This window comes from Anoplophora glabripennis, unplaced genomic scaffold (genome assembly GCF_000390285.2).
Source record: "Anoplophora glabripennis isolate ALB-LARVAE unplaced genomic scaffold, Agla_2.0 scaffold187, whole genome shotgun sequence".
Classification (NCBI taxonomy): Eukaryota; Metazoa; Arthropoda; class Insecta; order Coleoptera; family Cerambycidae; genus Anoplophora; species Anoplophora glabripennis.
The window spans coordinates 754339-826427 of NW_019416381.1; the positions used below are offsets into that span (position 1 = coordinate 754339).

The window sequence follows — 72089 nt, forward strand, 5'->3', positions numbered from 1 at the left end:
CCCTGTACCTCCGCCACTGGAGCTTCTAAATTTTAGAAAACGTCTCAGATTTTGCACAATGTTTATACAAATATGCCCAATTTCAAATTATTTCGCTTACTGTATTTTTTTAACAAATCGTCCTAGATACAAATTTTATTCAAGGCTCCCTTTAAAATTCACCAAAGAAGGTTTCATCTTTGGTCACCGTTTGTAAATCACTTTGATATACTCTGACAAACATTAATAGTGGATTNAACAACAACAACAACAACAACAACAACAACAACAATAATTTATTACCTACTTCAAAATGCCATACAAATGACATAGGATAAGTCAGCAAAAGATAAAATACATAAAAGATACTATACATATACATGTACAGTACAAAACAATAATATTAAAGCCAATAACATTTTAATAACATAGGCCACTTGTAAAATTATTATTTTTGTAAACTTTATGATGCTGTGATAGAGATTGATTCGTGAATAATAAGTAAACACCTGTTTGTATTCACAGATAAAAAAATATATAGTAACATTGGGAATGTTTAATGAATGGTAGTGTAACGTTACATGTAAGGGAAATGTAGGTACGTATATGCGTATAGGTGGTAACTTTCAAAGTGTAGCAGATGTTCAGCCGCTGGGCGCAGGAGTAGTCCGATCGGAGGATGTTGGTGTCAATGTGTAGATAGTCTTTTCCGCGTGGATTAGAAGTGGTCAGGCCATTCGAAAAATGATGAACATCTACATTGTGGCTATTTTGATAAGACTGTAGGCATTCAAGTGCGTTATAAGTAATGTGGTTTTCCAAAGTAAATAAAGGAAAATATTGTAACGGTAACTTGGTAGAGTTGGTTGATATATCGATAAGGTGGGTTGGCTGTAGCGTTTTTGGTTGTTTTGCAATTCCAGGTATAGATTGTGGAAATGTATACAGGGGGATATCATTTACCGTTTTGTCGTTTTTACGCCCACAAGGTGATTCTTAATTTTTGGCAGATTTTAAATAAACCTAGGTATCTCATTTTAGACTAGAAATTGTAACAAGGTTTAAGTATACTGCAGGCACTTTCATGAAATACATACCACAGCATTTGTAAAAATAAATAAATGAGTTGATTTATATACCAGGTGTTTTATTTTATTCATGATAACTACCTCCGTTTCCAATAGGTCAACATGTTTTCTTTAGGAAGTTGTTTATTGCGAGAATAGCAATATTCATCTAAATAAAGGTATGGGTCTCACGTTTCGTTATCAAAATATTATCACTTTAACATTCACCAATCGCTACTGTGAGCTGTACAGAGTAATTCACTACATTTTGAAAATTTTCGAAAATGATAGTAGAAAAACAAATAAGTCCAAACAAAATGGCCGCGGATGTTAAATTTTTTAATTTAAATTCCCTGTCGGTAATAGTTATATAAGGTGTGTTGGGTCTATCTCTAACAATAAGCGAGATACTATTAAAAAACGAGAAGAAGGTTTTTTTATTAAGAAAATAAGACACTTGTATTATAATTATGATAAGGCGGAAATACACATGCCTCTTGCTTGCAGGAGATAGCTCCTGGTATTGTATTTATTAAAAGGCATGCCTGTAGAAGGCGCGCAAGTAAATTGTACATCATTTGATTTTTTGGCATGCAATGTGAGGCGGGGGGTTTCGGGGGAGTTCAAGCGGCATGTCGGAACGTGTCTAATTGCTACCTACTGACATGACAATAAGCCATATACAAACGAGGCATTCCATTTTACTTGCAAATGTATCAGCAGTGTGCCATCCGCCGGCATATGCCATTTCTTACCTATTTTACTGGTATGAGTATTTCCGCCTTTTTAGGCTTCTTTTAGGCATTTCTGCTTTTTTCCAATTGCGTAAGTATTTACAGATTTAATTGTAATATATTTTGACATATCGGATATTGATACGGTCCAAATACATCAGTTTATTCCATACGAAATGCGAAATCTCATAATTATAATATAATTATTTGACGTTATTTTGGAGGCAGTTCGAATATTTGAAGCTTCAAAATCCCTATTTAAGAATGATGATTGTATAAAAACCTTTCTATTATCTTAATAGATAATTTTTAAAGATGCTCAGATAAAGACAAAAACAGTTAGTAACATACTTAGTTAAGCAAATTTTATTTGTTTGCTGGAATTCATTGTTTTAGAAAAGATGATACATTGTATTTCTCCGAAAACATGACTTACAATTTATTTCGAAAAGACGTAAAAGTAGAAACTAAATACAAACAAATTAATTATATGTATACTACATATTATTATGATTGAGTTCGGCTGTTTCTCCGTAACGTCAGCATAAGGTTAAATTTTAATTACGGTGACTTGCTTCTTATTATTATGTTTTATTGTAGCGTTCTAAAAATGTAATTTCTCTTCATATTTGCGGTTAAGAAGTTTCATAGTTCCTAAGTTGCCAGGGTCATCCAATAACGGTATGGAGCGGTTGTATATAGGAATGTGGAAGTGCTACGATTATGGGGTAAAAAATCTATTGACAAACACAGCCAACAGAAATTGGTTTAATATATTTTCAAGTTTGTAACTTCGCTAGGTGGCGCAACTGCTATAGTGTTACGGAAAATTGTCGTTTTTTCGAAATTTTGCCAATATAACCTAAGTTGAAAATACACATTTTAGATACACTGGTAAACCCTTCACAAGTTTTGTTTGAACTTTTTTTTTGTTATTTCCAAGGACGCATTTTGAAATTTTGAAATTGTTATAACTTCTAAATGCCTTAATCGATTTTAAGAAACGACGGCGACGGCTCATTTTAAAGAACTATTAATAAAGTTTATATTTATGAATGGGAATAAAAATATTATTTTCCTGCNATTTTGAAATTTTGAAATTGTTATAACTTCTAAATGCCTTAATCGATTTTAAGAAACGACGGCGACGGCTCTTTTTAAAGAACTATTAATAAAATTTATATTTATGAATGGGAATAAAAATATTCTTTTCCTGTGCAACGGTAGACGACGCTAATTAGAAAAATTTTGTAATTGTCTCCGTTTACTAAAAAATTAAATGCAACGATATAGGTTTTTCTTCATGGCTTAATAGACCATTTATTAAGGAAAACAAATACACAAACTGGATGTCGATATATTTTTTCGTTTTGAAGTTATTGCTAAAATAGTGAAATTGTGCTAGAACATTCTCCTTTATTTAGTTCTCTAAATAACATTGACAGCCCAAGCCAAAATTAAACTGTAAAACTATACCAAACTTTAAGAAAAGTACTTGCTATATTTAGATTTTTTTTGTATCTGCAATATTTCATTTTTTTATTAATTCCAAATATCTGAGTATTTATAAAGATTATTGTTTCCATAACAAGGCAGGCTATGCCCTATAAAAATAGACAACTGCAAAATTATGTCAAATTAAATGTGATAGCTCTTGCTACGTGCAAAATTAGTGTTATTTGTGTTGGAAAAGTGCTTGTGAACAAGGAAAATGCCTTTTATGAATGTCGAAGTGTATATGTTGGCAGTTTATTTTCAATATTTGAAAAATGCCGTTATAGCTTCAACAGAAACGCTTTGCGTTAAGCTATGATTTGTTAGAGCTGTATGCGACGCAAACCAGACAGTCAGTTAGTTGTGCGCGTCGGACTTACGGACTTGTAGTCCAGGCAAGTTAGACCAAAATCACCCAGAATACGGACATTTTTTTTCTGATGAACCGATCGAGTTGCGGTTTACGGCATTGTCTTCGGAAAAATATCAGGAAAAAAGTCCATCTATTACACTTTGGGGCTGGATCGAAACTGCATTGCGGGTGCATAAACTGCATCTTGGAGTGCATCAATTTTTCCAATTTTTTTAAAAACGGTAAAAATTGACTAAAAGTTGTAGAAATTTGTGTGCACGGGTTTTCGGGGTCGGACATTCCGAATCTGACCCTCAAAAATATGCCCGACGGCCCTGGGCCCCCCCAGGGGGGCAATCGGGGGGCCTCCTGTAAAACATCGAATAGCTGAGTAATTGCCTTCTAAATTTCTACTCGGGGGTTTTTGGGGTCGGGGATTCCGAATCTGACACTGGAAAATATCCATTAATCTTAGCTTGTCTATCACTGAGAAAAATTGTCGTAGAATTGGAGAAATCCTGGACAATCCGTTCCCAAGAGACACATTTCGTTAAATCAAACAAAGAAACATTCCTTAAAACGGAAGAATATTTCGTGGATCATGGATTTTCAAAAGAATCTCTTGGGCCCGTGCGACTGCGGATAATGCATAACAATTAGGCGACAAAATCCGATTATCGACAATGCAGATCTTGTGGGTGCAGGAAGCATGGAATTACATGCACAATTGCATGTACAAATTGTTTTGGAACCAACTGTTCCAATCCTGAAATAGTCGAAAATGTAATAGATGATAGTGATGGAGACAGTGATGACAGTACTGATGATGAAAATTGTGATTGATAGTGAAAGTGTTAGATAAACATATGATAGTAGTTGTCTCACTAATTTCCTTGCAAATAAAAAGAAAATTGGTCCTCAGAATAAAAGGGATTCTTTTCGACTCATTAATTTCCTTAGTTAGTTCTTCTTACCCTTCTTGTCTAATATCTGTAAATTTATGTGTGTTACAATGTAAAGATCATCAAGATCATGGTTGGTAAGCAGGTGGAGCAGTTTTATTGCAAAAATCTGATGTGCCTTTCGATGTTTTCCAGAAAGCCCACCCCACGGTCGTCGGGCATACTTTTCAGTGTCAGAATCGGAATCCCCGACCCCAAAAACCCCCGAGTGGAAATTTAGAAGACAATTACTCAGCTATTCAATGTTTTACGGAAGCCCCCCCCCTTGACCCCCTGGGGGGGGGGGCAGGGCTGTCGGGCATATTTTTCAGGGTCAGATTCGGAATCTCCGGCCCTGAAAACCCGTGCACACAAATTTCTACAACTTTTAGTAAATTTTTACCATTTTTAGAACATTCAGAAAAATTGATGCACTTTATGCACCCGAAATGCAGTTTCGATCCAGTCCCAAAGTGTAATAGATAGACTTTTTTCCTGATATTTTTCCGAAGATAATGCCGAAAACCGCAACTCGATCGGTTCATCAGAAAAAAATGTCTGATTTATTGTCTAACTTGCCTGGTCTATTGTTAGATTCTGCTCAGGTGGACTCGCGGTAGGCAGAAAATTTTGTGCTTCGTCAGTTCAGTCGAAATCAAATTTGATTTGATTTCAACGCAGTGGTTCAGTTGAGCTCACAGCATACAGTGCTAAAAAGCGTTTATTTTTAAGGAATTTTAAAATGGCAACCAAGTTTTCACCAGAGGAAGACGAGAAATTAATTGATCTCGTACGAGAACATCCCCCATTGTATACCGTTCCTGCCAGATGTCGACAACGACGACGATTAATTAAATTCAAAAGAAGATCTTTTTCATGTTCTTCTTCCTCAATAAGTATTGTCACCAAAGAATGTTCAGCCATTGTCATGATAAAAATAAATTTTGCCACAGTAATAATAAATATTTTCGTCTGCACTTACCAGCATACAATAAGAAGTACTAAATCTAATAAAACACTCTCCCTTCAAAACCGATAAAGTTGAACGCTACAGATTATGCTAACAGCGTATGTCGCCTGCGACGCACAGTTCTAACAAACCAAAGCTTTACACTCCTAGAATACGCCACTCTAGAGAAGTGTCAGTGTTTAGCCAGACGCCACTACATCCTTTAAGAAGACATCGCCGTGCAAGAACGGAAGATAATATCATTAATATGTTGGTTTGTGTCTATGTACAACCCCAACCAAATAAGTGTTAGGAAATTGGTTAGAGACCTGGGAATTTCATATGGCACACAAGTACTTTTCTCACACAGATGACACTAATTTTGCACTACGCAAGAGCTGTCACATATTGTTTAACCTAATTTTTCATTTGTATATTTTCATAGGACATAGCCTACCGCGTTATGGAAACAATAATAATTATAAAGAATTAATAAAAAAATTAAACTAATTGTAAATAAAGGAGGATGTTCTAGAACAACTTCACTATTTTAGCAATAATTTGGAAACGAAACTATATATAAATAAATATAAATTTTATCAATATGTAGTTCTTTAAGATGGGTAGTCGTTTCTTGAAATCGATTAAGGCATTTAGAAGTTATGACAGTTTAAAAATTTCAAGATGGCTTCCTTCATACTGGCATTGCTATGGTAATAACAAAAAAAAGTTCTTACAAAACTTATGTTATAAAGTGTTTAAAAGTGTATTTTCAACTTGGGTTATTATACAAGGTGTTAACGAAATAAGTACTCAAAATTGGAGAGTTTTTAAAACATGTCGAAATACGATGAAAACCTTAGTAGAGTTTTTGTCAGTGGCGGCCCCTAAGGGAGATACAGTCCCTTGAAGGGGGTAACTCAGGAAACAGTTTTTATTTCATAACTTCAAAGCGGTTTAATATTAAATCACGAAATTTTGGGGTTGTATTACTATTTATATGGTTAATAATCAGTATAATATACAAATCAAAATTTGCTACAGGAGCCTAAGAAAATGCGGGATCATGGGGCAAATTTTACAATTTCTTTTCTATACGCAATTTTTTCTACTTCCTGAACCGAAAATATGAAAATCTATAATATTTTGCATAAAAAAGGTACTCTTGTCAGATTTTAATAGTATGAGCCGTTTTCTAGTAAAATCCATTTCAATAATTCATTACTGACTCAAACTTCCTACTGATAAATGTACCTATCAAATTGTGCCGTGAGAATATTATTATTTTTATTTAATTTTCCTTTTGTACTATTATTATTGTTATTCTAGTTGTTATGTAACTCTTACTAAATCAGGGTTTAATATCACAGTTAAGTAGTAGTAGTAGTTTTGTAGTAAACAGTAACATTAAAAATTTTGAATAATATTCCTCTGTATCTAAACAAATAGCCCTATAATAATTTAGTTTATCTACGACTATTTAATAATAGACGCATTATAATTGTGATAGTAAGTACATAATGAAACTCATATTACACACCCGTGAAATATGAGTTTCATATTCCACAGGTGTGGAATATGAATTTTTATACGTATCCCTTATAGCTTCTGACCGCGCTACAAAATAGAATCGAGCTTGCTTGAATTGTTGTTACTATCGTAACTAATGTAATTGATTTGACAACACTTCGCAAAATAAAACATTTTTGACTTTTGCAGTAATTTTGCAGTTTAATTCTGACAGTGAAAATGAAATTCGATGCACCCCTCCTGAAATTCGTGAAGCCGCGAAATTAGCATCATTGGAATTACTTCCAGAGAAATCACGAAAAAATTACACAATTGTATATAACAGCTTTATGGACTGGCGACTAAAAATTGGCACAAATTCGTTTTCCGAAGACACTTTGTTGGTATATTTCAAGGAATTGACAAAAAAATGTAAATCGTCTACATTGTGGAGCCATTATTCCATGCTTAAGAGCACACTTAACCTTAAACATAATATGAATATAGAATCTTACGCAAAAGTTCGAGCTTTATTAAAAAGGCAGTCAGAAGGCTACCAACCCAAGAAATCAAAGGCATTTACTGGAGATGAAATATACAAATTTATAACTGAAGCACCGGATACTAAATACCTAGCCACGAAGGTAAAAATATAAGTTAGAATTTAACTAAATAATACTAAGGTTTTTTGTTTTTTGTTCTTATAGGTTGCATTAATAATGGGAGTGATGGGAGCTTGCCGCTCAAATGAGTTATATGAAATGAAAACAAAGGATCTGCAATTTTTTGAAGGTTGCATAAACGTATCGGTTCCAATTACGAAGACAAAAGTTCCCAGAAATTTTACTGTTACCGGAGATTTTTATAATATCGTCAAAAAATATTCAGAGCTCAGACCATCGGATGTATCAAGTTCTTTCTTCCTAAATTTTCAAAATGGGAAATGCACAAAACAAGTTATTGGTATAAATAAATTTGGAAGAATGGGTAAAGAAATAGCAGAATTTTTGAAACTACCGGATCCAGTAAAATACACAGGACATTGCCTTCGACGATCTTCTGCCACTTTGTATGCTGATGGAGGGGCCAATATGACTGCCCTTAAACGCCATGGGGGATGGAAGTCAGCCTCTGTGGCTGAAGGTTATATTGCTGACTCTAAAAAAAATAAAATGGATGCCGCCAATAAAATTTTGCACCAAATCAATCCAAATTCTATCAGTATTTCGAATGCAAATTCATGTCCATCTACATATGCTGATGGTGTCAGCAATTTTACTATTGATAATTTTGCCATTACCAATAAGACCAGTGATGTAAATATTAATACTACGAAAACACCTCCAACCATACATTTTAATAATTGTCATAACCTTACAATTAATTTTATAAATAAATAAACTTTAGTTGCCCTAGTAACAGCAATCCAATCATACGCTAATTTTAAATAATTCATTATAAAAATTTCTAATTTTAAATAAATGTTTCCCAATCTACAAATTATTTTTTTTTTAAACAATATGATGAGTGAGTATTTGCCTCGCGTATAATGGCTATATTACACTCGCCTACGGCTCGTGTAATATAGCCTACATTATACGCTCGTTAAATAATATACTATTATATTTATTACAGTATCTAAATTCAAATTTCTTAGATTGGAATATTGAGTAGATAATCTAATCAGTAATTGACATATACTTGACATCTCTGTTATGTGTCATAAATAAGTAGTAATTTTCTCATGGCGCAATTTGATATATTTATTTTCAGCAGAAATTTAAATTTAAGAAAACGGCTCATGCTATTGAAATCTAACAAGAGTACCTTATTCATGCAAAATATGATAAATTTAAGAAGTAGAAAAAATTGCGTACAAAGAAAAAATTGTAAAATTTGCCCTATGGTCCCGGATTTTCTTACGCCCCTGTACCAAATTTTGATTTGTATATTATGCCGATTATTAAGCATATAAATGGTAATACAACCCCAAAATTTCTTGATTTAATATTAAACCGTTTTGATGATATGCAATAAAAACTGTTTCCTGAGTTACCCCTTCAAGGGGCTGTATCTCCCTTGGGCCCCCCACTGACAAAAACGCTACGAAGGTTTTCATCATATTTCGACATGTTTTACATACCCTCCAATTTTGAGTACTTATTTCGTTAACACCTTGTATAAGCAAAATTTCGAAAAAACGACGATTTTCTGTAACACTATAGCAGTTGCGCCATCTAGGGATGAAGTTACAAACTTGAAAATATTTTAAATCAATTTCTTTTGGCCGCATTTGTTAATAGATTATTTACCCCATAATCGTAGCATGTCTAGTTTCCTATATACATCCACTCCGTACCGTTAATGGATCACCCTGCATATCATTTGCAGCATAATTTAGTAACGATTGGATTACTCATCTAATCAGTTACGTGTTTCTCTTATCCCGTCAGTATCATTATTGTTAGCAAAGGTGTAAAAATATTAGTTGTTTAACCACAGCTCTGTTTATAGTGTGTACGCGACGCTCAAAATGGCAACGAATGGTAATCCACCTATTTAAGTGATCGAAAAATTGATTTATACCTTACCGTTTACAGATGTCGAAGAGACCGAACAGATAATACCAAACGAGGAGGTGGAAAAAGTTAATGAACCAGTTAGCTATTTATTCATAGTACTTTTCTATTTTCTGGGAGCCACGTGTTTTATACCAAACAACTTCTATGTGACAGCAAATGAGGTATGCTTCATTGAACACCTGATATACAGACGCTGTTTTTTTGCTGACAAAATATTATACAAGTTGCTACAGTTATGTTGCGAGTAACTTTTAGGGTTGATTCCTTCCGTTAAAATAAACAAAAATATAATTCGCATTTATTTGAATGAAAGCAGTGACTAACAATTCTTGTTATAGTCACTGATGAAAGGTAGACATGCGAATCTATATAATTGCCTACCTCTAGTTATCGATAAATTAGAGTAATACAACTGTTATCTATGATAATAACATTTGGATATTTTCTCGTAAACCGTACATTTTACGAAAAAAAAAGTTTTAATTGGATATGGTCGATTCAAAGTGCAAGTCAAATAAGTTTTTTTGATTCTGACGCTAATGGTTAGTTTATTTTTCATATTTTACATGACTTCGAAGTATATATGTGCAATTAATTATTTATCAAAAAAAAAAATATGTTTCTCGCTTAATCTTAAAATGCCACTTTTGTCCTTTTTTCCGATAACTTTTCCTATCAAAAAAAGTTTCAGATAAAAGTTGTAGGATATCATAAAACCAATATGCTGATTGCTCCGATTTGACTTTGACCTCAAGAATCTATTGATACAAAAATAAGCTTGAAAATATTAAATAGCACAGAGCATCGAGTTTTGCATCTGACCACGGAATCAGAAAATGTTTCTAGTATGTTCTTGCAAGGTCATTTGAAAGTCAAGCTTACTTTTCTCTGGACAACTCGTCAAAATCATTTTAAGCATAATTTGTAGGGATTTAAATGATAAATTGGATGGTGAACTTGATTTTAACCTGAAGCTAATTAAAAAATAACTAGCCATTTCCCCGTTACCACCCCGATACACCTCCTTCTGGGAGTTGAAATGTCAATTCTCATATAAAGTTGAGTAGGGTGTGTATTTTCTGGGCCACTAAGAATGAAGAAGACTACCCAAAATGAATTAGACCCCTCGTTACCCCATAGCGTCACTTTACCACTACCATACACCCCTTTCTGAGGGTTGAAGTGTCAATTTTCATACAAAGTCGAGTGGGTTGTGTATGCCTACGTTTTCTAGGCTGCTGAAAACAAAGAAGACTACCGAAAATGAATCCAACCCCCTCGTCAACCTTCAGCACCCTTTACCCCCCACATTTGTTTTCAGCAGCCTGGAAAACGTAGGCATACACAACCCACTCGACTTTGTATGAAAATTAACACTTCAACTTCCCACCCCTTGTTTGAGGTGGTAAAGTGACGCGGGGGGTAACGAGGGTGGTCTTATTCATTTTTGGTAGACTTCTTCGTTCTTAGTGGCCCAGAAAACAAAGGAATACTCACCCTAGTCGACTGTATGGAAATTGACATTTTAACTCCCAGAAAGGGATGTACAGGGGTGGTAAAGAGACGCTAGGGGGAAACGAGGGGGTCTAATTCATTTTTGATTGTCTGTTTCGTTCTTAGTGGCGGTAACGGGGAAATGGCTAGTTAATTTTTTTTATGGTCATATTCGGTTTCAGCGACCCAAAAACGGAGGGGTAGGGGGGTCTACCCTCTGGGTCTTGACATTTTTTTGTGTGTACCTATGTTATTAATCTAACAATGTGCCAAATTCTAAAGAGATCATATTAATAGTTTCAGTCAAATGCGTCTATTAAATTCTATTACTTTTATATCCATTATTTTTATGACCTTTTGACCTTCAAATGATCAAATGATCTTGCAAAAATTCTCTGATCCCAAAGTCCAACATAAAATTTGGTGTTATTTGCTGGCATAAAAAATAGCGTAATCCATTCGATATTAAGTTGACCTTAGTTTGACCTGACAACTTGTGGTATTGGTCAAATCCATGGGCATCATCTAAAAATAATTTTGTCAAATCACCAGCAAAATTTGTCGCTCTTTCAATTGATGGCATAAAAAATAGAGTATTCCATTTAATATTTTCAAATTGACCTTGATTTCACCTTGAAACTTAATGTCAGCCTTAAATCCATGGTCAGCGGCATATTGATTTTTTGATATCTTGCAACATTTATGTGAAACTTTTTTTGATAGATTTCAATCCTGAAAAGGAGGAAACGGGTTTTTTTAGGACACAATATATTTTTTTCGTTTATCTAAAAAGTTATGTCGATTTAGTCATTTATATCCTCTATCATCGTTATATTTATAAACAAGCTGAATCATCTACGGGATTATCTATAAATCTCCTTTATTGTGATTCACTAATTTGCGGTTAAGATATTTTAATGGTACATAATGTAGACATACGTAAAAAATGCTGTATGGTCAGATATACAATTAGAATAAGAAGATATATCAGATAAAACAGTTTTTAAATAAAAAACACGCTATTTTATTTCACAGAAAATGATAAAACAATGCATTAAATATACTTCGGTATTAGTCATTCATTAGTTCAACTTAATCTCTTCACAGTTGATGAACTTAAATCACTATTCCGAATTATAGCGTCGAAACCTTCATTATTTGTAAAATCTCACTCAACAATGAAAACGCGTTGTTCGTTACTGTAGCGCTCAGTTGTTTATAACCCTGAACTATCAGCGGTCACGCTGTTTTTTTTTTTCGGTTGCCAATACTTTACCGTAAATATGGCGCAAAATTCAAACCTTCAAAGCGTGAATTTTGGGACAGAAGTATCAGTAATAAACTTTATTTTAGCGTATGGTAAATAAAATCGAGCAGAAGCCTTTAGAATAACAGGGAACCGTAGTAAATAATGAAAAATATTATTGCATTAGCAATACTTCCTCATAGTACATGTTTTTTTTCATTTCAAATAAACTACTACTACAATTGCAGTATTACAAGTTACAAGCAGTGCCGTACTGTACATTTTCTGCGCAGTATATATTAGACAAGGAAGAAATTTCAAGAGTTGTGAAAAATTAATTCAAACAAATATTTTAACGATTTAGTATTATAATATACAGGGTGGCCCAATTAAAACAGTCCACCTGAAATATTTTCAATGCAACAGGTTTTTCCGGAAAACCCTGAAACAGATCGATTTTGCTTTCAAGGGGAACATCTTTTGATCATAAATTCATGGATGTAGGGTCATCTAAACGGGGTGGCAACCCCTTCAAAAATCTTAAATGGCACGGGGGGTTAAGTGGCACATCATTTTAAAGGTATTTCATTTCTCTTCATAAACATGCTGAAATTTTTTTGTTCTGCTTTAAAATTAATGTAAAAAACCTGTTGGAACTGTCGGTGGAATAAATCGAAAAAAAGACTTAAAATAGTAATAAAAAAACTCAGAGGATAATGAAATTGTAAAAAATTAGGTTTATCATCGAAGTCTTGATAAGGTGATGGGTTTTATTAGAATTTTACATGTAGTTTTGCTCCGATTTTACATCGATCAGAATTGTCTAGATATTGAAATCCATTGTTTTTTTATTATTCACTATTTTGAAGCAAACGATTCGAATTATCATGGCTTACACCACTGCAGAGGGAATTGAAATTGTCACTCTCTATTTTCGAAATAATGAAATGACCTGGGAAACTGCAAGAATTTTTAATGAAAGGCATCCCAGTTCCGGTAAGAATCTCAGTTATCCCTACGTAATAAATTTAATATCTAAATTCATGAAGACTGGATCCGTTGCTAACAAAAAACATGAAAGGCAACACACTGTTACTGACAAGGTCGCACAGGTTGCAATTTTGAGACATGTTGAACTGGATGCCACTTTAAGCGCCAGAAAATTAGAGGCAACTTCAGGAATTCCACGTAGTAGTCTTCAGAGGATCTTGAAAAAGCATCAGTTTCGTCCGTATATTCATCTCATGCAAGAGCTCAATGAAGATGATCCAGATCGCCGTATACAATTTTGTGAACAGTTGAGTGAAAAAATGTTGATCAATCCCAATTTTTTATATTGTACATGCTTTTCTGACGATTGCAGATTCTTTCTTAAAGGTTACGTCAACAGACATAATTGCAGAAGAACACTTTGTAAAGGTTTTAGTAATCTTCCATAATCGTGAATCAAATTTGAAATAATTTGGAAGAAAACAAAAAGAAAAAGTAGGAGCGAAAATTACTATTGCACTATTGCAAATACAGTAGCGACATTCCTTTAACCTGAGAATGTTTTGAACAGAGTTTTTACTAAGTTTTTTCATCGTTTTGATCATCAAATCAGCCATCAAAGCAACACACACTGACAGGGTGATTTCACTTTAGATACAAAAATTACAGGACTAGATTCATTACCAAAAAGTAAGTATAAACTTTTTTCCTGTGGAAGTGGGTATTCGAGATACAAGGTGTTAAAGTTTACAAAAAAAAGTATTTTTTTCTGCCATATCTTCATACTGCGCTGACGGAATTGAATGAAATTTACTAAAGCCTGATTTACGAGCGAGTAAAAGCAAATATTTCTTTATAAATGACCGAGCTGGCTGTTTCTTGATGTATTTTCGTAAACTGAATGTGAATCCGTGGTTAAAATAGCTCTATCATCCGTCAGTCTTCAGAAATCGGTGAGGCACCCACTGAAGAACAGCGATTGCGACACGTACTGCTTTAGCGACATCTTATGTTTTTACGCATGCTGAACACTTATCCGTCATCAGCATATCTGCAGCATTTCTCAGTCTTCAGAAAATAGTTGAAGCACCTTCAGAAAACTTGACTTGATGGTCATCGAGCACGTGGATTCGATAACTTCAGAAGGCTGTAGCTTCAAAACAGTAGTTTTTTCGACCTAGGTCCCATGGACTTTTTTAATAGACACACTGAGGATTATCATTCGGTAAAGTTTCGAATCATTCGACCGGAACCAGTTTTCCATAAGGATAGTTGCGGGGTTTTTTAAAAAAGTTAACGTTTATTGGTGCACCGTAACTTACAATCAAATTATTGATCCATATTACCAAACCATAATCGTAATTTAGACGCAAATTATTACTTGACAATTTTAAATGAATAGGTACTTCTTGCCACAATAGGATAAAGAAAATTTAGAATTTAGACGCAATATAATATTCCAATATGATGTTTGTACGTCACATAGTATTCATATATTTAAAAATTTTTAAAATTTCGCGCATAAGATTTGAGCTATACATATAATAAGATCGCGTTACTCTTGAGGTAATTTTGGTTTTTCCAATTTTGTGAACGCCCCGTATAAATTTTTAGTTTTCTGAAACTGGCGACTTTTTGTCGAAAAATGAAAAATATTTTTTTTTACAAGAGTAATTAAGCCAATCCGGAGATACACTGTATATTTGTTTAAAATTCATGCAAAAATTGATTCTTTTGTCTGCATTATTAGTTAGTAAGTTTTACGATGATCTTGTTTTAGTATTTTAGTTTATTCATTCCTGATGAACCTGCTGAAATTGTGGCAAAGATTAGAGGAGAATTGTAGGTAATCCCCTTAGAGAAAATCATGTCATGATAAGTTCCTCTATAAATAGCCTGATCAGAAGATGTTAAAAGTGTATTGATGCGGAAGGACTTCGTTTTGAACAATTGTAGTAGGTCTCATTACTTAATTACTTAGTCGACCTATTTACTAATGTTACTTTATTTAGTTTGATATTTTTTCCAGAAATAAAATTATTTCTACAAAAAACCGCCAGTGGCATATTCTTTTCTTGGGAATAGTTGGCGGACGTCACTGGTTAAAACCAGGAGGATTTCATCAAATAAAAGGATTAATTTATTAGGAAAATTTAATAAAACAAGCCAAAATATCTCCTAAACGGCTTCAACTATTAAAAAACACCAAGAAATATTTTTCATTCAATTAACGTAGTGGTACTTGAATATAACATTATTTCTCTAAAAAATCGCCAGTGGCGTATTTTTTATTGGAAAAATGGGGCGGCATTGCATTCAACAAAAGGTCTAAAATAAGTGAATACGCTATAGTAAATTTCATTCAATTCCGTCAGCGCATTATGAAGATGTGACACAAAATATCATTCTTTTTTGTAAACTTTAACACCCTGTATCTCGAATCCCCCAAGAAAATGGTTTATAACTTTACTAATTTTTTGGTAATGGATCTATTCCTGCAGTTTCTGTATTTAAAGTGAAATCACCCTGTATACTATCTCAAATTTTATTTTACTTACAATATTTTTATGTTCACTTAAATATTTACCTAAATGTATGAAATGCTGAAGATGAAAAAATTGCGAAATACTCACACTGCCATCATAACTAGTAATAATATAATATAATCCGTAGAATCCGCCTGAGGATTGTAAAAATTGTGCATCATGCACAAAATTGCGAAAGTAACATAAAATCAGATGCGATTATTTGCCAGTTGTAATCAGTAATGTGGAAATTAACTTAATTTTTCATGTTTACGCATTTCCTAAGCTTCCTAGATTATTAAATTTTATAAATTCCAGACATTTAATCTGTGTATTGAGATTCTGAGGTTTTAAGTCATGCTTATTAAGGTTACATAGCCAGAGATTGAGAGAAGAGAACTATGATCACTGTTAATCCATATATACAGCGTGGTAAAAAAGTTCTGCATAAAATTCATATTTTCGTTAAACAATTTTTTTTTTCGAAAAACGGTGAGACCCGTCGATTTTTATTTGATCCAGGTCACCTTTTTATGTGGAAAAATTTTTTTTTTCGATAATCCACTTACGGCAGCGATGACATAATTTTTTTTTAAATGACAACGCATATTTTTTTCGTTCGAAATTGATGACAGTGATAATTATCTAAACAACGGTGTGAAAATTTCGATGTCTTACATAACAATTTTTTTTAGAAAAATGCACCTTAAGTTCTTATAAGTGATAATTGTCTACTTACACTATTAATGGCTCCGAAAAGGACAAAGTTGACAAAATTACATTTCAAACGAGTAAAATTACACTAATGTTTGTGTAAGTCTAGCGAAATTGTTCGAATTGCCCACCCTGTACCATTTGGCATTGTCCTAAGCGTGTGTAAACGCCGTCTACACTTCGTTCAAGCATTCCCGGGTCGATTTGATTTATTTCAAAACGAATACGGTTTTTAAGTTCTTCCAAATCACCTGGTCTGTTTGTGTACACACGCGATTTCAAATAGCCCCACAAAAAAAAGTCTAGAGGTGTTAAATCAGGCGAACGCGGAGGCCACTCGATTGTTCCGCGTCGCCCGATCCACCGGCCAGTAAACGTAAATCAAATCGACCCGGGAATGCTTGAACGAAGTGTAGACGGCGTTTACACACGCTTAGGACAATGCCAAATGGTACAGGGTGGGCAATTCGAACAATTTCGCTAGACTTACACAAACATTAGTGTAATTTTACTCGTTTGAAATGTAATTTTGTCAACTTTGTCCTTTTCGGAGCCATTAATAGTGTAAGTAGACAATTATCACTTATAAGAACTTAAGGTGCATTTTTCTAAAAAAAATTGTTATGTAAGACATCGAAATTTTCACACCGTTGTTTAGATAATTATCACTGTCATCAATTTCGAACGAAAAAAATATGCGTTGTCATTTAAAAAAAAATTATGTCATCGCTGCCGTAAGTGGATTATCGAAAAAAAAATTTTCCACATAACAAGGTGCCCTGGATCAAATAAAAATCGACGGGTCTCACCGTTTCTCGAAAAAAAAATTGTGTAACGAAATATGAATTTTATGCAGAACTTTTTTACCACGCTGTATAATTTTAATCCATAATTCTCATGATTTTAGTACTGGATGTTCAAATTTAGGGATCCCCATATACCGTTTAATAATTCGGATACACAAAAAACAACTCTGCAAAAGAAGTTCACAGCCTACACGAATATGGTTGGAAGTATCGGCATGATTCTCTTCTTATTCATAACATTTGCCATTTCAAAGAAAGTTTCGCTTCAGAAGAGAATCGTGGGGGGAATGTTTTTGTTGCTGGTGCTGTTTTGCATAACTTTGCTCTTCGTATTCGTAAATACTGATTCGTGTAAGCTTTTTTGCACCATAGCCACTACTACTAAAGCTTATCTTCGTTTGTGTTTTAGGGCAGATAGGATTTTTTGTTATTGCTGTGGGAATTTCTGGACTTTTCAGTGGTAAGTTAAAAGCGGTTTCTCCGTTATACATACGAGTATATATACATATACAGTACGCGCCTAAAGTATGGAATAAATTCAGTAAAAACGAACCAAATATTTTTTGTGAAAAATCCTCAAACAGGTCGATTTTTAATTTAAAAAATACATATTTTAGCATAAAAGGCGATTTTCAACCGTCATTTGTTTTCGAGTAATGACGTTATCGACATTTTTTTTAAATATCAACCCCCTATTTTTTTCTTGATTCTGAAAGATCGTTTCATTGTCGATACGACAGTATTAAAATGTTACCATCTCACATAGGAAAGTTTTCGAGTAAATGACGATTGAATGTTAGAAAACGTAAATTTTATTCATTAAAACAATAATAACAATTCCTATGTCAAGCAAATACAATTCATTAAGTTTTCTACCTAAATTAAGTGTACATTACTACTACAAAATTACTACAAGCGCTGGAACAAGGTCATTTTGCAAAAACTCTAAATATCTTTCTCCTGTAAGGGTTCCTTCAAAGAAGAAAGGCCATACTTTTCTGTTGTCAGGTATTCTAGCCCACACATTTAATTTCTGTGGGTGTTGGGTATGTGTCTCTGCCATCCAATGAGGATTTTCCCGACTCCAATACCTGCAAGTTTGACGGTTCACTGTACCATTGAGACAAAACGTGGCTTCGTCTGAAAAAAGTATTTGCCGGTGTAAATCTCTATTTACTACTACATAAATTCATCATAATTTCACAAAAGTATAAGTGGCAGTCGTGATCGTCTTCATTGAGTTCCTGCACAAGTTGAATTTTGTAAGGATGATATTTTTCCTCCCTCAGGATACGTAGTACTGTGGTCTGACTAATTTAATTGTTTAATGTAACCAATCATGAAGTATTATGAGGATTATTTACCATACTTATCAAAATGTTCTGTTTGTGATCTTCACTAACGCTTGGACGTCCAGGTTTTGGAATATCTACAACATTGCCAGTTTCTCTAAATTTAGATTCTATCTTACTGACTGTTGATTGGCTGATACGGCGATCTGGATGTTTTTCATTAAATATATCGCAAACTTCCTACTGCGTTCTAGTCTTATTCCCGCATCCGATGAGAATTAAAATTTCAATTCTTTGTGTGACAGTTAAATGTGCCATAATACTTTAAATTCAACAATAATTTTTATATCGCTTACAATACTTATAAATTCGGTATGACAGTGACAGTTTGTAAAGATTTACACCTACGTGATCCATAAAAAACTTCAGGTATTTCGAAAAACTAAATTTGATAACGTTTTTGCTTTATTTTAATTGATTTGGGTTTTCTAACATTCAATAGTCATTTACTCGAAAACTTTCCTATGTAAGTTGGTAACATTTTAATACTGTCGGATCGACAATGAAACGATCTTTTAGAATCAGGAAAAAAATAGGGGGTTGCTATTTAAAAAAAATGTCGATGACGTCATTACTCGAAAACAAATGACGGTTGAAAATCGCCTTTTATACTAAAATATGTATTTTTTAAATTAAAAATCGACCTGTCCGAGGATTTTTCTCAAAAAGAATTTGTTTCGTTTTTACTGAATTTATTCCATATTTTTTAGGCGCGTACTGTATATTAGATTTTCATTATTATTTGCTTAATCCAAAACGGAAAGAGGTGGACTCTACAAACTCATACATTGTTAGGACACTATTTTGCAATTTTTACACGAGGAATTGGATATACATACTTCAAATTTAATGAATAATTAACTTGAAGAATGTTATGTAGCTATAATCAGCGGTTTGGGTTCAAAAAATATTTTTTAAGTGTATACATTATTTTGCCACCCATATTACAATACTTAACAAAGTGCTAGTAGTCATTGATTTTGTAGGTTGACTGTAATTTCAGTTTGATCTTTAAATCATTGTACCTGCCAATTCTGTTTTATTAGAAGCGGAATAATAAATATTCACAATGATCGTGTGTATGCTCAAAAAAATTTACATGCTGCCAAAGTGAAATATGTATTATCTGCATGAATTTCGCAACAATTTTTGGTTTGGGATCATTGATAGCATTACTATTGGCCCTGTTAATCTAACCAATAGACTGATTGGGGAATTTTAGTTAGAATGTTTGCAAAACGCGAGTTATTGGAAGATGTGCCGTTATTACTCAGAGCTGACATGTGGTTTATGCATGATGGCGCTCCATCACATTTCACTGTAAATGTCGAGCAGTATCTAAACCAAAAATTCCCTCGTCGATGAATCGGTAGAGGGGATAATATTCCAGTTAAATGGCCTGTACGTTCACCAAACTTAATACCTTACGGCTATTATCTTTAGGGCACTCTGAAAACAACAATGTATGCTTCCACATCTAACATTGAAATAGAGTTGTGGAGGCACATCCAAAATGCCATAAATGTTTTAAAAAATAGCCCTTAAAAACTGCAAAAGATATCCCTTTTCTTCGTCGAATTAACCTTTGTTGTAGATCATTTTGAACAGTTTTTATAATAAGTTGTACTAAATTTAATAAGCCCAACTTTATTACTTTTATCTCCAGCATTTTTTATTGTATTTGATTGTTTTTACGAATTATTTCAATAAAATTAGGCACGTTGTAAATAACTCTAATTCGTTGTATGTGTGTATCCATATCGAAAAATTAATTAACATGTGTTATATTTTATCATAGGAAACACTCATTAAGAATTGGCAGGTACAATGGCTTAAAGATCGAACTGAAATTATAGTCAACCTATAAAATTAGTGACTACTATATATCACTTTGTTAAGTATTGTAATATGGCATTTTTCAAATTTTATTGCCTGAATGTTGCTTGGAAAATATGATCGGCAATATAAATCGCCGAATTTAAGCACAGGCAATATCGCATTGCTTCAGTGTGCGGAACAACATTAATTTGATCTTTAGTGTATTGTGAATAAGTGATAAAATCGTGTATTGCTAGTTGCGTATTGCTTATTGCCCGTTGTTCCAATGTGCGATCCCGCTTAGACTCTGCACGTGTACTAAGCCTAGTGATAACTGATAACAGTGATAACACATAAGCCTCAGATAATAAAATTCTGTCTTTTTTACTAAGTCGTTTTCGATTAGAAAATGTTCAGAAAACCAAAGTATAGTTTAACAATGACACTGACCCGTTTAGTAAACTTCAAGGAATATCAATTAGTTGAAGTTAACATAATACTTAGTGCAATTTATAATGAGACAGAAATTATTCAAACTGGGAATAAAAAACTTAAAATCGACACTTGTGGTACTCCGTTATTAACTTCTTAATGACGAAAATGTTGATTATTATATCCACCACATTCTTTCCTGTCCGTAAGATAGTTTTCAATTAGAGAAACTGAATCATTATTGACTCCAATATAATGTAGCGTAGCAATAAGCAGGAGATGATTGATCATATCAAATGCTAACTAATGCATTAACTAATGCTAACTATTTGCAAAAGTGCTGCAGGTATAATTTGAACGAAATCTTGACTGATAATATATTCATTGGCAATATTTCATACTGACAGATAAGATCTTACTTGTGAGCAGGCAGAATTTTCAAATAAATTTGTATATGTATATTTAATTTAGGTAAAAGCAAAATATTCGCATTAAAAAATTACATGTTGAATATTGGTGAGATTGCAGGACAAGGCATTAATATTACTCAAAAACAAATTCCATTCTATTCTACAACATTTGACGTAATTGAAAGGAAATTTGAATATATTTCATTTTCTAAAACCAACTGAAACCTAAATTCTCCCATGCCATTTACTCGAGAGTAAATATTTATTTTTGCAAGGTCAGCTGTAACATTAGACTTACCTAACTACAACAATTAATAACATGATTATTAATATTATTAACATCCGCAATACGATCGGGAAGCAACGTTCTCTTTTTACCATTATATTCATAAGAATATAAAAGTAAAAAGAAAACAGCCCTTTTAATTCCTGCCACACTGGATTTTCATGTTTTTCACTAATTTGACGTTCTAAAGCTGTGTTAGCTTCATTACTTTGCTTTGTGCCTTAATTGCATCTTCAACTTAATATTATTTGTATGCTACGGAGCTTTTGATTTACATTTTAATACAGTTTTGATTGGACCATAATTTATTATAATATTCCATTGCATCTCTATAAATCTAATTTGATTTAATTTTCCATGTTGCCTTTAATAAAAGCGTTACTACTTCCAGCTAGTACAGCTGTATTACTGATCTCACTCTTCCAACTGTCCGCTCGATTTCCACCAAGATGTATGGCTGCTCAGCTCGCTGGACAGTCAGTATGTGGTATTTTGTCTGCTTCCATACAGGTCCTTACCTTGCTGGCCGCACCCACGGTCAAGGGCACAGCAGGTCTTTACTATGCCATTGCTACAGGGGTGATAACGGCTACAACGATTGCTTACTTGACTGTTTCGAAAAAATCAGAATATTTGCAAAATAAGTTGGAAAATGACCCAGAAGAGGAAGAGGAAGAGGAAGGGGAAGAGACGTCTAGCAAGAAGTTTGATATTGTTAAAATAAAAAGGGTCTTGAGGAAGTTGGCACTGATTCTGGTATCTTTGACTTTGTGTGGGGTTATTACACAGCTTTTGCATCCTGGGCTCACTGCTTTAATAGAGTCTTCAGGAAAAGGGACGAATGTTTGGAGTGGTGAGTACTTCTTTAGATATGATAGCTAGGAAATTGTTAATGAAAACTACTTTCAAAACATTTGTGGTCTCTAAATTATACAGTATTAGTTTGTGTTCACTGTAAAATTCTAATTTCTAATTTCTGTTGCTGATAACAAGATAAATTATCTACAGGGTGATTCATTAACAATGGGAAAGTCGAAAGCTGAAGTACTACACGTGAAATGGTTACCATTGGCGCAAACATGCCTTATCCGAAAGTTGATAGTTCCGGAAATACAGGGTGTTGAAAGTTAAAATTTTAAATTGTATTTTTGCGATTATTCTAAAAATATGTGTGTTAGGAACTTGAAAATTTGTGAAACTATATTTTTTAGGCGTGTTGTAATTTCAGCACTGCTCATAGAGGGCGCCACTTACGACCAATTTTACCGAAAATTTAGTTAATAACTTTTTATTCTGTATATTTAACATGAAACTTGATACAAAACCTGAAAGAGCTATCATTTTTCCATTAATTATGTACTCTTGTTTCATTTCGATATCTCGATCCGTTTTCGAGAAAAATCGATTTAACGAACACTATGTTTTGATAATATGAGAAATTAAAAGCGAAATAAACCACGTGTTTCTTCGTGTTATTACAACAATTAACAATAAAACAAATAAAATACGTAATTATGATTTAAAGTAATTGTTCGAAGAATCCACCGTTGACACTGATATACTTTACAAGTTTTCTGAGAGATCTTCGAGTATGCAATAACATATTGGGACTGCGTCTGACTTCGTTGGCAGCGATTTGTATTCTTTGCCACAACTCTTTACACGAGCCAATAGATTCTTTGTAAACTATATCTTCCATTTGAGACCAAATAGAAAAATCAAGAGTATTGAAGTCCGGACTTCTGGATGGCCAAGCAAAAATGCTTAGACGGCCAATCCAGCGATTTGGAAAAACTGCATCTAAATATGCACGCACTGGCCAAGAAAAATGCGGTGGAGCTCCGTCGTGCATGAACCACATGTCTCTTCTTAAATAAAGTGGAACTTCTTCAAGCCGTGGAAGCATTTTTACTTGGCCACTCAGAAGTCCGGACTTCAATCCTATTCATATTTCTATTTGGAAGAATCTATTGGTTCGTGTGAAGAGTTGTGGCAAAGAATACAAATCGCTGCCAACGAAGTCAAACGCAATCCCAATATGTTGTTTCAAACTCGAAGATTTCTCAGAAAACGTTGTGTAAAGTGTGTAAATGTCAACGGTGGATTCTTCGAATACTGACTTTAAATCATTATTACGAATTTCATTTGTTTTATTGTTAATTGTTGTAATAACACGAAGAAACACTTGGTTTGTTTCGCTTTTAATTTTTCGTATTATCAAAACATAGTAGAGTTGCTTAAAAAAATATAGTTTTACAAATTTTCAAGTTCCTAACCTACATATTGTTATAAAATGTTAACTTTCAACACCCTACATTTCCAAAACTATCAACTTTCGGATGCATGGTTGCGCCAATGGTCACCATTTCACGTGTAGTATCTTCAGCTTTCAATTTTGCCATTGTTAATGAATCACCCTGTACAAGCACTTTTGTTTAAAAACAATTTTGAGTTAATGTAAATTGTAATTTGAATATTTAATTAAGTATTGTTCTTTTTTTCAGATAGCTACTTCTTGCCAGTATGTGTGTTCTTGTTATTTAATACTATGGAATTTATTGGTAGAGAATTGTCCAATCACATCCAATTGGTAGGTAATATTCAACTACTCATTTTTTTTTGAAGAAGCAGTATCTTTATTTAAATTTTAAATTGGGTGTATTTATCAGTTGCTGCAAAATACAGTGTCAAAGTTTTCATGGAGCCAAGGCACAGATTTCTCTTATTTGAAATTGTAACAATTTTGTAAACAGAATTACCTGCAAAATTATTATTCAGATATACGAGTAATTAAATCTGATTTTAATCATAGGCGTCCGGTTTTAAATGCTGGAAGTAGGAGTACCTGAACATTTATTTTTTTTACTTTCACTTAACCCTTTAAAAACTAAGTTAATAGTTAGACAAATTTTTCCTCTTACTTTCTATTTTTTATAAAGATGGTAAACCCTCAAGCTATTTTTTTATCTAGTATAGTTGGCAATAAAAATGTGGCGTAGGAATCTGCATGCCCAGAATTTTTATATTTATTGGAAACATTCACAACAAAAATATACAGGGTGTTCCATCTAAGAAGGATTCTTCAGTAACTCTGTAACTGTCAAATTGATAAAAAATGGTTTTAACAAAAATTGTCTGGAATCATGTAGACCATGTACAGAAAATATTTTTAGCCTTACAGGGCGTTCTATTTCGCGTGGGCCCTACATAACTTTGTTATTTTAAATGGAACACCCTATATATTATTGCATTTATGAATTCCTTGGTTAATATTAGGTAAAGTTTATTAAATGTACATGCTGTTTAAAACTTACCGTTTTCGAGATAATCAGTTGTTTTTCAGCTCTCTAAATGAGGCTAGATAGCGTCTGAATCGTAAGTTAGGAACCTGCAGTTTTCACAGTTCGCTTTGGCATACATTATCTTGTCATGTGTCAGCAAAACGTGTAGCTACGTTATTCAAACTCGGAAATACTGAGACCATGTAACAGCGACAAGAAGACCTTACAAACAATGTTTATTGTACTGTTTGACATACAAAGCAATTTAAAAATCATTCTAGTTTTGATTAACGTTAACGTTGTATTTATTTTACTAAGTAGAGTGTAAAAATTTATTATCATATTTTCAAAATGTCGCTGACGCAGGAAGAAATGATTGGATATGGTTTTTGTCCTCGGTGAGTGCGACAGAAATCCGTTATTGGCATGACGAATTTATACACAGCGCTATCCAGATCGGTGGTGAGATGTTAAACCAAGATGATGAATTTTTTAAACGGGTCATATTCTCCGATGAGGCTACTTTTCATAAAAATGGTTTCGTTACTCGTCATAATTGCCATTATTATTACACAGTAAATCCTCACCAATAGGCATGATGACAGTAACCAAGAATCACTAAAATGATGATTTATCTAATGAAATATGATTCAAGGATTTAAAAAAACGTATTTATTTTTATATTACGAGCTAGATTGATAATATTTTTGATAAAATAACACCAATCAGAGCGAATTACGTCACACCTATGTAAATGTCATTTTGTGTTATTTGTACTTCGACAATATCCGCAGTATTTATCTTCGTTTAAATATTTTGTGTTTCACAACTATCAGTTGCTTAGTTTTGTGTTATCAAAATCATAATCAGGAAACTTTAGGTACTTGAAAAGTTTCTAAAAGAAGGAAAGAAAATAAAGCTCAACAACTGCGAGTTAATAAAATATCAAAAAGACTATGTCTGTGATCAAAAGTTAACCATGCATAAATTGGCGTTCAAATACAAAGAACAGACGTGCTATACATTTTTGAAAAACCTTACTAGGTCAATGGACGAGACCAACATCAAATCTGTTTTTGGCATAAGTTAAGATATGGTAGAGTGACGACTTCAAGAGCGTTTGAATTTAGTCGGTGCAAAACCAATGATGCAATTCTAATTATGTTAATAATGGGAGGAAAAATCTCAGACGCATCGGCCATGAGACGCGATAGAATGTTGGAGGAAAACTGTAAGTACCAGTTTGGGGGGAAAAAATGTGGTATAGTGCTTTGCAAAAACTATCCCACGATAGCAGGATCGCCTGATGGAATCTGTGAAGATAGTATTATTGAAATTAAATGTACCACGAATATGAAAACTTTTAAAAAATTATGTGGAAAAAGGAAAACCGACCCAGAAGTTTTATGTGCAGATGGCAGCTACAACTGTATTTAACAGGGCTTCAATATATTTCGGTGTAGCTGATTGCAACTATAGTACAAATAAAAAAGTAGAAATAATTAATGTTACATTTGATGACAACTATGTTATCAGATTTTATTAATGTTTTAGTCTCTTTATGGAAAGATAATGTGTATCCAATATTATACCAAAGTACAATTTGAGGGTAAATAAAGTACATATACTATTATGGTAACTTTGTATTTTTATTTAACCAATGAATCTTGCAACACAAAATATTAGCACCTTATGTTTACTGTTGGCAAACATAGATGTGACGTCACGTAGACGCCATGACACTGGCGACCGTTTTTGCCTGAATTTAGACTTAAAATTAAAATGTCAATATTTTTCTACTAAACCTTTTATTTTCTACAAAAATAAGATATTTTTTGGAAATAGTAGCCAACACAGATGGTCTTCGAACGTGTGGGGAGCAATTTTGAGAACCATGTCATTGGACTATTCTTTTTTTACCAGCATCTAACTGGAGCAGTTTATTTAAACTTTTTAACAAGAACTCTAGAAGGTTTGTTAGGCGACATTCCTTTAGCTACATTTCGAAGAATGTGGATGCAACATGATGATGCTCCATACCTCACAATGCCGCTACGATTCGTCAGTTTTTACACGAAACTTTTCCCGACAGATTGAGCGCGGGGGAAAAATAAAGTTCTGAACAGACCTCCTATTTAGGTGTCTAAAGAACAAGTTAATTAAACATATTTTTTAAAAAATTGGCTAGGAAACTTATTATTTTTCAAAAAATTTTAACGTAGTCTTGTAAATAGAGAAGCTTTTATTTTAATTTATCTAAACCAACTAAAGACTAACTTTAACATTTTTTTTAGTTGAAAAATAAATATCTCATTTTGGGAACATCTGTTACAAGAGTTATATTATTTCCACTAATACTATTGTGTAACATCCAACCCAGGAACCATTTACCTGTAGTGTTTCACGACGATGTTTATTTTATAATTTTTATGATACTTTTGGCGTTTTCTAATGGATACGTGCAGAATATGGTTATAATCGTGCTGCCAAAGTAAGTTTAATGCCCATCGCATACATGTTTCTGTATTAAAACATAATATTTTATATTTGCAGTTACTGTTCCCGAGAAGATAAAAAAATAAGCATGCTTGCCGTAATGCTTATTATGGTTGTGTTTATGACGTCAGCCTCCATTCTAAGTGGCGTGCTGGTTAGCTTAATTTAAAAATCGCTTAATTATGTACTTGTTTTTTATATTTCTAATTAAATAACTTTATTTATTTTATTATTTATTAAAACTTTTTTTTTTAGTATCTATCTTAAAATTTCCAAGAAGTATCCATAACCTTTTACAAATCCTGAAAAAACAGTACAGCTATAAAAACGAAATGTAAAAAATCAGTAAAATATTTAGGGGGTCCATATCATATCAACGAGTTCATTTCTTGAAAAATTAGTTATTTTTTTAAACTGAAATTCGAAATCTGTAGACATGTATGCTTAAAATTTTCCTCTTTGTGACTAGATAGATGCCGATTTTGTTTTCATGGCCAACTATGATTTTTAATTTTGCTTGGAAATCAAAACTAAGACTTGGATTATAATTTGGAAAAATTATTGGTAATTATTGTTAATTAAATAAATAGTTGGCATACCTATATACATCAATTAAAAACAACAAATTGTTAACATTTGTAAATACATAATCGAAACTAAGCAGATATTTTATTGGGCGCCCGAAAAGTTAATAATAAAATAAAATTTAGTTTAAAAGTTCACACGAAAACTATCAGAATAACCCCACATAATATGTTGGAAAGGTAATTCTATCTGCTTTTCATACTAGCTAATAAAAATAGGCCATTTCGTTTAAAAATTTTTAGTAATTTTTGAATTTACAAACCTAGATCACTCTGTAAAACTAAAGAATAATGACAACACTTATGAGATTTCTAAGAAACTGCAAGACTGTCAATGATTGTTTATGTCGCAGATTCGTTAAAACTACATCAAACTGAGTGTTTACAAATGGCTGCATCGGAGTCTGTTTTCGGATTTATGAGCCTCTACTGGGAAAACGGCAAATCGATACACCCATAAACCCTATATTATCCTGTTGCATTTTGATAGAGCTATCCAAATCCACTCTGTATATTAAATAATAAATATAAAGTGTTGCATTTCCTGTAAAATGTAAAGTTTCATATTAGTTCTCGTCGAAAACGGTAAGAGGTAGCCAAACTGTGTAATGAATAGTTTTTTATGCCTATCTAAATCAACTGAGCATTTTGCGTCAGGCAACATATAACTTTGACAGAACTGTTAAGAAATATGAAAAGAAATTACTTGTCATTGTTATTGTTATCTGAGAATAAGCCTAATAAGTAGCTTATAAATTATCTTTTTAAAACAATAAATCTCCTTGATATGCAAGTACCTAATAAGCCTCAATTCTAATAAACAATAATTATTTTTTTATTTACTAAATTGTTGATGTACGTCAGCAGAAAATTATAACAATGAATAATCCCCAGAATTGTAGCACAATCTGGGACAGTTACAAATTGTGTAAAATTCCATATTTGTTATGATTATTTTTCAATGGGGATGTTTGCCACTTTATCACATATTAAAAAATATGAAAAAATGTGTCAAAAATCGTAGCCTGTGTAATTTTGATCGATTTTTGTAATCTTTTCATAAATGACTAGACTTACAGCAAAAACGTAAATGCCATTTTTATATGAAACTAAATTTCTATAAAAAGCTCTTCATATCTAAGTTAAAATCTCACACAGATAGACCGGGAGATATTAGACTGAAGTTCGACGACGTCTTTCTCGTTTATGCCTCTGAGAGTACTGAAAGGTAACCGAGAGACAAGTACAATAAACTAAATTTAAAAGATGGACCGCGGGACACCTTTGTGAAAATTCAATTTTCCTTTTCAAAAAAATAATGTGTACAGCGACGTATTTCTTACTTATGCCATGTTCGTAAGTTGAAGAGAAGTATCTATTTTATCACAAATTTTTTTTGGCATAAGTGTCGCAAGGGACCTAAAAATAGAAAACTTTGTAAGAAAATGTGGAAAAACATCTTTATTTGTCTACCAATTTCTCATTAATGCCAATTAGAAATATTACATTATTATATTCGAAAAGCTCATAAAAACATTGGCATAAGTCCTAAAGGACTAAAGAAAATAGAGCTTTGGAAAAGCTGCGGAAAATGTTTCGTTTTGGTCAACGTTTTTCTCGTGAATAAATTAAAGCTTATTGCAAAGAAAAGAATGAAAGTATTCATTTTTTTAAAGGGCATAAGTCCCTGGTGAGGACTATATGCTAAAAATTTTTTGAAAAGTTGTAGGAAAATTCATGAAAATTTTTACGTCTTTCTCGCTTATGCCATTTTGCATGCACGTAGGAAACTACATTATAAAGTCATATAAATGTAGGCATAAGTCCACATTGGATTTTCATGTTGTAAATTAATTTGAATTTTAATACGAGTCAGGTCGACAAAGTAGAAAAATAATAGAAAATTGCCACAATTTTCTCGTTTATGCCGTTTCGTACACGAGTAGAAAATATTACTAAAAGCCATTTTCAAGAGTGGCATGAATGCCACAAGGTACCGTCGTATGTAAAAATTTTTAAAAAGTTTATTTCATCGCCTACGCAATTTTCGAAATACTTATACTTACTTGCATTTAGCGTATTTTTAATTTTTATAAATATAAGTAATTCATGTATTTAATGAAAGTTAATAATAAACTATTTCGGCTTAAGTCCCCACATATTAGAAATGATTTTTAATTATTCTTTGAGTCATGATCAGAAAAAGAAAAATTATATAATATTGCCACAAATTTCTCGTTTGTTCGTAAATGAGTAGAGTATTTTATCACAATAGACCATACGTATTTATGAACAATATATTTAAATTTTAAAAATTAAAAATATTATATAATTTGAATTAACCGCTTCAGTGCAAGGATGATCTACTTGAATTGAGCCGACTAAGGTAGAAGAAGAAGAAGAAGAAGAAGAAATAATTAAGCTAGAATACATAGGGAAGAAACTGATTTATAACTGATTTAATATCATGTATATTGAATTTTGTTTTTTGTTTCTGGTACTTTGTACCTTAATTACTTAATTTGTACTTTTATACATTTTATTTTTATATTAAAAGATTTATTTAAGTAATAGTAATTGAATTGAAAAACCGCTGCCAACTCAATTGTCAGAATGCTTCCTCAAAGACTTTGAATTACTAATTTTTAATTATAACTAACACAAACAATAACACTTAAAATAATACAAATTTTTATTAACTTAAAATTAAAGCATATCAAAAATAAAAAGTTTTTTCGGTTTTATGATTTTTTACATTTTCAAATTTCAAACAGTTTTATCTGCAGCTCTTGATGAAAACGGATCAAAATAAAGGCCTTACTACCAGCTTTATTATAAGTTATTAAGAATTATCGTAATAAAAAATAACATGTCGAAAAATCAAACTAAACCCAATATAAAGCTTTCTCTTTTTCATGAAATTTTTTTTATTTTAAATTTTTTATTCCCTTTTATAGTTAGAAATATTCATTTTTTATATAGATATCTTCTCCGACACTTGCATTATTTAAGATACATTTTTTAAATTAATTTAAGTATATCGAAAATTGCGCAGGCGAGGAAATAACCGCAATTTGTAATTTTTGACAACTTTTTAAAAAATTTTACATACGACGGTACCTTGTGGCATTCATGCCACTCTTGAAAGTGGCTTTTAATAATATTTTCTACTCGTGTACAAAACGGCATAAACGAGAAAATTGTGTCAATTTTCTATAATTTTTCTACTTTGTCGACCTGACTCGTATTAAAATTCAAATTAATTTACAACATGAAAGTCCAATGTGGACTTATGCCTACATTTATATGACTTTATAATGTAGTTTCCTACGTGAATTCAAAATGGCATAAGGTCCATGTCTATAGTTTAATACATCACAAATTAATACAATTTCGTTCGGTTTGAATTATAATGTTTAAAATCAAATAAAAATGTATATTATGAGTCTTTAGCGAAATTGCTTATACGGTTTGCATTAACTTTCATTGTAATATAATAAGTAATCAATGATAAAACACAACGCACTTTTTTTATACAAATACCCCATTGAAAAAGTGTTAGGTACTTAGAGATTGTAAATTATTCATGTTTTCGACTAGTGTAAAAAAATAAATTTGACACAACTTGTTATTGTCCTCTTTTGTTTTACAATTATTTTTGAACAGTTAGGAATTTTATCACATACCAATTTTGATAGAAGTGAATATTTAGCCTATTTTTCTTGAATCTGCAAAGAGAAGAACGTATTTATCATATAACTATAATTATATTTATTGGTTTCGATTATAATCTAGTCGTTAGGGAAACGAATTTTTACAGAGAGTTCGTTACTGAAAATTACATAGGCTGTTACAAATTCGCTTCTCACTATAGTCCAAGCATTCTGTCACGGATTAATGTTAAATTTGCAGAAATTATTACCTGGACAAAAAAAATATGACCGTATAGAAAATTAAATTTTAAATTGAGTTTCTTGTTCTTTAAACTCGATCCAATATGGCGAACATGGTTAAAAAAAATCGCAAAGTTGAAAAAAACGGTTTTTCTAAAATAACTAAAAAAATATAGCACGGATTGAAAAATTTTAAATGAGAAAGTTGTAGGTTTTAAAAAGATCTATCGACTGATTTTTTGAAAGTATCGATTGCTTTGTTACTTTTCGAGATATATCGAAAAAACCGTTAAAAATCTTCTCTTTTCTCTTCTTCTATAACTCGTTTACATTTACGTGCCCATATTTGCTATTTACTGCAAGCATAGCCCGCGGCAAGCCAAAAAAGTACATTTTTGAAAAATTTAAAAATATTAATTATTTTTCGAGATATATCGATTTTTTGAAAAAAAGGCGCTCTCGAAAATTGGCTAGATCTTCTCAGCGGATAGCCCTACAGTAACGATTTTCGGTTTATTTTCTTCGTAAAGAGTTATATTATCATGCTGTTAAAAAATGTTGACGATTTTATTAATTTTAAGGATCAAAAAATGACTGAAAAAGTTGCACTTTTTTTGGGTATGTTTTTTTCAAATAACTATTTCAATTTTTATTATTTTTTTGTACTTAATCTGGGGTAGCTAAACACGAATATTATAGCATTTTCGCCTTAGAAGCAAAATAGACCCGTAAATGTTTAGTTTTCTTTCTTTAAAAGTCATTTTCATAAAATAAAAATTGAAATAGTAATTTGAAAAAAACATACCCAAAAAAGTGCAACTTATTCAAAGTCATTTTTTGATCCTTAAAATTAATAAAATCGTCAACATTTTTTAACAGCATGATAATATAACTCTTTACGAAGAAAATAAACCGAAAATCGTTACTGTAGGGCTATCCGCTGAGAAGATCTAGCCAATTTTCGAGAGCGCCTTTTTTTCAAAAAATCGATATATCTCGAAAAATAATTAATATTTTTAAATTTTTCAAAAATGTACTTTTTTGGCTTGCCGCGGGCTATGCTTGCAGTAAATAGCAAATATGGGCACGTAAATGTAAACGAGTTATAGAAGAAGAGAAAAGAGAAGATTTTTAACGGTTTTTTCGATATATCTCGAAAAGTAACAAAGCAATCGATACTTTCAAAAAATCAGTCGATAGATCTTTTTAAAACCTACAACTTTCTCATTTAAAATTTTTCAATCCGTGCTATATTTTTTTAGTTATTTTAGAAAAACCGTTTTTTTCAACTTTGCGATTTTTTTTAGCCATGTTCGCCATATTGGATCGAGTTTAAAGAACAAGAAACTCAATTTAAAATTTAATTTTCTATACGGTCATATTTTTTTTGTCCAGGTAATAATTTCTGTAAGCATTTCTCTATAATGCTTGGACTACTACAGAGATCCCGGAACCGGTAAGAGATACGAAGTAACTTAAATAGGGGCAAAGTTGTGTAATCAGGGGACCAACATTATGCCTCTAAAAATCAAGGCTTCCGAATAACGCGGTTACATTCGGATGCTAATCTCATGACAGGTTCATCAAAATGCGCTATAACCTACCACACGTTAACCTAAATGCTCAATAACCAGCGAGGGTTAAACATTCGACAGATTAACCTAAATGCGCAGTAATCTGCGAGCACTGAACCTTAGTGCGCTGTTTAGCCCTCGCGACTTTCGTAAAATTTTGTCGGCCTGTGTTATTTAACGTAATTTTAATAGCACTTTAACTCCAAAAAAAATTATAGCTATTTGTATGGTTCGGATACATATAGAAATATGTGTAATCTGGATTATTTAATATTTATTTTTTTTAATATTTTCATTCTGTGGTTGGTTGGTGTAAACTGATTGTATCGATTAAGTCGGCGGCCACCTTTGAAGTGCCAAATTATCACATTAATAGAAGTGTTTTTAAATAAGTGAGTTGTTTTAAGACCAATTCAATTTGCAGTGTAGTAGCGAGAAATATATGAGCAATGGATAAAGAGGGTGAATAGACGGTTCATTTTTTCTAACTCAGTGAATATTTTTTTTCAATTTATTCAAACTCCATTTTTAGATAAGAAAAGCAAGCTTATGGTGCTAAATGATTTGGAAAAAAAGATGAACCTGCTTGTTATGTATTCCTAGTACTGTTCTATTTCTTAGGAACTGCTTGTTTCATAACGAACAACTTTTACATCACAGCAAACGAGGTTGGTTTAAAAATTTTAGTAGTAAAATTTTTATGCAATAAAACATTTTTTTAAATAAAGCAATACATCGTGATAATCAATTTTTGATTTCTTTATATGTATATTTATCAGATAAAATCTTTGTGATAATGTGATTGTTTTAGATAATTCACTCGTGAAAAAATAATCAGGATGAGTCATGTATTGTTATTATTTATTGTTTTTCTATTTTTAGTATTGGATGTATAAATGTAGAGATGTAAATGTGTCCTTCAATAGCTCAGATTCACAGAAAACTAATTTGCAAAAGGACTTCACCGCCTATACAAGCGTTGGTATTTATGCCTGCAGGGTTATTTTTTTGGTTGTTACCTTTATCCTCGCCAAGAAAATTTCACTCGAAAAGAGACTCATCGGAAGTATGGTTTTACTACTGATGTTCCTAGCTCTCACTTTGTTTTTTGTGTTTTTTCACACAGACTAATGTAAGTTTTTACAGTGTATCTACAACCATTACATGTGGCATAAACCAGCAGTATTATTTTAATAATCTGTCTTTCACATCTGCTTTGTAATACAAATAACAGTTATAGCCTTACATAGGATCTTAATGGAAAATTGCTATACCCAATAAATCCACGGGATGCCAAAATTAAAAAAAACAACAGTTTTGTTAGTATTTGGTAAACTATTTCACCAGTAAAGCTAGAAATTTCCGTGATTTTTAGTGCGAAAATTTAGAACATTCATTTTGTGCTTACTGACAGAGAGCGCTAGTTACACCATATTGGAGTAAATATCACAGAACCTTTTTTGCCCTTCACATAAGAAGAAGTTGGACTAGTAATAAAAAATTATAATTTTGAGTATAAATATTACAATTTATAAACCAGCTCTGTTGGATGAAAATAAAAAAGTTTAAAATACATTCATAAACTTGAATTATAAGCTGAAATATTTGATTACATTACTCAGCATGTGTCCAATCAAAACGACTGAATTTAAATGAACCGCTCAGTGGGAAATATGGGAAAAAATTCTACGCACTCGGCTATTTTAACCATACTGTGGTAGTTTCTTTTTTATTCTTCTTCAAATATGCTTAATTTTATGATCTTGGTGCAATAATTTGATATATCTATAGGAATTTTTTAAATCGAACGAGAACCTCATCAGCCTTAACACCAAAGATAATAATTCGGTATTTAAAAATAAACTGAAAATTTTTGTAACATTCAATAAAAATTAGAAGTAGAAAAAACAAAAAAAAAATAAATAAAAATACAGAAAAACAACAGTTTTAAAGACTGCTGCGGTAAAAAGTCTTATATAAATAAAGATAACGAAATGCAGTCGGTCGAATAATTTCGTTAAATAATATAGATTTTGAGTGAGTTTTTCCCTGAAATTGTTGAAATTTTTATAATTTATTGAATGAAATTTTATCTATCTAAGTAAATATCCACTTATTTGTGGCGGATTCGAAAAAAAGTTTCAGGGGTTTGAGGTTAGGTTTTTATGGACGTAGCATAGGTTTGAGGCTTCAGAAGTATAAAATATAAGCTCCAGAATAGAGTTTTCAAAGAGTTGCATTCTTTGGTTTGGAAAATATCTTTCGTTTCACTTTCTTCCTCAGATTTCTTGGATTTGGCTAAGGGCTTCAAAAATAAAAATAAAACTTCCAGAAAATAGTTTTCAAGAACTTTTATTCAAGTTCATTTCAATGATTTTCAATTGGGTTAAGGTCCGGGCTGCATGCGGGCCAATCAAGTCTACGGATACCGACCTCGTTTAACTATACAACTAAGATTCCTGCAGTGTGTGGTCTGGCGTTATCATGTATGGAAGCCATCTCCAGTAAAATACGAAAATGGAACGACAGTTTCTTGAATATATCTTCCATATATCTGCGGGCGTTCAAAGCTCTATTATCCACAAATATGAGGTCGGTACGTGCTTCCGTAGAAATGCCCGCCCATACCATAACAGAACCTCCTGAGATGGTGCAGTCTGAATGTCATTCATTTTGTTTTCTCCACACCCTTTCTCGACCATAAGGTGATAGCAGACATATTCGAGACTCGTCAGTAAAAAGAACTTCACTCCATTGCCGAGGAATCCAATTTACATGTAATCGCGCAAACTGAAGACGTGCCCTTCGATGCCTAAGTAGCAATTGTGGTCCTGTGGCCGACCTCCGTGAAGATAAACCATTTTCTACAAGCCTCATCCTAATCGTCCTCTCACTTACTTGAACCCCTCGCACTGTTAGAAGGCGATGCTGAAGTTGAACTGCTGTTAACCTGCGATCCCTCAGTGTGTTGAGCACAATGAAATTATCATCAAACGCCGTTGTTACTCTATTTCTTCCGGATCGGCTGAAAACTTTCAATGACTGTCAAACTTAATTCTAAAAACAATGTACATAAGCCTACTTGCCTTTTAGAGAACATTAATGATAAGAAATGATGTATAGTTTTCTAAAATAACTAAAAAAATATAGCACCGATTGAAAAATTTTAAATGAGAAAGTAGTAGGTTTTAAAAATATCTATTTACTGTTTTTTTGTAAGTATCGATTGCTTTGTTACTTTTCGAGATATATCGAAAAAACTGTTAAAAATCTTCTCTTTTCTCTTCTTCTATAACTCCTTTACATTTACGTTCCCATACTTGCTATTTACAGCAAGCATAGCCCGCGGCAAGCCAAAAAAGTACATTTTTGAAAAATTTAAAAATATTAATTATTTTTCGAGATATATCGATTTTTTGAAAAAAAGACAGTCTCGAAAATTGGCTAGATCTTCTCAGGGGATAGCCCTACAGTGACGATTTTTGGTAGAGTTATATTATCATGCTGTTAAAAAATATTGACGATTTTATTAATTTTAAGGATCAAAAAATAACTGAAAAAGTTGCACTTTTTTTGGGTATGAATTTTTATTTTATGAAAATGAGTTTTAAAGAAAGAAACTGCTGACATTATTTTACGAATTTAAAAAAAAAAACATGTTTTTCTACGACCTTCTGGAGCCGAGATAATTTTTTTATTTAAACTAAAATTTGAAGACGCAATTAACATTTTACAGCGATGCGCTTGATGGAGGTTAATATTGAATACTTATATTTTCAAAAAAAAATAGGATATGTTTACTTGATTTTTAGTATTAGTAATTGAGTAATTAACTGAAGCGTGCAAGCGCGAGCCATTTAGACTGCACGGCATCAGTTTCCAGAGCGAGCGCGCGCCGCATTCCCCTACTTCTCCGGCCGGTCCAGCTGACGCAGTCAGCGCTTGCACGCTTCAGTTTATTACTCAATTACTAATACATACTAAAAATCAAGTAAACATATCCAATTTTTTTTTTGAAAATATAAATGTTCAGTATTAACTAGTGATGGGCATAATAGTTCATTTCGGAGAACTAGTTCTCGAGAACTACTTGCTCCAAATGAACTAGTTCTTAAATCTAGTTCGCGAACTACTTTAGATATTCGACGACGCGACGTGTCACTAGTAAAAGCATCTCTCGTTCTCCCGTTGCCAGGCGCGATTGCGATCGTTCAGTCTCGGTCAAATTTACCACTGCGTTTTAAAATATAATCATTTCAAATTAATAATATTTACGAGCGGTTTGCATTGTTTTACATTAGCGCTGAATCTAATAGCTGTTGTGCGTTTTTTAATAACTCGCTTTTTCATTTCCTTTCAAAGTCAAAAAAATCTAATGTATCTAAACTAAGGCAAAATATTCTAATGTATAATAGGTTTTTCGTAAATATTCATCCAATCAGACAAAACGATCTAAAGTACCTCTCCTGCCTTTGTTTATATGCACATTACACAGTGTATTAAGAATCTAAAGTACAATAAACTGTTTTGCCGCTGGAATTTCTTACAAAATATTAAGAATTATTATTTAATATTAATATTAAATCTTAATATAAATATTAGTCTATTTTTCCTATAGGAATGGCTGGAAAGGTTATAACAATAGACTGTTTTTTCGATTTTCTAACTTTAAAACCCCTTATCCTAGAAATTATAGATGCACTTTTATATTCCGTGCGCCTGCCTTCTCATGTCCACATCGCAATCGTACGTATGCATTGAAAAATTGTTTGTTTTAGTTCGCGAACTATTTCGGTTCGATCCGTTTCGTTGAACAGACGTAATGAATGAAAGAAATGAATGTGCTGTGCGCTGCTTTATGCTTTGACAGACCGAAACATATGATCTCGGNTTATTATTATTATTATTATTATTATTATTATTATTATTATTATTATTATTATTATTATTATTATTATTATTATTATTATTATTATTATTATTATTATTATTATTATTATTATTATTATTATTATTATTATTATTATTATTATTATTATTATTATTATTATTATTATTATTATTATTATTATTATTATTATTATTATTATTATTATTATTATTATTATTATTATTATTATTATTATTATTATTATTATTATTATTATTATTATTATTATTATTATTATTATTATTATTATTATTATTATTATTATTATTATTATTATTATTATTATTATTATTATTATTATTATTATTATTATTATTATTATTATTATTATTATTATTATTATTATTATTATTATTATTATTATTATTATTATTATTATTATTATTATTATTATTATTATTATTATTATTATTATTATTATTATTATTATTATTATTATTATTATTATTATTATTATTATTATTATTATTATTATTATTATTATTATTATTATTATTATTATTATTATTATTATTATTATTATTATTATTATTATTATTATTATTATTATTATTATTATTATTATTATTATTATTATTATTATTATTATTATTATTATTATTATTATTATTATTATTATTATTATTATTATTATTATTATTATTATTATTATTATTATTATTATTATTATTATTATTATTATTATTATTATTATTATTATTATTATTATTATTATTATTATTATTATTATTATTATTATTATTATTATTATTATTATTATTATTATTATTATTATTATTATTATTATTATTATTATTATTATTATTATTATTATTATTATTATTATTATTATTATTATTATTATTATTATTATTATTATTATTATTATTATTATTATTATTATTATTATTATTATTATTATTATTATTATTATTATTATTATTATTATTATTATTATTATTATTATTATTATTATTATTATTATTATTATTATTATTATTATTATTATTATTATTATTATTATTATTATTATTATTATTATTATTATTATTATTATTATTATTATTATTATTATTATTATTATTATTATTATTATTATTATTATTATTATTATTATTATTATTATTATTATTATTATTATTATTATTATTATTATTATTATTATTATTATTATTATTATTATTATTATTATTATTATTATTATTATTATTATTATTATTATTATTATTATTATTATTATTATTATTATTATTATTATTATTATTATTATTATTATTATTATTATTATTATTATTATTATTATTATTATTATTATTATTATTATTATTATTATTATTATTATTATTATTATTATTATTATTATTATTATTATTATTATTATTATTATTATTATTATTATTATTATTATTATTATTATTATTATTATTATTATTATTATTATTATTATTATTATTATTATTATTATTATTATTATTATTATTATTATTATTATTATTATTATTATTATTATTATTATTATTATTATTATTATTATTATTATTATTATTATTATTATTATTATTATTATTATTATTATTATTATTATTATTATTATTATTATTATTATTATTATTATTATTATTATTATTATTATTATTATTATTATTATTATTATTATTATTATTATTATTATTATTATTATTATTATTATTATTATTATTATTATTATTATTATTATTATTATTATTATTATTATTATTATTATTATTATTATTATTATTATTATTATTATTATTATTATTATTATTATTATTATTATTATTATTATTATTATTATTATTATTATTATTATTATTATTATTATTATTATTATTATTATTATTATTATTATTATTATTATTATTATTATTATTATTATTATTATTATTATTATTATTATTATTATTATTATTATTATTATTATTATTATTATTATTATTATTATTATTATTATTATTATTATTATTATTATTATTATTATTATTATTATTATTATTATTATTATTATTATTATTATTATTATTATTATTATTATTATTATTATTATTATTATTATTATTATTATTATTATTATTATTATTATTATTATTATTATTATTATTATTATTATTATTATTATTATTATTATTATTATTATTATTATTATTATTATTATTATTATTATTATTATTATTATTATTATTATTATTATTATTATTATTATTATTATTATTATTATTATTATTATTATTATTATTATTATTATTATTATTATTATTATTATTATTATTATTATTATTATTATTATTATTATTATTATTATTATTATTATTATTATTATTATTATTATTATTATTATTATTATTATTATTATTATTATTATTATTATTATTATTATTATTATTATTATTATTATTATTATTATTATTATTATTATTATTATTATTATTATTATTATTATTATTATTATTATTATTATTATTATTATTATTATTATTATTATTATTATTATTATTATTATTTTTATTATTTTCTGACAAATCAACTTTCGAAACATATTGCTTAATTGGAAATTAATAAAGTGATTGTATTTTAAATGTTTTATATCTGCTCGTAACTGGGGTAAGTAATTAGAATTATTAAAGCGGCCAGTTTTTACGGGATTAATAGTCCAGGCGGTATCTGTTTCGTGTTGGGCAAAACGAATATGATCGAAGATTTTTGCTTTAACGGCTTCTAAATAACATCAGAAATGATAATTTTTCTATGCAAATAAAAAAACGCGGGCTTAATTGTTATTGCAAAAAAAGTATAAAAAATAGCAAAAAAAAATCATTTTTTTCTTCAATATCTCGTCGACAACTTAGCAACTATTCATTTTAGACAAAAATGGAAGACGAAAAAAAGTTTTGTAATTAAGTTTTGAACAAGATAGAGTTAGTTGCAATTCGAAAAAATAATTATTGTTATTGCAAAAATCGGAAAAATCATTTAAAAAATTGCAAAAAATGATAGTTTATTTTTCAATTTTTTCAGACACTTGAATAATACCTATGATCTTCATACTTTTTTCACCATGGCTCACTTAATCGTCCGATTTAAATTTTTCAAAAACCGTTTTAAGGATGGAGAGCTCTTATTTTTGTGGTGATATTTTCAAGTATTCAAAGGCTTTAGATTTTTAGAAATTTGATTTTGAAAATTTTTTTATTTAAATAAACTAAGAAGTTTAATTGGGAAAAGTATGAAGGTGCTAGGTATTCTTCAAATTTACAAACAAAAACTAGCATTTTTTGCAATTTTTTAAATGATTTTTCCGATTTTTGTAATAACAATAATTATTTTTTCGAATTGCAACTAACTATCTTGTTCAAAATTTAATTACAAAACTTTTTTTCCTCTTCCATTTTTGTCTAAAATGAATAGTTGCTAAGTTGTCGACGAGAAGTCCAAGAAAAAAATGAATTTTTTTGCTAATTTTTTTATACTTTTTTGCAACAACTTTTAAGCCCACGTTTTTTTTTTAATTTGCATAGAAATATTATCATTTCTGATGTTATTTAGAAGCAGTTAAAGCAAAAATCTCCGATCATATGCGTTTTACCCAACCCTTTTTAAAGCCGATATCGCCTGGACTATAAAAAATATTCGATTCAATTTTTTAATAAACTTTTTAATATTGTTGCCTTTGCATTATTTGTTATTGATTATAGAAGTACTTACTATTATTAATTTTAGTGGTAGTTTAGTTTGAGCGCAAGTCAACAGATCAGTACTAGGGAATATATGCTGAAATTAACTATCTGTGAGCCATGTTCAAAAAGCCGATATCAGTTTTTTTGTGTGCATTTGGTGTAATACCATGGTACAGTTTCAAGAAAAACATTTTGATTTATCCCAGAGTATTTAAAATTTACTCTATACTGTTGGTTCTTTTTGCATTTGTCTTATCTCCTACTTTCATATTTCTTCGAATCCAGAGAAGGTTAGCGGAAGCTCATATGATAACTATCGTAGCTGAGTGCTTTACTGAAGTAGGAGGCTTCAGTTTGTATGTGGTTACAGTACTAGGATCGTCATTTTGGAATATCTATGGCTGGCAAGACCTATTTCGCAAGATTAGTTTTGCAAAAGTATGGTTAGGCGCAAATTCCGCAAATTTCTATGTCAGTACATGGTATTTCTTGACAAACATAATACTGACAATGTTAATTGTCAGTGATGTTGCAGAAATCAAAACCGTTGTATCTTATTACACATCAATTTTCGTATATCGCTATTGTTACATCCTCATTGCATACATAATCCTTAGTATCAGTAACTTCTTATTACACAGATATAAAGCTGTGAATAGGATGTTTCACATCCGACCGCATGGTGTTGACGTTTACCATCTCAAGCAAATTAAAAATATTTACATGGATGCAACCAGTTTTGCTCAGTATTTCAATGAAACGATTGGATGGCCATTATTCTTTATCTTTTTTTACTGTTTGGGAGACTTACTGAATATCTTTGTTTTTGTAATAAGAGACCGTTTTCTGTGGGGTGATTCCTACTACGAAATGACCAAAATTATGATCTTTGTGAATATTGGATATCTACTTTTGCCAGTGGTAAGTGTTCTTTTTTTTAATTAAATATAATCATAAAAAATATTTAAAATAGCAAAAATATCCAACAAAATTCCATAGCGAATAACCCACTGTCCCTTAATGTGTTTTTTTATGTAACATTTTAATTTTCCAATAATTTATATTTGTTTCTATTGAAATGGTTTTCTAATCCAGTATATTTCATTTACCAAACTCGATATATTTTATAATATGAATAATCATTTTTATACAAATGTTTCTATACAAATATCTGTTTACATTAAATTGAAGCGTCTGTTTGTATCGAAGAAGGATAATTGTTAGTGTTAATTGTTTTCTAGAACAATTGAAAAAGTTAATTGCAATTGATTTAGTTGTAAGATACAATTAATATAGATTAATCCAAATAAATTAATTACAACCTGCAAGTAATAGTTCCATTGCAATTAATTTTAATTGCAATTAAATTGAGCGCAATTACTTTTTTATTCAATTATTAATAAATTGTTTGAAAATTTAATTGATTAATGCCCAACACTGCTGCCATTGAGATAGCAGCTTTGGGAGCCGCATGCGTTCTTGAGAGGAGTTTTCCAACCACCATTTCCTTATAAAAAACAGGTTGGAAATACCCTCGGATTTTTTTTGTGGCACTTTTAAGTGCGTTATAAGTAACAGATCTAATGGTATATCGCAGTAAAATTGCGCTCTGTCTTTATTACAGTATACATTCCAGTCACGATCAGTTCCGAAGAAATTTTGTATGAGCGAGATCGAACTTGTACCGATAGTATGAATGCTCTTTTGTTCCCGGTTCAGTCAGCTATTACTCTATGAAGCGACAAGTGCATCAAATGTAATTGATGTAAATTTAAAAGATTTTAATAAATTCTCATTTAATAATTGAAAACACTTATTATTTAAGATAATCCTAAGTGCTAATTATGACTAAACAAATGTGGACTTTTGAAAAAGGCAAAAGGCGCACAAATAATTGATTTTTTAAAATGATTTTTATATGTCCAATTAGGGTGCCGCTTGATACGAATCTAATAAATTGATCGATGCGAAACTTATTTCTAAGACGGACAAGTCATTAAATCAGTATTTTTCGTTGGAAATGTATCACCTCTCAAGTGAGATTCTAGACGAGGAGGGCTTCAATTTGTGTTTGTTTCAGCGATGTATTTGTTTTCGTGTCTATTTACATATTATTATTATAATTGGCTACCAGTGGCGGCCCGTGGGTTTGAATACAGGAGGGGCGCATTTTGAAAAGAGGACGTACATCATAAGAGCCGCTGGCGAAAAATTTTAAGGAATTTGAAGGTCATTGTGTTTTGCAAGTACCCCAAAATGAATACTATCAGTGTGTGTATCAAGTAGCTACTTAGATACAATGCGAGAAATAAAATTCCAACGTGGGGGCTGAAGTGGATAATCGATCAACCAACCCAGTTAGGATGTAATTATGTAGATTACTGTAACAGTTCATACTGTATAGTTTTTGAAGTTCCTTTAAAAACATGGGCATCACTAAGATGTTTATCTAAAACGGGATCAATTTTTGCACTAAGTATAGTCTATCAAATCTAAAAATACCCCTTTGTTTACCGAGTCACTTTTTTTATTATGTTCACGAAGAGGAAGGTTACATGTACCACATAGTTTTAAGATATTTATAATTTTTGAAAGAAGCAATAGATTTTTCTTAACTGTTTCGTTATGACTATTTATTTGTTGTGCATAAGCACGATTTAAACAAGAAGCACTATTTACTCTTCCTAAAAGTAAAAAACTCACCTACTTATTTTTGTGTTTAGGAGAATTTTCATGTTTCTTAATTTTAATTTCTAAATGTTTCAAGTCAGAAACTCCAGTTTTNCTTCATTAATCATACTGACGTTGTACTTGTTGCTGGCTTTTTAACAACTACTTCATCATTTCAATAATTAATTAATTTTGGTGTAAAATAAGTTTAAAGAATTTAATTTATTTACAAAAATATTTAATAATTATAAAATTATGTATAAAATATCTATAAAATTATTACAATGAAAACTAAAATTATTTATCGAATGAAATTCTTCTTTACTTTGTCGGATTATCTTTTGATTCATTTTATTGTTCTTCTTCCATATTTTCGTGAAAAGTATACTAAAAGTGAAAAAAATATAAGTTAAATAAAAACTAACGGGACTGTTTTGCCTCTAATGCGAAAATGACTATAATATTCGTATTTAGCTACCCCAGATTAAGTACAAAACAATTTTTGTACGTGGTCCAGAAGCCGAGATATCAAAGATTTTGCAACGCGAGCCATTTAGACTGCACGTCATCAGTTTTCAGAGCGAGTGCGCGCCGCTCCCCCCTACTTCTCCGGCCGGTCCAGCTGACGCACTCAGCGCTTGCACGTTTCAGTTTATTACCATAGAAAATATAGTACTAACGTAGAATAAAATCTAACATATGAATAATGAAACTGCCATGGCGGCGTCACATGTTAGTTAGCTTCCAAAATAAAAGATGGCGCAGAGAATGCTAACCCTGTCATTTTGGGTTGGTTGGTAATGCAGTTTGGACTTTNAAAAGTCGGCCCACTTTTGCACTCTTTCTGCACCTGAACTAAATTCAACACTGGCGTTGGACGTCCGTTATTTTTCAATTCGACTTTTTCTTCTAAACTTTTTACTTCACAAACCCTCATTTTAAACTTAAACTTATAAAATATAATGTCTTAAAAAGCGCCAAAGCAAAAATAAAACACATATAACCACACTTCAGTGATACGGGTTACTGCCTCATGGAGTCCCAAAACAAAGCTCGCGAGCCTATCGTCGCCTATCCCCTCCACGTGCCATTCGTGCCAATTTGTCCAATCTATGTAAAAGTATGCTTGCACCAAGGATATTTATAATACATACTATAGAATAAAATAATATAAAAATATTTAGAGTAGAAGTCAGAAGTTGTGTCCATACATCATACCACAAATCCATAAGTTACCTACTTATATTATTTTGTGTTATGCGAAAAGATATCGAAACATTGATGTTTTTCTTTTAATGTATCGAACCCATCAATGTGACGTTCACTGACGTCATACATCGATCATTTTTCAAAAATTGCCACCTTTAGACGTATACCTACTTGAACTGTTATCAGTCGCCAGTGATTACAAATATCACCACTTTTTGTAATGAAACTCTAGTTACTATTTTGTGAATGAAACTTGTTCGGGATATATTATTATTTTCATAATAAACATTAAGAGCATACTCTTCTTTACAACACTAGTTTTAATAATTTGTATTGTTTTATTTTTATTTAATAGAAAACTTACCTACTACGTACCATTTTTTTATTACAGTAGTTTAGAAAATATTTAATGTGCTTTTAGTTCTTTTAAAAATATCAATGGAATAAGTTACACATTTAAATAATAATTCCTAACTTTAAACATATATTTGACAAGATAGTAAAATTAGTATTTCTATATAACTTTTGAAAGTGCAATCGAGCAATCCTATGTATTATAAATATCCTTGTGCTTGCACGATGGACTCAGATATCACGGTCCGCGATGGAGTGGGGATTGCGCGCGCGGTCAGACATAACTCTTTGGTACGGTCATAGATGGCAGATGGCATTAATCTGAGCTACGTTCACGGAGTACATGCACTTTATGCAACCAACCTAACATCCAAGAGATATTGAATGCATGCTATTTAGATTTCTTATTGATTTAAATAAATACATTATTTTAAGTTTATAGTTTCAAAATATCTGGGGGGGGGCGGAGTCCCAGAGTCCTCCTTCACGAGCCGCCACTGTTGGCTACTCTAGGTATACACTAGAGATACAGATCTGTAAACTACTTACATCAACGTAGATCTAAAGCCAGTCTCAAAGTTGATATCAAACGTATCAATAGTTTAAGAAAGAAATTCGAGATTTACACAATATTAATTAATAAGTACGAAGCAAATTTCTGAACGTTGGATACTTTGTGATACAAATGGTAAGCAAAATAATTATTGTTAAATAATTTACGAAGCAAAGACATATCCTATTTCTAAAAAGCATAGCAGAAAGCTGAGTGAATCGTGATGCTATAAAGCGTGTACACGATGAATTCATGCGGCTTGCCTTTGGCTTTTCATCAGTACCCGGTTTGTCCCAATCGGTTTATTTGAAAGTTATGAGTAAAAACACAGACAAAATAGCTACAAGCAAAATAGCTATCGCCCCAGACCGCTACTGGAATAGGCCAGCAGTTTTAAATTTCCGAATTCTCGATAGAGTATACCACCAGCAGAATTTTAGGAAGAATCAAATGCAGCGGCCCGCATTCCTACGCGTATCGTAGCAACATATAAACAACACTTTGGCAATGCTGCCAGGCGTACTTACGGATTTATTTTGTACACTTTTTTTCAATACCTGTTTTTTGCGTTACTGTATTTACTTAAATGTATGATGCAGGTATTGATAAAAATTGAAAAAAATCAACGAATATCTATGTAGTTTCATATGATATTCTGCAGCGGTCTCACAGTTAGGTTATTTAATCATAATTTCATTAATTTTCATTTTTTTGGTATTGAAATACTGCAGAAAATATATTTCCAAATAAACAAAATTCGTAATGATATTTTAAACAGCTTGTAATATAATTTTTTTTAATATTTGATGTATATGATAAATTTATTTAATATTCAAGGTATTAGTACGTCGCGGAATAATTAAAGATAGAGAAAAACTTTAAATATAAATGTACGACTTTTCCTTTATTTCATTTAACATTAAAATTTGCTGGCATAAAATATATGCTTAAAGTAAAAAAAATCATTAAAAAAATTAAAATTCATCCCTATTGAAATAACAAACAACGATTTTTATAACTAACCTTTACAACAACAAACAGAATACCTAAAAACGAAATAACATTAAAATACCTACAATTTTTACAAATTTTCAACATGCAAGTAATTGTGATGATACAGTTGAAAATATGCTTTAATTTACTATTTATTCCTTTAAAAACAAATTCAGAATTATCAAACATTTCGTGCTGTATTTTTTCTTTCAATACTTGTAAATTTTGAGGTCTTTATTAATATATTTTGTTGAAGTGTCCCCACAAAAGTATGTCTAAGGACTGAGGTCGGGGCTGTTTTCGGGCCTCCTAAAATTTCTGATAATATATTTTACATTGTTTGTTGACGGGATTCGTACTCCGAAATAAATTTGCCGATATTCCTGAAGAACTTTTGTACATTATTGTTATTTGAATAATACAGTTTAAATATGGTTTATTATTCGTCATCAGAACCCATTTTAATTTTTTTAAATTAAAATGAGTTATTCTGATAATGATAAATCCCATGTATTTTTAAAGGAAGGTTCGATTCTGTCATTTTTGTCTGATTGTGTGCGAGAGAGATAGAGTTATAGTATGCAATAGAGATAGAGTGACTTTGTCCCCATAGAGGGCTTCTCTCTCTCTCTGCTGTCTTTAGGAGTCTCTGGGGCTTCCCCAGCATCTTCAGGACACCTAGGGAGGGATAGGGGGGTAGAGCGTGGCCCTTTTAGCCTTCGTCATCGAGCTATGACGTCACAACGTATGAGAAAAATAAAACGGTTTTTGCTCGTAACTCGGAAATGGCTGGAAATATAAACAAATCTCCCCTTTCTTCTGAGTAGAGCACTCGGTGGGTGAGGCAAAGCGGGGTGTCACAATATATGAAAGAAAAAAACAGTATTTGCTTGTCCCTCGGAAATGACTCGAAATATCGAAAAATCCCCCATGGTTCTGGTTGTTGATCGAGTGGAAAACGTCCGAAGTCCGCATGTCAAAAAAAAATAAAAATATCGGGACGAACGGTGTGTGACATCATAGAATAAAAAAGGTTTATAACTCGGAATAATTGAAAAAGTCTCCCCACACCCCTGGTTCTGTTGAATACAAAAGGTCCAATGTCCGTTATGTCGAAAATAAATTTCGGAAACAAGAGGTGTGTGAGGTCTTATAACTCGGAAACGGTGCGTTGAATCGAAAAAATAATTTAAAAAATCTCCTCATACCCGTGGTTCTGATTGTCCGTTCTGGGTTGAATGGAAAAGGTCCAAAGTCCGTATGTCGAAAAAGTTAATTAAAAATTGTAACAGCAGTAGCGAACGCATTATCTTATCTCTGTAAGGGATCATTGATTTGATGATTTGTTGTTTTTTTTTTAAATAAATTTCGTAGTCAACTACTCCTTGAGGTTCCAGGATTTTATATTGTGTTCATTTTTTTTAACATCTTGTGTCACAAATATGCATTACTAATGGCATCCATGATAAGCAACACTTGTGTCAATAATTATTTTACTTATCTAAAGAAATCAACAATAAGAGAGCAGTACCCATCTAAGAATACACATCCTGTATAATGCAATTTTTTTAAACATAGGTGTTAATATTGTACCAAATTGGAAGTCGACGCACAAATCTAAAAACATTAAATTCAAGTTTTTGAATTCTTCCAATACAAGGTGATATAAAATAAATAATTAATTAGGTAAATTCATAATTTTAATTCTAACTCGATTTATTTTATTTAGCATTTAACACAAATGTGATTTCCAAACAAAAGATAAATTCCATATCTCTTTAATTACATAATTGAATGCAATTTATTTGGCAGTTATTATTTGACAACAAAGTCACCGCTAGAACTGCCAAGTAGAAGAGTTACCACGCTAAATTTTATTGCTGGATGCCGGCTGACAAAAGCCTGCATCCTTTTCGGGTTGCCAATTTCCAGCATTTAACACGCAGTCTGTGGCAATAAGCTACATTGTCTGTGGTAAAAATATCGTTTTGTGATTTCGATCTTTCAGTAATAAATATTTTTCATAATGTTCAAATGGCATTGCGAAAACTTTGGGAGATATAGTAGAAATTAGAATTGGAACCTGTCATTCTATAGTTAATGATTTTATATGTACAGGCTGGTCCATTTTCGATGGGAATTCAGGGTATTTCAGAAACTACTAAAGATATGATAAATCTGACACGACGTTCTCGAGCTCGATTTTCATGGCCAACTCGACTGTCAAATCAGAAATTTGCTATCTTCATTTGTTTGTGAGTTACAGGGCGTTTCCCGTTATTGTCACATTTTTTAACATGTCGGTATCTCAGCTGTTAAATAAGTTAGAGTTAAAGTGAAAACTGCTCAAGACTAATTCTATGGCATAGAATTGAATGGCGGTATTAGATTTTTAGTAGATCTTAAGATTCTGGAGTTATGACCCAAAGTTATATTTTTTTAAGGAAATCGTAGTTGACCATGGCCTAAAAAAATAGATTTTTTTTGCTTTTTAGCAATATATCACATGCTATAGTTATTTTTACAAACACAGGAGATACGGGGTGTTTTATATATAAATTATATACTTTTTGCATTTTTAATATGGCGGGCTATGAAAATACATATAAAACTATAACTCTTACTTTTACAAAACTCATATCTGTTGTAAAAATATGACGCTTATTTTAAATGAACAACATCGTATGATAATATAATACTAACGAAATTTTAGGAGAAAGGTGGATAGGAACAAACAGACCGATCAGATGGCCTGCTAGGTTACCTGATTTGAGTTCGTTGGACTTTTTCCTTTGGGGTTTTCTAAAACATATTATATTTAAAATTCATTTTAATAATATTTCAAATATACATTTAATGAATGCTACTCGAAGCGTTGCCAGAAGATGCGCGAGATGTGACAGTTGAGGGACGGCAATATTGATGTAGGTACTTACTACTATTTAATTTACGTTTAATATTGTAACTTGAGTTGAAGTGGAATAAAAATTTGAAAATTCTGTCTTTTCTTATCTGTAATATATATTTTAAATAAATGCCATACTTTACAGTAGATATGAGTTTTGTAAAAGTAAGAATTATAGTTTTGTATGTATTTTCATAGCCAACCATATTAAAATGTAAAAAAGATTGGATTTATATATAAAACACCCCGTATCTATTGTGTTTGTAAAAATAACTATAGCATGTGATATATTGCTGAAAAGCAAAAAAAATCTCCATTTTATTAGGTCATGATCAGCTACGATTTTCATTTAAAAAAATGTAACTTTGGGTCATAAGTCCGGAATCTTAAGACCTACTAAAAATCTGATACCTGCATTCAATTCTACGCCAAAGAATTAGTCTTGAGCAGTTTTCACTTTAACTCTACCTTATTTAATAGCTGAGATACAGACAAGTTCAAAAGTGTCACAATAAAACGAGAAACGCCCTGTAACTCAGAAACAAATGAAGATAGCAAATTTCTGATTTGAAAGTCAAGTTTGCCATGAAAATCGAGCTCGAGAACGTCAGATTTATCATATCTTTAATAGTTTCTGAGATACCCTGAAATCCCACCGAAAATGGACCAGCCGTACACATATTTTATGCAGTTATTTTAAATAGGCTAATGATTACGATACACATTACTTAATTGTCGATTGATTAGACTGCAGTCAGACACCGTATTTACTGCTTCATATCTTTCTGAGAAATATGTTGTTTCAGCGGAGATATCCTGCTATTTTCTCGACACCGGTATTAACGATTTATTACATACTACTAGTTAGGCTCTTCATCGTACTTTCTATTTCTTAAATCACAAAGAATATTTTCAGCAACTAGAACAGTGATAATCGTCTGCATTGATCATTCTTGAAAAAAGTGATTGAATGATTTTTGTATTACCGAGCTCTTTCGTAAGATCTTCAATATTTGTCGTTTAATTATTTGTATCTATATCAATTTATATTGTGTTCGTGATTTATTAGGCACTAAAGTTGACCTTGCTGAGTATGCGGCGAAATTTGAAAACATATTTTAATAACTTTTAAAGCTATCAATTTAAAAACATGGACAGGATATTGACACCTCCACTTTCAATTAGTATATTACACATTTTAATACTGTTGGAAATCGATACCAATAGAGATGTCATTTAAGTGCTGCCTTCGATACAAACATGTTCAGTGTGAGAAACATGAAGTTATTTAGAAATTATTCTGTTATTTTTCCCAAGCCAATAGCAGTTGTACTGTGTATATTTGGTGTCCTGCCGTGGTACAGTTTCAAGAACCAGGTACTCATTTATCCTAGAATTTTCAAAGTTTATTCTGTAATGTTTCTTCTTGCAATACTAACTTTGTCTGTCGGCTTATTCTATGTTCGAGCAGAAATAATATATCCGAGATTTTCTTTAACGCCACAGGTTTTCGATGTCATTATTGAAATTGAAGGTTTAACCCTAATTGTCGTCACAGTGTTAGGATCATCATGGAATACATCTTCCTGGCAAAAGCTACTTCGCAGTCTTCCTAAGGCAGAAAAGTCATTAAACTTCTCAACATCACTTGGTTTCAAAACAGCGTTCTTTATAGGGAGTCTATCGTTGATGACATTATGCTTACTTGAAATGCTATCCAAGAACACCTATGCTATGTTTTTTATTCAACTTTCACTTCACCGTTACATTTTTTTCCTTAACGGATATACCATTTCCGTAATTAACTACTCTGTGTACCAAAGGTACCGATCAGTAAATCGCTTATTTCAACATATATCCAGCCTCAGCGATGGTGTTCTTAACAGTATCAAGAATGTAAAGAAAGAATTTTTGAATATATACGATGTTACGCAATGTTTCAATACATTGTTTGGTTGGATTCTGGTGCCGTTTTTATCCTATCCCATGGTATATGGTCTAGCATATTTTTCGTTTGTAATAGGCAATAATTACCTCAATGTGTTTATGAAGCTAGTATTTATTAATGGTGGATACTGGCTGATATTAACGGTAAGCAAAATAATTAGTTTTAAAATGCTCCTTTTTACCCTATTTTAAAGGTTTTAAGCTAATAGTCCACGGGCCCACGTACAAAGAAAAAAATGATTACCGGCAAGCTGTAACTTTGCGTGCAGCTTAAGTTTGACGAGTCTCCCAAGATATGACTACGAGGAAAATTCAACAGTGGTAAGTTTTCCCGTGATTTTCAGGAAAACATGTCAATCTGGCATAGACATGGAATGTTATGACCAGCACTTTTTTTTAGTTTAAATGAAAGATATATTCTTTTTAAACACCCCAAAAAATTTGTCCGACAAAAATGTTAGGTATTTTAAGTTTGTCCCCCACCCCAAATATGTCGATTTGGTGACATTATGGTTGGTGACAACCAGCAAGCTGATTTTTCTGGGAGAGTTTGGTAATATGATTTGAAATGAAAGTATCTTATTGTCCGACAAAATTATTGAGAAGTTTTTGCAGTCCGACGCCCCGAAGATGTCGATTTAACGACAACATGGTTGGTGATAACCAGCTGTCGGACAAAAGCGTCATTATTTAAAAAAATGCAATATTAATCTGAGAATTTAATTGTCCGACCAAATTATTGTTTTTTTTTGCTTGTCCGACAAAAATGTATATTTAATAAAACAAAATATATGAGTAAAAAGAATTTTGTTTAAATTTCCCAAATTTCAAAATAAATGTGACTAATTTAAATTTATTTTTTTATACAATTACAAAAAAATTGTATACAGGGTGGTCCCGAGCTAATAGGTCAAAATTCATGGGTAAATTCTCGAAGCAAAAATATTGCGATTTAGCCAAACTTACCTTAGTCCAAAAATTGATAGTTAAAGAGATACAGGGTGTTAAATGTAAAATATTATTTTAGTTTTTTTTCAATTATTCCTTAACAAATGCAAATATCCTCACAAAATTTTGAGGTTTGGAGTTCTTCAAGTAGAGGAATTGAAATGTGTTCACATTTCGGTTAAAGTTCATAGAGGGCGCTAGCTGCAGTAGATTGAATGTGTTAAAAACGACATAACTTTTTAATACTTAAAGGTATCTCATCTTTGGTATCAAATTCTTATTTTCCAAATTTTTGTACACAAAAAAGCTATACTTTATAAAACTAGCTGTCTCGCACCGTTTTCGAGATATTTGGCATTGAAACTTCCAATGCTGTTGAAATTGAATTACAATGAAGTACCTATACTTATTATTAATTTAGCGGTGAAGTTTCTTAAGTTTCGACGAAAATCAACTAATTGACATATGTATTCTTATTTCTGTAATTTGTATGCTACTGTCCATTAAATATTATTCGTACCTAAAATTACGTCTTAATTTAAACTGTATGTACATAGATGTGAGATGGAATGCCGAGACATCCGTTTTTGGGGTTACATGAAATCAGTTGTTTATGGAGAAACTATAAACACCTGCTAAGAACTTTGTCAGCAAGTTTTAAATGCTGCAAAGTCATTTCGCATTAAGGATTTATACTTTACAACAAGACAATCTTATAATAAACGTGTTGATAAATGTATAATATTTTTAAAATTGGTTCAAAATTGGTTTAATTGTTTTTACAAGAACAAAACTATGTGTAAACTGTTTGTCAAAACAAGACTGCAAATTTTAATTTAAAAAAACACAAGCAAAAATTTATGCATTCATTGTACACTTACGATTTTTTATAAAATAGTTACAATAGTTTATAAAATAAAATGTACATATAAGTTTTTTGAACAAAGAAATCATTTTGATGGAGATTAATTAAATTAATTTTTTATAACCATAATTATTTATGAATTTCTGTTGCTCCTGTTAACAAGATTAAAAAATTTATTATTTTATAGCGGAATGAACATTATGTACCACAAAAATAGTTATTTTTCCCATTTTTAAGGCAAACTTTCCAATCTTTTTGGCGGACAAGTATATTATTGTGTTATACATTTCAATTATTACAGAAAAAAATCAAAGCCAGATTACTGGTTATCACCAACCATGTTGTCGTTAAATCGACAACTTCGGGGCGTCGGACTGCAAAAACTTCTCAAGAATTTTGTCGGACAATGAGCTACTTTCATTTCAAATCTTATTTTATTACCAAACCCTCCCAGAAAAATCAGCTTGCTGGTTGTCACCAACCATAATGTCACCAAATCGACATATTTGGGGTGGGGGACAAACTTAAAATACCCAACATATTTGTCGGACAAATTTTTTGGGGGGTTTAAAAAGAATATATCTTTCATTTAAACTAAAAAAAAAGTGCTGGTCATAACATTCCATGTCTATGCCAGATTGACATGTTTTCTTGAAAATCACGGGAAAATTTACCACTGTTGAATTTTCCTCGTAGTCAAATCTTGGGAGACTCGTCAAACTTAAGCTACACGCAAAGTTACAGCTTGCTGGTAATCATTTTTTTCTTTGTACGTGGGCCCGTGGACTATAATTCAAACAAATTCAAAAATTACTTTATGAAATGCAGTTAAAGAAAATCTAAGTATGCAAAAGATATTTAACCGCCAGACTGATGATTTTATGGGAAACAACTAGATACTCCATGGGCTATATTCTTCAACTAGTATTAAATTATACTAGCTATATCCAGTAAACGGCTAATAGAAAATAGAAAATAATTATTCAAAATAATAGATAAATAATTTAAAAACACGTACCGGATAGGATATTATTTAACAATTAATAATGTAAAATCATTCAAATAAATCTCTTGATCTATTATCACCCTTGACAAGGTCTAATCACGTAAAAAACAACACTAAAAAGAAATCTTTGTATTTTCACAATTTACTACTGTTGCATGGAATTAACCAATATTAACATTGTTTGACTTCATTTGATAAGATTTTTTAGAAAACAATTTTGAATTTGTTTGAATTAATCTAACTTCTTGAAAATAGAGTAAAACATACCAAAGCTAATAACAAAATTTAAAAAATTAGCTAATCTATTTTCCACTGATATTCTAAACAATGAAAGTTCAGTTATAATATGGGCGAATTGGACCAAACAGTAAGTAAAAAATACACAGAATAAAATCCTAAATTTGTGTATTTGTAGAGGTCGAGCATCATATAACAAAAGAAAAAAATAATTGCTCTTTTTTAATTTTTTCGCTTATATCTCCGAAAATAAGCCTCTAATCGAAATGAGGTATACTTATCGATTTTGTTCCTTAGGAAATTTGCTACAATCATAGGCCTTTGCAAAAGCTCGCAAAATATTTCTTACTTTGCAAAATTAGCAGTGAAAAAAAATGTGTAAAATTTTCAGCATTACATCAAAAGAACGAATATGACTGAAATTGGATGAAACTACAGGAAAAGATAATTGTTGGGGTGCTCAACAAATATCCGCAATCCGGACCCGCAATTTCAAAATGGCGGCCTATTGTAAAATTATAAAGTCGAAAACACGAACGCGTATAATATCTTCTGCCCAGGTCAAGATGTCGAAAATCGGCAAAAAAAGATCGAAAGGTAATTATATTATCACGCGTCTGCGTAAATTTCAGATTTTTAAGATGCAAAATAAAAAAGTTATTAATATAAAACCAAAAAAAAATGTAACTAGGGTCCTTATCTCGGCGATTTTTTAATATACAGATTTCAAAAAACGACCCCGTGTATATACTCATCACCTCACTTTTTGATATATTTTAGCAATGCTGAATTTTTATTTATCAAAATTATTTTTTGTTTATTGATATTATAAATTTCTAAACAGTAATAATAATAATAATAATAATAATAATAATAATAATAATAATAATAATAACAATAATAATATATCTACTTTACTTGAATAATATCTAATTTTGAATTTGCGAATATCGCAATGAAATTCCCGCGCCGCTAGGTGAAATATTTTTTCTCGAACGTATGGAATAGGTATAAACTTAGAAAATATTCAATGTACTTCTGATGTCTCTAAACTACACGTATTAAGAGCATAATTGCAAACGTATATTTGGAAAAATTCAGTATAGGTACTCTAAATACCAGACGTTGAATATCGAAAATTTCGGTTACAAACTAGATGAAAATGGTGCAGTATTACCCATATTTATGTTAAATAATACCTGATCGATTGATGTAAATGTTTGAAAACATGTAAAACTAAAGCATGTAGTTGTAGAAAAAATAATGTTACTTGTGTTACTTTATGTGGTTGTAATGCAAACGAATGTGAAAATTTTATGCTTAAATAAATATATTTATAAGTTTAAGACATTTTACTCTTTATTTTTTATTTACTTTAAAATATATGTCGAGATATATGAAAAAGTGAGGCGCTGACGGGGTCGGCGCACAGTGGAGTGGCCGAGCGGCGCGGCGCGCAAGTCAAAATGTATATTGTTAATAAGTAAAATAATACGCATTGCAATGTAATTATACCAAATAACTCCTCCGTATTTTGTCAAGGTATGTTTAAAGATTACTTTTAAACTTTAATAACATCAAAAACTTGATTTTTTGTTATTGTTTTTGAGTCTTGAAAATGACCGTTTTTGTATTGATTTTAGTAGCATAGTGCATAGGAACGATTTTGTTTAGAATACCCCAAAATACCTAGAAAAGCTTTTTCCGGAGAAAAACAAGTTATTTTTGCAATTTGATTAAAAAAAATTAGTTTAAAAAAATTGTGACCAGGTTACCGGCCGGTAACATTTTGATCCTCATTCAGGGACATCTCACGGAGGTAATTATGCAAAAAAATCGAATCAACTAATTTTTTCATACGAAGCCGCCGATTTCGCCTTGTCTAAATATAAACTTATTAAAAAATAGCGTTTTGCTCATTCTATTAGAACATATCACCAGATATTAAATATTATCGTACCAAATTTTCTCCATTTAGCACAATTTTATACAATTTTGATAGCTTTGACGTTTCACAATAACAAAATTGAAACTTAATCTTGCACATTAGCGCGACCATTTATATATTTTCATTGTTTCTCTTTTCCATATATTTTCAAGAACGGTATATAACAATATCTAAGCTAAGAACACGAAAGAAAGAAATAAAACATATTCTAGAAATATTCTGAAATAACAAAGTAAATAAATCTATCAACAAAATTCTCTGATTTTAGCTACAATATGAATAAATTAAATGTTTTGTTTAAATAAATGCCCGCGTAATATTTATTGATATGTTTTACTAGAAAGAACCGAAGAAAATTATCCTATTTTATACGATTAAGAAAATTCCCTATACTGTAACTGGAACATCGCTCAGTCCGATAGTTTGGATTAGAATTAAAAATAGAGGCAATTACTGATAAAATATTATTCATGGTGTTATATATTTTACGTAGCATAAAGAGATCATTATCCATAAAGACAATTACTTAACTGTCGATATATTAAACTACAGCAAAATACCGTTGTCACAAAATCGAAGGCACATGGTTTTAACAGAAACATTATTTTTCTTAAAATAAAGTAACATCTTTCTTTGTTACTGTTTGGTACGTCGCCTTGGTATACGAGTATTTTCAGAAGGATTTAGTTTTAATAAATTTATTTTGTGCAAGAGCGCAGAGATAAATCGGTCATATATTCAAAGATAAAACTTTTATCTTCATTGAATAACTGTATTTGCCAAATCAAAGCGACATTTTCGCACAAAAGGTACCTGCCTATCTTTGTCACTTCACTGCGGATTATCCTCTCGATCACCGAAGGGTCACATACAGAATGAGTTTGATCAAGTTATACACAAATATATCCGAAAATATTCTACTTTACTTCATTTTACTAATGCTCGTCTGTTTTTATTAATGGAAACGTTCGGTTATTCCATTTTTTTTTGTGCGAAAAGTTAGTACATCAAGGTTTTAACATGCATTAAACTAAACAGCTAATGTATATTAAAGTGTGGACGACCCAATTTCCTGTTAAGTGGTTTTTATTAGTTGAATTGCACTTTTCAGTCATCAAGATGGAGGCAGCTAAATGAAATTAATCAATCTGGCAGCACCAGTATTATAGACTATTTCTAGCATGTAAAATGACTCTAATAGAGACACAATGTTTCATTCCTTTATCTTAAGATTAACCCATTTTTTGTCTGTCTTTGGCATAACGCCATGGTACGACTTTGAGCAACATACTCGTAAAGTGGTGCATCCAACAATGTTCAAGTGTTATTCAAGCTTCCTAGGTGTTCTACTGGCCTCCTCGACCATAGGATTGATCTGGTTACGATTTGACCTGATTTTTAACTCTGAAATTTCAGTTCACTTAGCTAATGATATGTTTCTTGATGTTGAATCGCTAGTCATGGTATCATTGCCAATTGTAGTGACATTTTGGAATACACACGTCTGGATGAGACTGTACAAAGCATAACATATAAATTTGATTTTGTTTTATTTTGATTGCTTTGATTTTGAACAAAGCTCGCTTTGTTAGAGTAATATTTTGTGAACAAAATCTTTGAAAAATGTGTCACAGTTTTAGAGAATTATCGATATTACTCAAGCTTTTACCTATTTATTTAATTGACCATATTGTTCATTTATTGTTATCCTGCTTGTCTGTTACAATTAACAAAACAATGCTCCCTAATGGTATTTTATTTGAAGGCGCTCTATCTTCATATATTTTACGTCTTTGAAATATTGGTAAGCTTCTTCTGCTTGTTAACGTATTCATTGTACCCAGTTTTAACAATAAGAACATATTTTTAACTACTTGTCTACTTGTATACTTACTAATAATAAATGTTATCCAAACCAACAGTTAATAACAAAATGGAAACTGTAGACTAAAAAAAATTACATTCACAGTATCTACAACGACTACAGGTGTGATTTTGTTGCAGATCTGGTTGACGGCTGTAGTATTCTGCTGCGATTCAGTTGTAAGAGAGACCGACAAGTTGTTGATGAACTGCTACATGCTGGAACAAACATTACCCCTGCGTTCCAAAGAGCTAGAGGAGCTGGATAGCTTGAAGGAACTAATCAAGAATAAGAGACCAACACTGACTGCTGCTGGTTTCTTCGAAATACGAAGGTCCACTTTGCTCTCTCTTCTGAGCTCCACTACCACTTATTTCATTGTTGCTTTACAATTCAATTCCCTATAAATGTATTCCACGATTGTTTGATTGTTTTTCGTCACTGACGTTCAAAGAGTGTATTTGAAAATTTGTTACTTACATATTTCACGGTTGTAATAATACGTATTTTTAATGTTATTGAACACACAGCACATGTTTTGTGAATTAAATAAATCATTACAAATTAATCGTTTGTGTGATTATTCCTAAGATCCTTTCAATACGTATTAAGTAGTTTAGTCTCGTTTTTAACAAACACTTAAAAAAAAATGAAAATAGATATTCAACAATGTTTGTAACAACAAGTAATAAACATTTTCGAAATAAAAACGGTTCAATGTATAAAATTTTGACAATTTTACAAATTATCAACTCTACAGACCTACATTATTTAGTTTTAGTGCAATATGTTCGAAAAGAGTAATTCTAACTCAGACAGCAAAATTGTTTAATGATGTAATCATTTAAAGAACTACCTTGTATTCTTGCTGATCCATGATCACTCTAAAAAACAGTTACTACAAAAAAATCTTTTTGTTTCTACAGTTTACTTAGAATTGTTTCATTATGTAGCATGCTTTGGTATGAAATTAATCAGAATTAACATAGTTTGACTTCATTTAATAAGATTTTCTTTTAGGAAACATTTTTGAATCTGTTTGAATTTCCTTTAAAATAGAGTAGATAGTATGAAAGCTAATAACAGAAAGCATTTTTTTTATATGAGGTATATTTTTTGTTTCGAAAAACATAATAAAAAATTGCGGAAGCTTGCTATGAATTTATGCGAGTTAAATTTGGCTTTGGCTTTCAGTTAGTATCTACTTGGTTTGTTTCAGTAAGTTCATCCATTTGAAAGTTACGAGGAGAAATATGGTTTCGTTATTTCATCTGTGGCTAGGTGCACCTCAGGGTGCGGAGTTCCTTTGAAATTTAATAACAAATTGTTTTCTCTCTCTGAATAATGGTCGTTAATTAGAGAAGAGACATGTCTACAGGATACTAACTGTACCACAGCAACTTGTTGATGGTTTCCAAGGATAAAAAACGTTCAAAATCACAGTTATTTAGATGCATGCACTGTCTCCAAAAACCAGACAACCACCGACTCCCTTCCCTTCGCTTCATCACTGTTAACTCTCACTATCCACGAGCACTGTCAGTTGCCAACACACATTTTTTACATTGTACACGTCCACAAATATACAGATAGATGAATATTACAGGGTGGACATTCTCTTAATTCATTGAAATAATATTTTCTCGTGATACTCAAATGGGATTGTGAGGTTCAATTTCGTATTTACACGTTTGACAAACGGTACACATATTTATACAGGGTGTTTCTGAAATAACTTCGTTCCTTGAAAAGGGTGATAGAGGACATGAAAATAAGCAACTTTCATTCAGCAACTGATGGGCTAAATGCTTTTGTTTTCGAGAAAATTAATTAAAAAAATTAACCATGAATGTAAACCGACTGAATGTGCATCTTGTGCACGTGCACTGCCAGAATGCTTCCGACTCGCTACATGCGTGAAGCGCTTCTTTAATTGGCTGACGTTCCAGTGACTTCCACAATCAAGCAAATCTGATGATAGGTCAGTAGTCAGTATGTCTTGTGGTCTTTAGTTGTGTATTGCAGTATTACTTAGCCGGCATATACAATCTTCTCTGATCAAAAACTAAAAATATGGTGTTAATGTACGGAGAATGTGAGTAGAGTTTAAATGAGACTTGCTGTTTGTATGCGGTCCGTTACCGACTACTCTAACAGACAGCATCCCAATAGTAGAACAGTGGAAAAACCTGTTCAAAGGTTACGGGATACCGGGAATGTCCACCTTACATATGAAGGCCGCAACATGTTTTCGACGGCGAAGAAAAAATCATAAGCCTCGTTGAGAAAGATCCGAGGCGCAGTACTCGCGACATTGCCGAAAAATGGGTGTACAGTACCGTGTATTACAAATATTATACCCCTATTACACAGGATCCGGATTTTACAAGGTACTTTTTAGGGATGAATGTTGTTTTATTAGAGATGGCATACTAAATTGTCATAACATTCACTATTGGTGTGATACAAATCCTTACTTTGTACAGAGATCTCGGTTCCAGCAACGGTTTTCAGTGAATGTGTGGTGTGGCGTTTTTGGTTACAGAATTTTGTCCGTCGTTTGGAAGCATGTTTATTAGCACATGGAAACAATTTTGAACAATTTTTGTAGAGCATATCGTCTATTGGTAAATAATTCGTTTCATTTTTATGTTACTTTAAACAAGATTTGAACAAATTTCAGCATTTTCGAGCACTAAATTTAAACCGTCAAAACCGTCATCAGCGCTTTCGTACTCTGGCGCGCGGTAACTTCGATATCAAAGATACAGCTGGCTGCCGCACCAGGGATGGCTTTAAATTTGTTTAAACCTTTATGTGAATTTATTTTTTTCAAATTAAAACGTAAGGTTTAGGCCATCAGTTGTTTAATAAAAGTTGCTGATTTTCGTGTCCTCTATAACCCTTTTCAATGAACGCACTTATTTCAGAAACATCCTGTATAATTTTGAACGTTTCTAGCCATATAGAGCTAATAATAATTTTTCGTTAATGTAGCATATATTCATTTATATGCTAATGCATTTATTCTTCGGTTTTAAGGTCAGTCACTAATAAATTTGAAATACCTAGTTAATTTTAAGTTTGTAAAGTCTGTTTGCAAGTTCTAAATTTAAGTAAATTGTCATAATTAGGCAATGTTTTTAAATATTTTTATAATCTCTTTCTCTACATATAGCGTTAGATTTAATTTTGTGTAGCGTGCAGATTGGTCCATATACAGGGTAGCCCATCGAAAATGTACCGCAAGGCATTACAGGGTAGTAATGAACTTTTCGGCAAAATCCAAAAACAGGTAAAGTTTTCTTCTGAGGGGGACAACTTTTGGCGCAAAAAGCATAGCAAAATCTTCAACCCCCTAAGTGGGGGTGCCATCCCCCAATTTTTTTTAAATGGGAATGGGGGTCAAGTGGGGGGTCATTAGAAAGGGCTTTTAATTCTCTATACATCGATTCTTACTTTTTGAAAATCGATCCATTATTTTAGAAAATATGCAGCTTTGAAAATACGAACAATATTTTTGACGAGAAATGCGAAAATCGATTTAATTTTACTTCAAAACTTACGGTATTAGCTTGGTAAATTCCTTCAAAAGAATTCGCTGTTTTTTTTTCTGATTTGCGAATTCTTTAGCCTGATTTTGGTGAGCAAAAAATTGTCCGCTTTTTGTTTCGTATTTAGATAGGCCACAAGAAGTTGCTAGATAACTGTCTTGTGACTTGTAGTTGAAGAGTACCAATACTGCCGAGTCTTTTAAATTGATTAATTATGGTGTACTCAATTCCAGAAAGAGTAGAAATTATTGAGCTTTTTTTCAAAAACAATGAATGCGGAAATCGGGTCGCCGAACTGTTCAACCAACGGCATCCTGAGAAACATGCGTCTGGAAAAATTGTTCGCGAATTGGTGGCCAAATTTCGCGAAACTGGCTCCGTTCATAACAAAAAGAGGCAGGTTGAAAATCCGGTACTAAATGAACCTACGGAAATAGCGGTATTGGGGCAAGTGGCAATGGATAGTACGCTGAGTACAATGCAATTGGCTACTGCGACAGGAGTGAGTCGTACAAGTGTCCAACGAATATTAAAAAAATACAAATTCCATCCTTATAAGATTCGGCTAGTGCAAGAGCTAAATGAAGACGATTTTGATCGTCGTTTGCAATTTTGCGAAATAATGACTGAACGAGCGATAAACGATAATTTCCTCTTTAATGTGTGTTTTTCGGACGAGTGTACGTTCTTCTTGAATGGTTTAGTGAATCGCCATAATTGTCGTTACTGGGCTGATACCAATCCAAGGATTTTCCATGAGACACACTCCCAACACCCCCAGAAGTTGAATGTATGGGCAGGTATTTTTGGAAATTCCATTGTAGGTCCTTTTTTCCTTCCTGGAAATTTGACAGGCGATATGTACTTGGATTTACTACAAAATGTCATCGACCCAGCTCTAACAAATATCATAGAGGACGACCCTGCTTACAATGAACACGAACTGATTTTCCAGCAAGACGGAGCTCCTCCACATTACTCGCTCAATGTGCGCAATTACCTAAATGAGACGTTTCCAGGACGCTGGATAGGACGAAGAGGTGCAATTGAGTGGCCCCCTCGGTCACCCGACTTAAATCCTTTAGATTTCTTTCTCTGGGGGCACATTAAAAGCAAAGTTTACAGCACTCCACCTGATACCTTGGAAGATCTGCGAGGACGAATCATTAATGTATGTCGCGAAGTAACACCGCAAGTGCTCCAGAATGTTCGACAACGGTTTGAAGACAACCTGTATCATTGTATGCAAGTTGGCGGACAGAAACAAATTTGACCTGTTTTTGGATTTTGCCGAAAAGTTCTTTACTACCCTGTAACGCCTTGCGGTACGTTTTGCGATGGCCTACCCTGTATTACGAAATTCGCAAGACAGATGATGATTATCTAATAGTAACACACTTTTCAATGGGAAACTCTTAAATAGGGTGTTCGTGCAAAGAGTGTACGCTGCTGCTTCATCAACATCTATTTGGTTTTAATGGTATGTGATGACTGCAGATTTCGGAAGGGATTTCGTCTTCGATGTCATTTGGCGTTGTAGCAATTGGTGGTTCTCCAGGTGGCGATAAAGTAAGTCATAGAAATCCGTGCGATAGACAAGGATGGTTACATTGAAGACGTTTCATAATCTGAATAGTCACTACCACTTCTAACCCGAAACGGGCGGTGACTATTCAGATTATGAAACGTCTTCACTATAGCCATCCTTGTCTATCGCACGGATTTCTTTACTTTACTTTGTCGCTTTTAAGTAAAGTCAGATGGACCATGTGGATTTTCCAGCCCTGTATATAAATAACGTGGCACTTTATTAGATGAAACGGGGTTTTATTTTTTACTCCGTCTATTTTTTATCACACTACCTTAGAAAAAGGATATATTAAAAATAAGCAAAACATATTTATTTCAAATAAATTGCAACAAAAGCACATAAATCAAAAATATACATTTGTTTAATTTTTCCAATTTTAGACACAACTGTTCCAAGCCAAGGGTATGTATGAACTTTGATATGTATTATACTTGAAATGTAGAATCCGTAATCATATCAGGTTGCTCTTATCAAATTAGCAGAATTTCTATGCTGGTATATATAAATAACAAGAGCGTTTTTAAGAGCAGTCCCATTTACAGAATCGAACAGTCAGTTTAACATGGAAATAAAAGGTGAACTACTTAATCCAATTATTAATAAGTTGACTTACTTGCTTATGTTGCAGATGAGGCTGATACTGATCACATGGTGTCACAAAATACGGAGAAAAAGAATGAGCCTATTAATTATGTACTTATAGTACTGTTTTATTTCTTAGGAACTACTTGTTACTTACCGAGCAGTTTTTATGTGACAGCAAACGGGGTATGTTAGTTGAAAATTTGTTTCACTTTTGTTGTAATAAGTTTTAGATTGATTGACACATTTTATCTGTTCTCCGCAATGATTCGTTTGCTTTAGACGATTCGCTGATAACACAGTAAACAAAGTGAGTCATTTACGTGTATTAATAATCCATTACTATTTTAGTACTGGATGTTCAAATTTAGGGATCCTAACTTGGCCTTTAATACCTCAGATACCCAGAAAACGACATTGCAAAAGAACTTTACAGCCTACACAAGTATCGCTGGCAATGTTGGCACGATTACTTTCTTATTTGTTACATTTGCACTTATGAAGAAAATTTCGCTTAAAAAACGGATCATTGGTGGCATGGTTTCATTATTGATGCTCTTTGTACTAACTTGGTTCTTCATATTCCTCGATACGGACTCGTGTAAGTTTCTTCAATTATTATATCTTGCAGAAGGGAATCAAATATAATTAATTCTTATACGATTAATTTTATTTCTTTTTAGGGCAATCTGGGTTTTTCGTCATCGCTGTTGGAGTAGGAGGACTACTACATTGTAAGTATATTTTATTATTAATTCTGTTATAAATACCTACATTGTAACAAAGTAGTAAGTCTTCAAAAATCCATGGTCATTCCCAACCGTCTCTCATTAGTAAACAGTTTCGCTGTTGGTCTTTAACTTGTCTTGTGTTATATCCAGAGCTGGGTATTACTCGAATACAATACTTTACGTGCATCATCTATCTATCACATTTTTTGCAGATTTAAAAAAAATATCTAATACTTTTTCCACAGGAAATTTAGCTGTCACGTCCCACATTTTTAAAATGATCCATCTTTTTTTCGGATACTGCTAGCCCCATCTATTAAAATACAAGATACTTTTCTCCATTTAAGGTGTTGATTTTAATACGTGAACTTTTATTGCACAAAACTCTCTGAATCGTTTCCACATTGATTTTTTTTAGATTTCTGAATTCTATATTCAAATTATTGATTCTCAACAGTCAAAGAAACATCCTATATATATTAAAATTAATTAAAGAAATGAAATTTTTGAAAAAACGCTTGTCAAAAAATGATTTACGTGACTAAGAATTATAATTGTTTTCCTATCTATTTTTTTTCTTTTTTGCCCTTTTTACTTTTTTATTTCATAGATACATATATTGTGTTATTACCTATCACATGTTTTACGCTTTATTAAGGTAATAAGCTATTTCAAACAAATCCTGTCATATGAAAATACCTCGATACCAAAAATCTAGATATGTAAAAGACATCAAATCTCACAGATAAGATTGCTAACTACAAGTACTGCGGGAAACAACTACTCTATGGGCATTATAAGCATCCATGAATACTAAAGTACCTGTATGAATACTCGGAAATCAATATTATACCTAATAATGTAAAATCTTGTCATAACTAGTTACGTTAAAAGGGTGGGGAGAAGTGACTCTTATTTACAGAGAAAAGACAGTAAATATCTTTTTTCCTGTAAAATGTGATGATATCATCTACTTATCTTAAATAGATAAAAAATATTTAGCTGATTACTCTCTGTGATTGTATTCTCGATATTATTTTGTTATAAATACGAACAAGAGTGGTCCAATGAAAGTGCCACCACACACTAACTCATTTATTATAAAACGAAAAGAAATGAATATGGAAAAATGTTTACGAGATGATATTTTTAGGTTTGTGATGATACTTTGTTTACATCACATTTGCCGCTCTTTTTATTTTGAAACTCGCTACAAAAATCAAGTATCATTATAATCATAATATCAATTATAAATCAATCTGTTTGACCGATATTTTATTTTAATCTGGAAGACTGTTTGTTAAAATTTAACATAACTTTTGCAATAAGAAAGGAACTTTTTGTGCGTCAATATTTTAAAGATTTAAGATTTAAGATTTAAGATTTTATTTATTATAACTTACAAAAGGTAAAAAAAAATATTTAAAGAGATATAATGAAATCCTCAATCTTTAATAGGATTTTATTGCATTGGAACAACTAAAATAATTCCGTGACAAAAAAAATAAAATATTTATTAAATTTTGAACTAAAATTTTGCATATCGACTATTCTCAGATATTACATTTAAAAATTTGGGAAAATGTAAATTTTATCTTTTAGGGAAAGTAACAAATTTTACATCTATGGACAATCATAAACCATTACTGTAACTTTTCCTTTATTTTTCTAGAAACAAACTGATAATGTAAATATAATTCATCAGTCATTTTTTCGACAGCCTTTTTTATCTGAATACATATTTCCACGATATATAATCTTTTTGACCTTATAAAATGCCTCATTTCATGTTTGTACGTTAAATCGGTTTGATATAACAATAGTCTATTTTTATCTTTAAGGTCAGAGACAATGTATATTCCCCATTCTCAGTTTGATACAATAGTACTTTAATTTTATTTTCAACCTCACCTTTAATGGAATAATAGTTTATTTTTGTCTTTAACCTCTGAGGTAAGTATTCAACATTGTATTCGTATAATGTGAATGCTTGAATATAAGTATTTTGGATTCAAGTACTCTTTGAATGCTATATTCAGAATTCAAGTAATGATGGATACCTTTGCCGACAGAGAAGTCAATATTCAAGGACGTTTACAAATCATCGATCGATAAATATAATTTTAAAAATCAATTTTTATTAAAGACGAAATTAAATTACAATTTGAACAATGATCATAATTATTGGAGCAATATAATTTGGGTTTAAAATAACGTTCTCTTCTGATGATGCTACAGTTGCTGAACATAACAATCTGAGCTGCGACTGTAGAATTTCCTCAAGAATTTCCATGTAAATCTTGTTTGAAAATTGATTTGTATTTTCCACAGAGTGTTCAATATATTTCTTAGCTACAGAGGACGAACGCCACCCACCGTGCCTTTTAAGGTCTAAAATATCTATTCTTTGGTTTTCTAGAATAGTGGTAGAACTCCTTCAGTTGAGGGACCCAGCAATTTTAAGCACAGTGCAATTTTACTGGGCCTACTTCTACCTAATACCTGATTTGTAACCTTCCCATTACCAAGAATAAGTGAACGGACTTTGTCTGTTTTGGTCGTAGTGCTAGATATTTTCTCTTCTCGTTTCATTGATTTGTTATTGTAGACGTTCGTGATATATGCGTTTTAGTGTCGAGAGGAATATTTGCTATTATAAAGACACCTTCATCTACAATGTCATTTTTTTTCATTGTGTATAATTTTTCTCTTCTTCTTGTTTTATATTTAAATACACTTGTACATGATTGTGTTCCCTGGTAAATAATCTAGATTTTTTCACTTTATGTTTAATATTTTTCTCTTAAAAAAAGCAATTAACGTAGTTTATTTTAAAATATCAACAGCTTTATGGAAAAATATTGTGGCTTTGAGTATTCAGCCCATAAGCTTTCTGGAGACTTTAGGGTTTCATTTCTTGAAACAAAACAGGCTAACATTACCTTTTCTCTGACGTTTTCAAGAGTTTTCTTGCTACACCACGCTGCAAACAGCTTGAAGATTTTCTCTTATCTCTTTTTGGACTTCCCGGGAATTATTGCTAAGCATCCTACTACCAAGCATTTTCTGAGTCTAAATCGTCACTTTCTTGAATCATAACATACAATAAGCTTAATAGTCCAGTAAATACGTGCTGTAAATTACCTTTAGCTGGAAAATGTTGTGGAAGTTTTGATATTCTGTAATTTTTGAGCTTCTCATTTCAAATTTTTCATTTGCCATCTCGTATCTTTGCCACCGGCGCCACCATATTAAGATATCTCGTTACTCGTTGATTTTACAGCAGAAATAGTTATGTAACAAATTAAAGACAAGAACATTTTCTACAAAATAGGTTATAACCATATTCTTCATAAAACCAACCTGTTTTGGATAGGAGACTAAGAAATGTCACCATTTAACATGCAATGAAAAGTTGAATAGTTTTTGATAGTTGAAGGCAACGAAGTCGTGTGGGATCAATTCTTTTGGCGCAGTAGCTTCTTCTCTACCTTCTGTATCGATTTCATTATACAGTGGTTCTAAGATCGTATCAGCGTCTTCATCGTCATCAGTATCATCCAACGCTTGAGGTATGTTATCACATTTATTGTCACAGTTTAAGCAAATTATAGAACTTCTAGAGCAGGGGCTTGGAGTGTAGTCAGAGGGACAAGACCATTTTTGTCTTTCTTCCATCCCCATTGATCTGCAGGTTTTTCGTTACCAATCCATTGCTGTACCTGATACGTTCGAAGTGAATGTTGTCTTGCTGATGCTTCTGTAGGAGGCAATGAAGCGATGTTAAATTTATTCATGTATACTGATTTTATGAAGCATTGGTGCCTATAAGTGTTCAGAGGTATAAATTCCTTTTTATTATATCCGTCTGAGTCTGAGAAGAAAGTATTCTCCATCTTTAGTTACATTTTCTTTGTCAGCATCTTTTTCTTTAAATAAGTTTATAACTTCGTGAAGATTAGGGTCTTTTGCAACCCATTAAGAAATTTGAGTTCGTCCTGATTGAAAAGAGACGACGTCGTCAACTGTTGCATTTGAACGGTAGGCTTAACACATTAAATGCGTATTGTTTTACACGTTAAGTACTTGGTAAACTCTGTCTTTCTACAAAATAAGAGAGACCCATTTTGTAGAGAAAATCATGTAGATTAAGACATAATTATTTTTGCTGCAAAATCAACCAGAAACAAAATATAAAGAAAAATTGGTTTCAGGTCACTTTTTTCTTTGAATAGCGGCGCCAGGGAAAGATACGAAGTGGTAAAATAGAAAATCGAAAAAAAAAAACAGTTCAAAATACATACATAAACACACAAAATTAAAGGGTCAAATGAATTTCCGAAATTTTTCCGTGATTTTTAACAGACTGTGTTTAGGTGAAAAATGGTCGTATCGGGAATTAAAAAAAAAAAGCATTTTGATCCTCTAAGATTCTAGTTTTTAAATCTTTCGGTCGAAATTTTTTTAGAAGGTTAGGTTAGGTTATCATGCAATTCTAAGAAATAGTGCGACAAATAAAGTCGCTATCTCGGCGACAAATGGTCGAGAATTGAAGGGCAGTTTCGAAAATTAGAATAAATTTCCTATAACGTTTCATCTTTTACACTTTTATCATCTTTTTAAAAACAGGAAAAAACCAAAAATCAATTTTTCATCAATTTAAACGTTATTTGCGGTAAAAATGTGAGAAAACCTCAAAAAAAATATCCATTTTGATCATGCTTATGAAGTGTTTAAGATCAAAAAACGTGACCTTTTAATTTTTTTCAAAAAATTGACTGTTTGAAGCAATGAAACGGTTAGCTAGATCGAGATGAAATTTCACAGGATTCTTCTGGGTATATCGAACTGTAAAAGTCATGCTTAACATTAGTCATTTCGTGAATATTTCTAATTTAGCCGTCAATTTTCTAAAAAACCAAAAATTACTCTTTTTGAGCGTGCAATAAAACGTCATGCACTGCAGTCATTAAGTGTCTTACTGATTTCGGACATATCCTCAACAGTAAAGAATACTTACTTACCTTAATACTTAATATACTATTTCTGTATTCATACCCAGCTCTAGTTACATGTTATATTTCTTTTTACATTATTTTTAAGGTTTTAATCATGTTTAACGACTTTACAGGTTGTTTTTCCGTCCTTATGATCTCCTTCTTTCAACTGTCCACTCGATTTCCTTTGAGGTATTTGGCTGCGCAGCTCGCAGGACAGTCGCTGTGTGGCATACTGGCAGCCTCAGTGCAGGTATTTGCTTTGCTAGTTACATCCTCTGTCAAAGTTACTGCCGGTTTCTTTTATGCCATTGCAGTTTTTGTTGTTGGAGGTACAATCATTGCGTTCGTAGTAATCTCGAATAAATCCGAATACCTTAGAAATAAGCTAGAGTGGACACCAGCAGTCGTCGAGAGACCAGCAGCGTTTAATATTGGTGCTATTATACCATTGCTCAAGAAGCTTTGGTTGCTGTTGCTGGCTTTAAGTTTGTGTTTGGTTAGTACCCTCATTTTGAACCCCGGACTCACCGCCTTAGTAGAGTCTTCTAGCAAGGGTACGAATGATTGGAGTGGTAAGTGTTACACAAAATATCGAGCTATATAGAACAGTAATTAAATAAATTTCCAATAAATGTTGCAACAAATCTATTTCTTCACATTTTAAATATTTTTTGGATTATATAGTGTCTCATGGATTATATATTATTACATTTTTGAATTTGTTATTAAATTTAACTTATATTTTGTCAAAAAACATTGCGTGTAAATAGTACCTTTTGATGTTACAAAATCCTCAAACACGTCGATTATTAATATAAACTGCACACTTTTATCGATGATTTTTTAAAGGGCAATCTCGGGTTTTTTAACTTTTTTTAAGTGTAATATTTCGCTACAAAATTTCAAATTTTTATTCCTATTCCTATCCTACTCGCTCCCAAATTACGGTAACTTCAAAATAATTCTTTCACCAAATAATTTTTTATTAAGGAATATACTTATATTTGTTTGGTCAAAAAAAAC

General features: G+C 31.2%; 3 protein-coding genes across 4 annotated transcripts in view; all 3 read left to right on the forward strand.

Annotated features, from left to right (window-relative positions):
* Positions 1-7071: 7071 nt before the first annotated feature.
* LOC111691468 lies at positions 7072-8482 on the forward strand. The gene is made up of 2 exons (XM_023454358.1): positions 7072-7669; positions 7733-8482. The coding sequence occupies exons 1-2, from the start codon at positions 7376-7378 to the stop codon at positions 8423-8425; spliced, it is 987 nt and encodes a 328-aa protein (XP_023310126.1). The 5' UTR covers positions 7072-7375; the 3' UTR covers positions 8426-8482.
* A 925-nt stretch (positions 8483-9407) lies between these two features.
* Positions 9408-60131, forward strand: LOC108906738 (equilibrative nucleoside transporter 3). 2 transcript variants are annotated; one of them, XM_018710089.1, is made up of 8 exons: positions 9417-9571; positions 9626-9768; positions 17484-17733; positions 17792-17842; positions 22072-22533; positions 24185-24270; positions 27256-27452; positions 27515-27693. In XM_018710089.1, exons 1-8 carry the CDS (start codon positions 9559-9561, stop codon positions 27624-27626), a joined length of 1314 nt encoding a protein of 437 aa, XP_018565605.1. In that variant the 5' UTR covers positions 9417-9558; the 3' UTR covers positions 27627-27693. The 2 variants fall into 2 exon arrangements, with proteins under 2 accessions (XP_018565606.1, XP_018565605.1); XM_018710090.2 differs by lacking the exons at positions 27256-27452; positions 27515-27693 and adding an exon at positions 59749-60131 and having other exon boundaries at positions 9408-9571.
* A 5015-nt stretch (positions 60132-65146) lies between these two features.
* The window catches only part of LOC108906735 (equilibrative nucleoside transporter 3), a 17074-nt gene continuing 10131 nt past the window's right edge, over positions 65147-72089 (forward strand). The window contains exons 1-5 of the mRNA XM_018710085.1: positions 65147-65328; positions 65382-65521; positions 65687-65936; positions 66019-66069; positions 71198-71638. Coding sequence (XP_018565601.1) covers positions 65316-65328; positions 65382-65521; positions 65687-65936; positions 66019-66069; positions 71198-71638 — 895 coding nt within the window. The 5' untranslated portion in view covers positions 65147-65315. The remainder of the gene's footprint in view (positions 65329-65381; positions 65522-65686; positions 65937-66018; positions 66070-71197; positions 71639-72089) is intronic.

Bases quoted from the DNA above. Each gene is read 5' to 3' on its own strand.
- LOC111691468 (XM_023454358.1), top strand. From the start codon at position 7,376: ATGGACTGGCGACTAAAAATTGGCACAAATTCGTTTTCCGAAGACACT. The intron at 7,670-7,732 runs GTAAAAATATAA...TTGTTCTTATAG, and splicing joins CTAAATACCTAGCCACGAAG to GTTGCATTAATAATGGGAGT.
- LOC108906738 (XM_018710089.1), top strand. The intron at 9,769-17,483 runs GTATGCTTCATT...TCATGATTTTAG, and splicing joins TCTATGTGACAGCAAATGAG to TACTGGATGTTCAAATTTAG. The intron at 27,453-27,514 runs GTAAGTTTAATG...TTATATTTGCAG, and splicing joins GTTATAATCGTGCTGCCAAA to TTACTGTTCCCGAGAAGATA.